At 37.2% G+C, this 61,932-nt stretch overlaps 5 protein-coding genes across 8 annotated transcripts; 4 read left to right on the top strand and 1 right to left on the bottom strand.

The window, feature by feature from the left end:
- Window positions 1-1,225: 1,225 nt before the first annotated feature.
- LOC116170896 (maternal protein tudor-like) lies at window positions 1,226-18,630 on the top strand (the record flags this gene model as incomplete). 3 transcript variants are annotated; one of them, XM_031487452.1, is given in 14 exon segments in its annotated part: window positions 1,226-1,437; window positions 1,486-1,614; window positions 1,661-1,783; window positions 1,831-1,956; window positions 2,003-2,050; window positions 2,107-2,169; window positions 2,213-2,290; window positions 2,343-2,405; window positions 5,140-5,356; window positions 5,597-5,967; window positions 6,020-6,313; window positions 8,427-8,871; window positions 8,988-10,635; window positions 17,225-18,630. In XM_031487452.1, coding segments are annotated over 14 exon segments (5,001 nt in total), but the record flags the coding sequence as incomplete, so codon positions are not given.
- A 3,862-nt stretch (window positions 18,631-22,492) lies between these two features.
- On the bottom strand, window positions 22,493-23,807 carry LOC116171164. Of its 2 annotated transcripts, XM_031487853.1 has the most exons (4): window positions 23,209-23,807; window positions 23,097-23,164; window positions 22,955-23,046; window positions 22,493-22,893 (listed from the first exon to the last, which is right to left on the bottom strand). In XM_031487853.1, the coding sequence occupies exons 1-3, from the start codon at window positions 23,506-23,508 to the stop codon at window positions 22,989-22,991; spliced, it is 426 nt and encodes a 141-aa protein (XP_031343713.1). In that variant the 5' UTR covers window positions 23,509-23,807; the 3' UTR covers window positions 22,493-22,893; window positions 22,955-22,988. The 2 variants fall into 2 exon arrangements, with proteins under 2 accessions (XP_031343713.1, XP_031343712.1); XM_031487852.1 differs by having other exon boundaries at window positions 22,493-23,046; window positions 23,209-23,806.
- A 2,875-nt stretch (window positions 23,808-26,682) lies between these two features.
- LOC116171166 (dolichyl-diphosphooligosaccharide--protein glycosyltransferase subunit 2) lies at window positions 26,683-28,830 on the top strand. The gene is made up of 3 exons (XM_031487856.1): window positions 26,683-26,800; window positions 26,863-27,197; window positions 27,243-28,830. Exons 1-3 carry the CDS (start codon window positions 26,791-26,793, stop codon window positions 28,713-28,715), a joined length of 1,818 nt encoding a protein of 605 aa, XP_031343716.1. The 5' UTR covers window positions 26,683-26,790; the 3' UTR covers window positions 28,716-28,830.
- Window positions 28,831-29,675: 845 nt separating this feature from the next.
- On the top strand, window positions 29,676-30,631 carry LOC116171167 (pre-mRNA-splicing factor SPF27-like). The gene is made up of 2 exons (XM_031487857.1): window positions 29,676-29,889; window positions 29,942-30,631. The coding sequence occupies exons 1-2, from the start codon at window positions 29,815-29,817 to the stop codon at window positions 30,488-30,490; spliced, it is 624 nt and encodes a 207-aa protein (XP_031343717.1). The 5' UTR covers window positions 29,676-29,814; the 3' UTR covers window positions 30,491-30,631.
- Window positions 30,632-48,014: 17,383 nt separating this feature from the next.
- On the top strand, window positions 48,015-48,937 carry LOC116171363 (pre-mRNA-splicing factor SPF27-like). The gene is made up of 2 exons (XM_031488155.1): window positions 48,015-48,195; window positions 48,248-48,937. Exons 1-2 carry the CDS (start codon window positions 48,121-48,123, stop codon window positions 48,794-48,796), a joined length of 624 nt encoding a protein of 207 aa, XP_031344015.1. The 5' UTR covers window positions 48,015-48,120; the 3' UTR covers window positions 48,797-48,937.
- The last annotated feature ends 12,995 nt before the right edge of the window (window positions 48,938-61,932 follow it).

Below are 61,932 nucleotides of genomic sequence, written 5' to 3'. Positions count from 1 at the left end.
AAATTTGATACATAGGCGCTTGGAATAAAGGAAAATCAAATGCCAGTTTCAAAATTTGTTTTTGCGCATGCACAGTGCCAACTTTTTTATTTATGGAAGAATTTAAATGAATTGTGATACATAGGCACTTGGAATAAAGGAAAATCTAACGCCAGTTTCAAAATTTGGTTTTGCGCATGCGCAGTGTCAACTTTTTTATTTATGGAAGCATTTAAGTGAAATTTGATACTTTGGCGCTTGGAACAAAGGAAAACTTTCTTAAAGCCGCTTTACATTAGGCAATTTTCGTGCAATGCAAGTTAGAGATACGTTACTGCGCATGTTCATACGCAATTCAGGTGCAAGAAAAATAAATAGAGAAAGTTCTATTTCACTTGCAAGTTTGGCGCAAGTTCTAGTAACTTTTCTAGTAATTTTGTCAATACCACAATTTATTTGGTTTCGCGTGTGTTATTTTGTGTGTTTTTTTTTAATAGCAAGCGCCACCACATAATAAGCTGTAGCCAGCTTAATTTCCTTTTGTTTGCTCATACCTAATGGTCAATTTTATTAAGTTTCAAGAATAACCTTCGGTGTAAACAAACTGAAAAGTTTCAATTTTTGAAAAATATGTTGTCAGTACTGCAACACTTTTCTGAACTTGCACAAAAGTTGCAACACAATTGCATAAATGTAAAACCGTATAAGCAATGCAAGGCAATTTTAGATTGCATAGCACAAGCCTTGCATTGCACTAAAATTGCCTAATGTAAAGCGGCTTTTATTTAGAAAAGCATTGAAATGAAATTCTTTTTATAAACTGAAATTGAAATAGCATGTCAAAAATGGATTGCTCATGTGCAACGCTATCTTTCATATTTGTGGCCGGATTTTTACGATTTTAACAGAAGTTGCATCTTACAAATGGGAAATGAATGCAAGTGGAAATGCGCTTTATGTAAATCGTTTATGATTACTTTTTAACTTGTTTGACACTGCACTGTTGTCAGGGTGATATTTGAGATAGGTCATAATTGTCAAGTGGAATTGAAGTTTTACAATAAATTGGTTCTGCGTGCAAATCCGTAAGCGGCGTCACGATTTCTTTATTCGGGTGAAACACAAACATTTACTGGCCAACTCCCCTTTTACGAACCAATTTTTGGTAATGAAAAATTCAATATGTCTGTATTAACCGCTATCAGACATTATATCTACATTAATGTTCACAATCTATGTATATAGCGACACACTTAACGAAGAAACAGACCGAGGTATTTCAAGAAAAAACCTTAACAACCAATTTAACAAGGACTTCCGAAATCGAGAATTTTCCAGACAAGATTCCAACAAAATGGATTCAAATGACAATCAAGACAAATGGAACACCGAAAGTTCCGCGCCTGAATACAACAACAACAAAAAACAGGACTCGTGGCGACAGGATCGACCGCCCAGGTAACATCGTGTGTTCCCAAATTTCACATTTAATCTTTTGCTGTTTAGGCGGGATAACAACGAGCGCGGCGGGGGGTGGAATAATACGAAGAGTGAAGAGTGGAATGGCACTACGGAGGATCGTTCCTCGCAATGGGGGGCTAATAAAAATCAAGATTCCTGGAGGAGCAGACCAAGGTAAAAATTACACTTGTTGTAACTTTGGGTTAATACATATTCTTAGGAGGGATAGAGATGAAAACAGTGGAAGTGTACCGAGTGAAGAATGGAATGGCACTAAACAAGAACGGTCCCCTCAGTGGGAAAATAAAAAACAAGATTCGTGGAGACAAGATCGGCCTCCTAGGTAATGATTGCTTGTCAAAAAATTCTCATTTAGTGAATCTGTTACAGGAGAAGAAGAGATGAAGGTGGTGAAGATGGGGATGCGTCGAAGAACGAGTGGAAAAGTTCCGGTGAAGATCGTGGCGATTGGGGTGCTAAAAAACAAGATTCATGGCGACAGGATAGACCCCCACGGTATTGGGATTATCTCAAAACTGTTTTGCTTACTATTTTGTTCTAGGCGAGATAGAGATGAAAGTAGAGATGGGGGCGCCGATAAGTTTAGAAGGTGAGTAATTCCAACTTAGTAAATATCTGGGGAAATTATTGTTGGTATTATTGTAGTGATGGGTTTAAGAAGGAGTGGAGAAGTGGTGGTAGTGATAGAGATTTTACCAAGAATAGAAGGTAGATGCACTCTCTTGTGTTTGTGACTAACTGTGTATTTTAGAGAGACTTCGGGGCAGGGTGGTTGGGGAGATGATAGTTCGGAGAAAGATGAAGGGCGAAGTTACAGTCAAGGGAGAAAGTTAGTGTGTAATAGTTTTGTTTCTTACTAAATTTGACTAAATCTCTTGTAGACACAAGCAGGACGGGTGGAATGATGGTAGTACTTCATGGGGACAAAAGGCTCCTAATTCAAAGTAGGTACCTATGCTTTGTTTCTAACATGTGCATAGTTTTTTAAGGGTAATAGTTAGTTTCCATTCTACTAAATGTGGGTGCATATGTGGTGTTCATTAATTAAAAAACAAGGTTAAAGCTTGGGTAATTTTTTTCTCATTTTATAGGACTACTTAACAGGACTCGCAAGGATGGCCATGACAGGGATGTTTGGGGTTGCAAGAAAAGAAGATAATCATTTTTCATGTAGAATTATGCGCTTTTAGTTAAAGTTTACATGATGGGGTTGCACTTAGAGTTTTTCCCTCTTGTTCTAGACCTTTGTTTCGCCCAATTACAGAGTGACCGGCAAAATGCTTTTTAGAGGTGCCCCTGCAGAAGGTCTTAAGTTCTATACTACTCTATTTACCTTACGAATTAGGAAAACCTATTTCGGAGTGGTCGGCAGAATGCTCGAAATGGATCGAAGGGAATTCCCTTCTCTGCCACAGATGAAAAATTCCTACCTTAGTCCAGGTTCGAACACCCGACCTCCGGTTTTGTAGCCCAACGCTTTACCATTGAGCCACAATTTCGTCAATTTGTCCGTTGAACCATGCTACTGCAAAGTTCGTAATCAATATATTGACACTTACTTTTGTCATATGACGCATTTTGCCCTCTAGGTGTGCAATTATTCAAAAGAATGTTGTTAATGGCCCTACATCTTTGACGAATGGTGTCAAAATGGTATCCAAATCCAAATTGCTTGTGTTGGATACCCAATAATAAAGTCCATGAACACTCCTAGGTTGAGGGTGATCCAAATTGGACAGTTACGGAAACACCCTTTACTTGAAGAGATATACAAAATGTAGCTAGGTGTGTGGAGCTCAATTTTAAAACACTGGCCGAAACAGAATTTAACTATCTCTAATTGTTTGGCCGCCAGGGTGCGTTCCTCGAATTTAGTCGCCACTTTATTATTAAAAATCCATCGTGATACATCGTTTTTATACGGGGTTTGGTTTTTTATACAATTTTTAAACTACATTTTTCCATACATCACTATATATTTTGGAGTTTTTGAAAAGAGCGCAAGATTAGCTAAAATTTGGGTATCACTTGTTTTATTTAATATTATTTGCATTAGGTTTCTATGGCGAACAAAAGATGGCAGATGACATTTTCTTGATTATCATTTCCCTTTGGTATTTACATCATATTTAGGAACACCCTGTATAGGGTATGAAAAATGTAGTTTAAGACAGTATAAACCTTGTATAAAAACTGAGCTCTAAGAAAGATTTTGCCAAAATCAATTATTCTTTAATAATAAGAAATCAACTAAATTTGAGAAACGCCCCCTAGCGGCCAAACGATTAGATATGGCCGAATTCTTTGTGCGGCAGTGATTTTCTCTTTAAAAGTGAGGCCATTTTTTTCTGACTTTCATCATAAAGAGTGAGCCAAGTGGAAATTTTGACCACCCTGTACTTTTCTGGTTTCAAATACTGTGAGTTCCTTTGTTGGTGTTTTAAATTCCTGTAACTTCTTGATAAGCATATTCTTTAACATATGCCGGTTAGGGGTCTGCTTGGTGTGGGGGGTGGGGTGCTTTTTATAAACAGATTTGATTTACCTAAACACCTCAGAATTTTTGGGTTTTTATTGAGGTCTTTTTCTCTCACCTTTTATATCTTTAGTGTAACCACAAAGTAAATCCAGTTTATGGTTGATGTAATGTAAGAGAGATGGGAAACATCTGCTCGGTCTATCCCCACTAGTGGAATCTTATGGAGTTTTCTTATGAAAATCACAATCGCTGTGGATTTATTTTGAAACACAGGACTACCAAAATAGAAATAATTTCCAGGAGATAAATTATAGAGAACTTCATGCCGTCTATGTCTATCATACAGAAATCTGAGTATTTTTCTCCGTAATACCTTTTAATGGCACCATTTGAGTGAAATCTTCTAGGTGTACTTAGTGCTTAGTTCTTAGAATCTTTTTTTTGTGAACTCTGCAATATTATCTTCTTCAAATATTTTTTATATCTATTTCGGTTTTGGTTGCGTTTTGGAATTAAATGCGTGTGATCGTGATTTTCGTAAGAAAACTCCATGACACTCTACTACCAAAAGTGTGATAGACTGAATCAGGATATCTCTTTCTTACATTGCTATATTGGTTCACAATTAAACAAGCAGATCCTACCCCTTTCTTTATTAACGAGCTCCTAAACCGGGTTAATGATTTTTCTGTGTACATGATCCAGGAGCTTGTTTGCTATATTTGTTACAGTTTATTTTACACTGAGCATCAGGGCGATTAATACTTGTGGTCTGACGGGTAGGTAATTGCTTTACTTGGTGGCATGTTGTTGGGTACCTCTACTCTCAACTCTGGAGTTTTGCCCTGGTTTGAGTTTCTTTTGGGACGTTGAACTTCTACCGCTGGGTTAGTGATTTATGCAGTTATTTGGTCTTTATTTTGACAGTTCAATTAGAATAGAAGCTTACTCAATCAGTTGTTTCATTTAGGGGACTGCTAAGTCACCTACATAACTGTTGACCATACTATTGTTACTATTAAAGTACTTTGTATATTTAGGGGCTCTGTCAAGATATTACCAAGTGCATGCCAAGGTAACATATGGGATTTGACCAACAATAGGTGCTCGTGATGTTCCAGCAATTTTTTTTTTAATCTACGATTTTCAATGAATGTTGTAAAGATGTGTGTACTACACTTCTTTTTGTACTTTTCTAGAGAAGGAAGTGAAAAAGGATGGGAAGGAAAAAAACGCGAGTTCTCAAAGCCATACAGATCCGATTTTGGTAGTGAGAAGAGTACGAAAAAGGTGGAGGACCCCGCAGAGAACACTGATCTATTCACATACCCAGAGGTCGCAGGAAAAACCGAAGAAGTACTAATCAGTTGGTTCCATGATCCATCTAACTTCTATTGCCAATTAAAAGAATCTCAGGTAATTGAATTCTTGAAACGATTTCAAATTCTACGATCTCAATCATGAACCAATTAGTGTGAGTTAATCAGGTAAGAAGTTCAATGTGATTCAATAAGTGAATTCAACTACAGCTAGCTCGTAATAAATGTAGTTGAATTCACTTATCGAATCACATTGATCTTCTTACTTGATTAACTCACACTAATTGGTAATTGAATTGGGCAAGGAACCAATTTTAATTACCGTTGCGATTTACAGGCGGAGTTTCGCAAGTTGGTTGAGGATATCCAGAGTTGGTATTGCAAGATAAACAACGAAACTTTACCTGTAGGCGCTCCGGCTATTGCTCAATTCCCGGAAGATCGCGTTTTATACCGCGCTTATATTTCCGAAATGAAGGGCTCCCAGTATTACGTTCATTTCGTCGACTTTGGAAACTTTTCAACCACGGATAAGGTGTGGCCTATAGAAAAGAAGTTTATGTCGCTTCCCGCGCAGGGGCTGTACTGCTCGATGAACGGTCTTACGCCTTTAGACGCAAGTGGCGCTTGGCCTCCGAGCGAAAGTCTAACCTCACATTTTGACAAAGAATCTTTCATGTGCACTTTCGTTACAAGCGAAAACAATGGGTAATATTTTCAGAGGTTCATGGTAAATAGTTTCTAAATTAAACCGTTTTAGTCACTACGTTGATTTGGTTAATGATGGCCAGAGTGTAAACGAAGCTTTAGTACGGGATGGTTTGGCAAAGTACGTAGAGGTTTTTGATCCATCAATATTGGTCGGACAGCAGATATCTGTTACCGTGGATGACGTTCAAGGACTAGACACCTTTAACGTTTCATTACCAAATGGTATTCAGGTACTTTGTACCGTGCACAACCTAGAGAGCGCGAGTCAAACATTTGAGGATACATTGAAACAATACATTGGATGTATTGTGATAATGTATGTTGATAATGTACTAGAAGAAAAGTAAGTATAGTTTATTTACTCTTTATTTTTGCGTGTTGTGTATGTTTTTTAAAAGTGGAAGTTTCATCAACATTTACTTTGCGTTAAGAGAATTCTATTGTTCTATTATTATTATTATTATTATTAGAGGTTGTTTTCTACAATGTCAGTGTACTGCAGCCTAACTACAGTTTTAGACTCCATCTTTTAGCATCTCGATATTTTTGAAGAAATTCAAAATCCTCCTGGGAGCAGGATTCGTGATTTTGCCGATTTACTCTGGCGCGAGTTTTCTTGTAGGTAAATCTTCCTACAATCGGAAAAGTACTAGCCTGACGCTAAATAGCTATTGGGGATCATCACAAAATGATCGCATTTGTTTCAGAATGTCCCAGAGAATCGAAAACAACAATGAAAATGATATTGAGGGTTAGGATATCAATCTCGATCTTCTAGCGCGGATTAAATTGTTGATGCGGCTTATACAGAGTGCGCCGTAAGTCCAGGGACGGTTGGAATATTTCTGTTATCTATGAAACTATTTTTTTCGAATAAGAGTAAAAAGCCAAAAATTCATTGACCATAATGAACATTTTTTTTCACTTCCGGAAAAACCCCAACCACTTATTTAAATAGAACACCTTTTATATTTTTTATTTTTGAATACACAACCACATTTATGAATACTATTATCTGTTCACCCAACAGATGCAGTTAAGCTCCTCCCAAAAAATTCCCGCCAAATTTAAATGAACATTTTTAATTGGCCGAATTTTCAAAACCTATAAAACAGGCAATTATTTGCTTCCAATTATAATTGCCGTATCTAAATTGACATCCTTAACGTCAAACCTGTCATTGCGTTTTGTATTTGCCTTTCCTCAATTTGCAGTTAATTTCATTTATACGAACAAACTAATATTTTTGAACTTGATAAACAATTTGAAACTATGTACTGCTGAGAGTTTAAAGGTCAATATTCAAAACATAAGACTTTATAACTAAGTCATACAATGGGACATGCGATTTTAAATTTCCGGGTTTTTATAATTTTGTGACTGTGAAACGGGTCTGTTATTACAATGGTCAAAATTTATTGGGAGTGGCTTAAGAGTCTTCTTTACCTGCGCAACTTTTTTACATTATAGTGTATAGATGATTATTATAGCTGCAAGAGATAAGATGATATTCTTGCTTTGTCAACTCCTGTCTTGGTCCTTAATTAGTTCCCACCGACACTGTGCAGCGGCGCCACTTGTTACACTCAAATTGTTGATTTAACGCCCGCCAAGATACAGACTTTATTTACAAAAATTATGATTTCATTTTTTGGGATCATGTTTAGAAGTAACTTACCTAAAAAACTGTCGGTTTACTTTTTCCATAAATCCTCTTGATCGAGAGTAAAAAAATAAAACAGATTAGCGCAATAATCGGTGCGAAACATCTAATCTTTAAACAATTGGTATTAAGTTGCTATAAACTATTTCAAAAAAATAGTCCGAACATTTTGTAGATAAAGGTCTAAATTTATAAAATAGTTCTTAAAAAAATTGTTTTTGGAAAACTTTTGAGTTTTTATGGCGGGCGCTCTTATGGAAATTTACATTGGATACAGTGGGTACAGAAGACCCTTAACTGCCCAAAAGTAATCGTTTTAATAAATTAAAGAATTACCACATTGGCTTTGAAAAACATGCATCTTTCAGTTTTGAGTAAAGTATGAAATTATTTATCGTCGTGCAGTTAATTTTCAATAAAATAATAATAATAATAATCACATTATTATGTCTTTCAACGCCAATGTATTTTTCTGTGTTTTCCATTAAAGATGAATTGTTTAGTATTTTTGAACCTGGTTGTTCAAAAATAGAAAAAAATATACAGGGTATTTACAAAAAATTTTAGGGTTATTTCCGTCCAAACCGGAAGTGAAAAAAAATTGTAATGGCGGTCAAGAAATTCTTTGCTTATTACTGTAGTTTTAACTAATTTGAAAAAAAATCGTTTCACAGATAAATGAGACATTCAACTATTCTGGGACTTACAGTGTACTCTGTTAATAGTAGAATGTAGTAGTTGCTATAATTAGAGCAATTTTTGTTACAAAATAATAACGTATGACTATTTTTAGAACTGAAGTAACATTATACGATGCAAGTGGAGTTAAAATTATCATAATAGAACCAGATGAAGGGGCATATCCATCAATCGAACCCCTATGTCCATTACCAGTTCTAAGCAGTACAGTGAGTGGATGGGTTTCTTTCGTTGACGCAAACGAAAAGAAACTTTTCATCCAACCAACTGAACATTCTGACAGTGTAGCGGATTTATTGGACAGACTTTTTAACCATTACGATACGACCACTTTAGAAGAGCCCTTGGCACCTGAAGAGGGACAACATTATGCTGTTCATTCGTCAGATGCGAATTGGTATCGGGCGTTAATCTCGAAGGTTGATGGTGACAATGTCACCGTGTTATATATTGATTATGGAAATTCTGAGACAGTTGCCACTACTGAATTGCGTGAACTCGCTGACGAATTCAAACAACTTCATGTTTTGGCACTAGAGGTAAGCTCACTCATCTTTAGTAGCAGGCTCACTTTTAGTGGTACAATTTCAAATTTTTCAAAAATCAATTTCCCATTGTAGAATTCATAACGTCTCATTTTCAACGCTTCTTTCAGGTTACCTCCCCTAACATTGATGACTCTTTTGTCGAACAAGAAGTAAGTGCTACTGTTTGGTACGGGGAATCCGGTTGGGAGGCCGAAATTCAACTAAGTGGCGAAACTGTGGCTGCAGTTGAAGAAACCACGGCCGCAGAACAAGTGCAACCGGTCGAATCTACAGAAGGCCAACTTGAGCAGGTTGCTCAACCGACCGAACAAGCAGGTGCAGTTGGCGTGCCGGTATGTTTAAGCCACACTGACAGTCCGAGCGAATTTTACCTTCAACTACTGGAAGCTACTGAAACAATTGACAATTTGCAAGCGACACTGCAGGAGGAAGTTGAGGGGTATCCTGATCTGGAAAACCCGGGCGCCGGTGTTTTGTGCGCCGCTCAGTACTCGGTGGATCAGCAGTGGTATAGGGCGCAAATACTCGACGCGGATGGTGAAATAACCTCAATTCGTTTCGTTGATTATGGCAACACCGACGCCATCACGACCAATGTGAAGACACTATCTCCGGATATGTTAGCGCTTGAACAGTACGCGCGGCGCTGCAGTCTACTCGCGAAACCGCTGGAAGGGGAGGAATGGAGCAGCAGCGCGTGTGAACGTTTCGAAGCTCTCACACAGAGCGAAGGGCTGTCTGTAGAAATTATCCACCAAGATGAGAAGACCACGTATGTGCAGTTATACGCTGATGGTCAAGATGTAGCAAAAGCACTACTGCAGGAAGGTTTAGCAGCGAAGTTAGAGTTCGAAATCGAAAGCAGCTGCACTGGGTATGTGAGCCATTTAAATTCTCCATCCGAGTTTTGGATTCAGCTTGAAAACTCTGTCGCCGACTTGGAGTGGATCGCCGAACAATTAATGACCGCTGCTAGTTTCGCAGAGCTGGAAGACCTGACGCCGGGTTCTTTGTGTGCCGCATTGTATACCGACGATGAGAATTGGTACCGAGCGAGAATTTTATCAAACACCATTGCCGGAATAGAGGTACTCTTCGTCGATTATGGCAACTCTTGTACCTGCACCGGTTTGAGGCAGTTACCCGAGGATCTAATAATGTTATCACCGTTAGCACAAAAGTGCAGCTTACAAAAACCACCTGGAATTCTACAATGGTCATCGCAAGCAACCGAAGACTTCAAGACTATTTCTGCAGATGGCGTAACCATTTTTAACATTGATAAACTGAGTACTGGTGAAACATTGATAGTTAAACTCATTCTGAACGGTCAAGACGTCTCCGAACAGCTGTTACCTCAAACTGAAAGCGCATATATAACCTACATCAATTCCATACACGATTTTTGGATGCAGAAAGTTACCGATAGTTCTAAATCAGACGCGATCGCCGAACATCTCGCAAACGCGGCGGAATTCCCCGCTTGTGATACAGTAGCAGAAGGAGTTGTGGTTGCCGCTTTACAAGCCGATGACGAAACTTGGTACCGAGCCCAAATTTTAAACATGAAGGACACTGAATATGAGGTTATGTTCATTGATTATGGTAATACCTCGAGTACGAGCGAGATTCGCGCCCTACCGGACGACATGACTGATCCACCTCTCGCAATTAAGTGTAAGATGGAAGCATTACCAGGATTTAGATGGATGGACGAGGAGGCTACTGAAAAATTGAACGAAATCTCTAATGAAAGTAAGTTGGATGGAAAAATTATTAGGGCGGGGTGGTTAGATAAAATTTGTAAACGGCGAACCCTGATTCACAATTTCGAGTGTGCTATCGTTTCCAGTTGGACACAAACGATGCTTAAAACTTTCGGAATTAGGTACCACCAATCCATTCTTACTGTTAACCATTCATAACACTGGCGCACTGAGGTGAGTTGGCACAGAAAGATTCGCCACTTCCTCCTAGCTATTTTCGCATATTTCTTTAGGATCTATTCTAGAAAGCTACCCATCCAAAAATAACTCCGCCCCTTTTTTAGTTTTGCTGCTTTTGTCAGTGCTATAAAAAAGGTAATGTAGGAGTCATGTACTATTTTTGGGTCAACCTTGATTTTGACCACACATAGTTAAGTGGCCAAATCGAAAAACGACTGTTTCTTAGTTCTAACGGCATTTTTTGAGCCATTTTGGCCACATGGTTTTTTAGATGTAAAAAAATGTGCTGAATCCGATTCTGGATGTTGCCAGGCCGAATTTTGCACTAGTTCACAAATACAGCACGATGGCGCCACTATCCATTTTATTGTGTACTATTTAGTATTAAATTGTTTTCCATAATTTATTACTTATATATACGTAAGAGTTGGTTAATTAACTTCATAGCTAGTTCGGAAAATGTAGGAAAATATATCCTGTGGTGATATAGGTATAGGGTGTCCCAAAAAAGCTGCGAATTAATTAAATTAGTGTTTTACATTTCCCTCGACAAATTTTGTTTATTAAATTTTGTGCTTTTTAATAACTGTTGGTAAGTACCAACATTTTTAAATTATTGACGGTCTCCTAGGACGTAGAGAGCTTATAATTTTGCGGTGTCTGTCCATCTGTTCCGAGATCTGTTCATTAGCACGATACCTTGAAAACGAATGGACCGCCGATTATGATGAAATTTTGCATTTGGATTCTTTATCAGAGTTATAGATCGGAGTTCGTGAATTGGCAATGTACGTAAAAAAAGAAGGCCCTTTTGACATCTCCGTTAGTTATAAACCGAATTGCATGAAATTCAATATGGGCATAGTCGAGGGCATAGTTTTAGCCATATAATACGCAATGCCAAAAGTTGGGCCTAATCAATTCTACATTCACAATGCCCTTTTTGAATTGCAAACTTTTTTATTTATGAAAGTATTTAAATAAAATTTGATACATAGGCACTTGGAATAAAAGCAAATCTAACACCAGGTTCAAAATTTGGTTTTTCACATGCTATAGCCACTACCTATAGTAGTATCTCGAGTAGTATTAAATGGCATTAAATGTTAATTAATTACATTAACTGAGCATTAACCACATTAAATTACATTAACTGAATTAACTCGAAATTAACTGCATTTACAGAACATTAACTACTATTTGTACACCGAATTAACTAGGTGGTTTACCCCTCGGTTCCCGCCGACACAGTGCAGCGGCGCCACTTGCTACACTCAAATTGTTTATTTACCGCCCGCCAAGATACAGACTTTATTTACAAAAAATGTGATTTCATTTTTTGGGGTAATGTTCAGAAGTGACTTATCTAGAAAACTGTCGGTTTACTTTTGCCATAAATCTTCTTGATCGAGAGTAAAACAATATAACAGGTTAGCGCAATAATCGGTGCAAAATATCTAATCTTTAAACAGCCGGTATTCAGTTGCTATAAACTTTTTTAAAAAAATATTCCGAACAGTTTGTAGATAAAGGTCTAAATTTATAAAATATAAAATTTATATATTATTAATATAAAATTTTATTTTTCAAAAACAACTTGAGTTTTTTAGGCAGACGCTCTTATGGAAATTTACATTGGGTGCAGTGGGTACAGAAGGGCGTAGAGTTGCATCTTCTCATGATGCTGTTGCCGGGGACATTTTGTACCATACATATTGTCTCGCAAATGCGATCAGAGACACTGAAAAATCGAATGGTCAGACTAGTCCTCCTAAAAACTTGGCTTTAAATAAATTATGCTATGAACTAAAAGTGCACAAATATCAACAAGTGTCTTGGCGACTGCTTCAATCGTAAAAAAAATGAGCAGAATGATGAAGAAATTTAAGTTCCGTTAAAATTTTTGAATGAAATATAGGTAATACATTTGCCGTCAGAATTATCTATATTAATAATAATAATAATAATGTCCTGATAGCGTTGGCTATTGTGCCCATCAATAGGTATGTTGGTAAGTACGAATTACATTATCCCTAGATGTCCAATGTACGTGTGATTTTTTTTTATTTTTTTTTTATTTTTTTTTTTTTAATTAAGGACCCTACATAACTTCACCAGACACAGACACAGACACTAATCGTTACTTGATTTTAATCCGTGCGATTAGTTAACCAGGCTAGACCTGAGTTCTCACAAGAAACACCGACCATAATGTTAATTTCCACCAAAAAAAAAACAGAAAAGGGGAAAAAAAATACATTCAAAAATAGAAATAACGCAAAAGGTGGAAAAAGGACCACATTCAGTGAGTAAGCACTGCTCTTCCATGTGGCCTAAACACGTAGCAAGCGTAAACACCTAAACACATATATATACAGGGTGTTTTTTTGGGAGCTTTAGTTAAAAGTTTCTGGGAAAGTAAAATAGGTAGGATTTTGAAAATTTGTACTTAGGTGTTACTCTGAAGGCCGAATCGATGTATAATATTTTCAAAATGGCCGCACTTCCGGAAACACCGGAAGTAGATAGTAACTTCGTTATTTTAAATGGCAACCCCTATTTTTTATTGCATTTTTGGATTCTACGTGAAATTTCAGTTCTTTTGATACCCATATGTCATATCTGCCATTTATGGTTTTTAAGTTTTTTTGACTTTAAGAAAAAAAAATGGCGGATGCAGATGGTACCTTGATAATTGATTACTTGAAAAAGGTTATAGTCATGGCAACCCATTTTTATCAGTGCATAGAGAATGAATAGGGCTTTCTTTTACTGTACTTAAAACAAAGTTAAGTTGCGAACAACCGCACCTATGGAGATCCAAATTTAAGAAACTTCAAAGTCTATAAACTCAGTTTTTTTAAATGGAATGACCATGTTCTTAATATTGCATGAGATAGAGAATCGAAATTGGCATATTTTGATATTACATGTTCCTATAGCTATCTTTAACAGTTTCTGATTTATTCCCATTTCATTGAATTGATCCCGGAATTGATGCCATTTTTTTTCGCATTTTCTTTTTAGTAGTTGGCCATGATTTTATAACAATCGAATTTTAAACAAATCAAGGAATGGATTCTTTAATACCACTGATTCTAGTTCTAGTCTAAATAATTCATTAATAAATAACTCACTTAATAAGGATATAGGACAGAAAATTTTTGAAAAATCTAAACAGAGTCGTTCAACTGAATTTCTTAAACAACGTATAAGTCTGGAAATTAAGAGAGGAAATGCGATATCTGTTCTAGCAACAATTCCATACCAAAAATGTTTCAACAAAGTTTTTTATATTTTGCATTGAATTTATTTTGTTAATCTTGCATTTGCAATTCAATTCATTTTCTTAATTTCTCATTTCTTGTAGAGCTTTGTATAACTTGTGCTTCAACGGTTTGTAGTGCATTAGGGGTACAAAATTTCAAAAATTCATACAATTTCGTTCTAGTTTTCGAATGAATGTACGGAAAGCACGCGCCGCGATTCTGCCCATTTCACCATAAATAACAATTAAATTTCAAAATAGATGAAACCACTGCGAGTCATTTTTCGATTTTTGAAAAACTTATGTTAACCTATAACAGTGGGTGATGGATTAGTGTCACTAGATTTGTTTAAAATTCGATTGTTATAAAATCATAGCCGACTACTAAAAAGAAAATCCGAAAAAAATAGTGTCAATTCAATAAAATGGGAATAAGTCAGAAACTGTTAAAGATAGCTATAGGAACATGTATGTCAAAATATGCCCATTTCGATTCTCTATCTCATGGAATAGTAAGAACATGGTCATTCCATTAAAAAAAACTGAGTTTTTAGTCTTTGAAGTTTCATAAATTTGGATATCCATAGGGGCGGTCGTACGCAACTTAACTTTTTTTAAGTGCACTAAAAGAAAGCCCTATTCATTCTCTATGCACTGATAAAAATAGGTTGCCATGACTACAACCGTTTGCAAGTAATCAATTATCAAGGTACCATCTGCATCCGCCATTTTTTTTTCTTAAAGTCAAAATAACTTAAAAACCATAAATGGTAGATATCGACATATGGGTATCAAAAGAAGTGAAATTTCACGTAGAATCCAAAAATGCAATAAAAAATAGGGGTTGCCATTTAAAATAACGAAGTTACTATCTACTTCCGGTGTCCGGAAGTGCGGCCATTTTGAAAATATTTTACATCGATTCGGCCTTCAGAGTAACTCCTAAGTACAAATTTTCAAAAACCTACCTATTTTACTTTCCCAGAAACTTTTAACTAAAGCTCCCAAAAAAACACCCTGTATATTATGTACATGACACGAAAATATGCAAATGCAAATGCACAACCCCTCACATGCACTTAAGTTCCTAATACATACATGGTACCAATATAATAATTTTAAAAAAAGTAATAGACACATCAGAAGAGGAGTTGCAAATTCCTTACATCATGATTGAGATGCGAAATTGCAGCAATTCACTTTTTAATTTTTTCTTAAACCTATTTAAATTCAAGCTCGTTAAATTGGGCGATAGTGAGTTTAAGACGTTAGCGATGTTATATGAAAACGATTATTGTTACCGTGTTGTCTGTATAATGTACCCAATATATGTTTTGCAATTTTCTGTGCCTCCTGTATGTTTTTTTAACACCTCAATCCGAAAAACTATGTAAAATGCGTCTGGCATAAACATTTATATATTTGACCGCCATATTGGCCGCCATTTTGAAATTAGCCAAAAATCAGCTTGGCAACATCCGAATTCGGGTTCAGTAGACATTTTTACCCTTATAAATGCACGTTTTCAAAATGGCTCATTAAATGCCGTTAGACTTGCGATTTATATAACTATGGCCACCCAACTAACTATTCAGGTAAGAATTTGGTTTTGTGATGTCCATTGCTGCTCGTCCTCGATAAATGAACACCTGTTTAACTTCAAATTAATTAGCTTTAATGGAGCGATAACGAATTCCTTATCGCAATTACTTCCAGATGTCCCTAATCTTTCTTAACTGAACAATAAATCAAACCAAATACAATAATTTTAGTACCAAATCAACAAATACATTAATCTTTAACAAAAATTGAAATTTAAAGTATACAGGAAGATCTATACTGCAGGTTACATAACATTATACCTATTTTGATAACGCTAGACAACGTCAACAATCATTAATTTAATTATAAAGAAACTTATATGAAATATTTTTCTCTTTCAAGTAAGAAAATATAGCGTCATTCCCCTGTATGTGTGCGTTTACAATGAACGTATACGTAAATATTTCATAAAACGTAACTCGTACATATTCGTATCATTTACGTAAATTTACTTCGCTGTTTACAATTAACGTAATTTTTTACGTTAATCTATAGGAATGTAAGCGACATCTATCTGCAAAAAAGAGTATAATTAATGTAGTAAATTGTAAATATATAACCTATTAATATCTCGCGCCAAAATACGCCGCTTGTTCGTGCGTCTTTGGCTAACAGGGCCCCTTCACGTTGACTCCCGGAATGACGCGCTGTAAGGTTTGGAGTGAAGTCAATCTAAAAATGTGTGTATAATTTATCTTCGCCCCATGAATGATACCTGCTTTGAAGTTTGAATGTCAGCAAGCGCAAATATTTTTCAATTATACCAACCCACCAGTGCAACCAACATTAATTATTTATTTTTACTAGCAACCGTACGTCACTTTGACACATTTTCAACCTTTGCGACTATGCGCAAGACTTACATATCGCTTACATATACGTACGTAAAAATTACGTTCATTGTAAACACCTTCGTATGTTTCTATACAGTTCAACTTTGCGAAATTTTTACGTTTTATGTATTTGATACGTTCAGATTTTGGTTTTACCATTTTAAGTTTGACCTAAAAAGAACACATTTTACCTTGACCATTTTATGAATGGTGCATCAAGCGGTTATTTTATTGACTTCCAGATGCCTTTTGTCAGTGCTAATCCAGTTGCAAACGTTGTCTTCTCAAAATTGTCATGTGAGGCACTTTTTATCTCTACATTAATAGGTCGTCAATGGTTGCTGAATGTTTTGGTCGGTGAAGGACAAGTTGAAAGAAAAATTAGGGATAAGGTTTCTCTTTGTTAGAAGCTCAAACGCAGGGCGCATGAGTGATCCGGTTTAGTCTAGGGGACAAGTAACATTCGCATGTTCATATTCACAGAGAGTTAGAAAAGTTGCAGGCTGTTCAGCATCCGCTGTGGAAATACTTTCCATGTTTTTCTCATCTGGTTACGTCTTAATTTGTTTCACTTGAAGAAATAAAGAGAAATTTACCATGATTTTTTCACCCATTTCAAAATGTGACACATTCCAACTTTCATCCATTAAAAGTCTTTAAAAGACTATTTTTACTTAACGCAACAATTTTTGCAGGTTCAACCGTATTTGAAACCGAATTTGCAAATGACAACATTGTAAGACTGTACGTAAATGGATGCGACATTCGATCACAAATGGATACAGCATGCATTTCTTCTGTACAGTCGTCTCCCAAAAAAATAGCAGCTAGTAAAATTAATGTAGAGGATCACATCGAAACTACTGATTCTGACGTTCTCAATTTCGAAATTGAAAATACTCAAAATTCAGACAAACCAGATACTGATACAGAAACTCATCAGCCCTTGGTGCGACGTTCTTCTACTCCTCATTGTGAAAGAATAGTTCCCGGCTCGATTTGCAGGGGGGATTTAACGGAAGTGGACATTGAAGATTCGGTTAAAGGAGCGGGTTCTCCGGAGAGTCGATCTTCAACGCCGGAGTGCGATAAAACTGTACTTAATGAGGCTGTAGATGAGTTAAATGATACCACACTGAGTAATTCAGAACATTTTTACTCGACGATTGAAGACCCAGACAGTACGAATGTAGAGGTTGAGGTACCGGTGACCGCAGAACCTAGTGATATAGTTCCTCAAGTTAGTGAAGTGGAAGGTGATGGGCAAATTGTGGAGCCTGAGGACACGACCATAGTTTGTGAGCAATCAAAGACTGAAGATGTTGGTGAGGGAAAAAGCGCTGGGCAAAATGGCTGTAGAGTAGAACAAAGTCCAAAGTCCTCCGATGAATCTGTTGATAATTTGAGCATCAATGACTCTAGTAATACCTTGAGCGCAAATGAATCAATTGACAAATCAACTGACAAATCAGATGATTCTAAAGATGAATCGAGCATTGATAATTTGAACATCAATGACTCCACAACCGAATCAATTGATAAACAGGATGCGGATGCTTCAACCGACAAATCAGATGATTCTAAAGATAAACTAGATGAATCGAGCAATGTGTTGGATATCAATGAATCAAAGGTGGACACTGATAAATCTGCTGACAACGAACACAATATTGTGGAGAATACCAATGATCCATTGAATACTGATGAATCAAAAGATAAATTGCAGTCTCCCGACCAGGTACAGACTAAAGTAGACAGTGAGGAATCCGCTGATAAATTAGATCTGCATTCAAAAGAAAAGTTAGTCACTGATGAATCGGGTGATAAAGTGAAAGACACAGTTGCAGATAAAGCGAAGGATATTGAAATTACTAGTTAGACTGTGGTGATATGGACTTTAAGCTTGGTATAAAAATAAATCTATACTATGCATAGTTTTTTTTACATTTGTAGAATTCCTTCAGTACTTTTCCATGTTCAGTGATGTTTTTTATGTTTTTAATATTTATGTTCAGTTGACTGTTAACATTTCGTGTTACATAGTTTTTTTCTTAAAAGATATTATAAACACTAATAAATACATTAAATTTATTTTTTAATGTTTTGGAGTTTTGATTGGTTATACAGAGTGGTTTGCAGTGTACCTTTTGGACCTTTTACTTGTACAGACTAAATAGGCAGTGGACCATCGCAACGTTTCCAGATTCCACATCATCAACATGATCTTCATTTGTATATCTGTGTAACTTGGTTAATTGGTGACAATGGATGCAGTAGCATGTGATGACGGCGTGTATTAATACTGTTCTTTGTAACGGGTGATCGCTTTGCAGTTTTACAAATTATTTTATTCAAATTTGGATTTTGTTCAACATTTTTACACCTACCGGTTCATAGTAAACGTGAACGAAAGTATGTCTGGAGATCAATATTCTGTAATTTCTGTAAATTGTGGCATCGGACACGTGTGAACCGTTTAACCTAATTTATAGTAGGGCCGATGATTTTTTGGATGATTAAAATTGACGCGAATAAAACGTTCAGGGTCGTCACAAGCTTCACACACAAAAACATGATCAAATGAATTAATACACAACTCGTTATAAATAAAGAACTTTTTTGTAATCGCTGTAAAGCAGTGGTTCCTAACCTTTCGAATATTGTTACCCATATGACTTACCTAGGGGGACGAACTTTACCCTCCCAACTTAAAATCAAAAATCTTTATACACAATATAAGCAAATAAAAATTTCTTTATTAGTAAAAAAATAAATTTTCAACATAACTTATTTATTACATACCCATGTATGGGTGGGGAAAAGTAATAAATACTTTCAGTTATGTAATTTGTCAGTATATGTTGTCTGTGTTTATAATCATCGTGACGTCTTGGCTATCATCCATGTTTATAACTCTATACAATTAAAAAAGGATCCAGAAGTTATTGCAGAGCTCTTGCCTGTTGATTTATGGACGATAAATATGGAACAAAGGAGATATATGCATTTCGTCATAGTTTTCTATAATACTAGATTTTCCGCCCTCGATATATCGGAACCCCACCATACAGAATGTAAAAATGTATACACATCGGCACGGTAGTGACTTCGCAGTTGTGTCAATTGGTACGCGAAATAGCAGAGTGCGACATCAACAAAAAAAGAAGTTTTAAAAAAGTGTTATAATCCGATCGGTCGTAATTGTGAATTTAAACCATCTGGGGCCCCACAGGGAGACACAAAAAAGATTTCATCAAAATCCGTCCAGTCGCTTAGAAGGAGTTCAGTCACAAACACACGTACAGAAAAATTTTATATATGCAGTAGATACTTCACAGTCCAAATCACCTCCATGACTTACACATGACACTTAGAAACAGAGATGAGGTTTAGAATTTAACTTCATGCCAGCGTTACCCAGTGCAGGTTAAAATATCAGGCGGCGGATTTATAAAAGTTGGAATCAAAACACTTGTGCCGCGCCTCAATTTGAATGGCGCTTGTGTTGATAAATATCCCAAGAGTGTAGCCCCCAAATGTATACATTAGATTTTCTTTACGTTTAAAATTTTTTATTTCAAAACGTCTGTTACTTTCTGGACAACACTTGTATCGTTTGCGATTCTGATTAGTGTGTCCAAGATAAGAATGAACAGCATATGGCGCAATCTGAAACGATAAGAGGTACACATCAGTCGGTTAAACTAGAAAAAAGTGGCGACTTTCAGGGCTTAGTAAGATAATGTTTTAAAAATTCGGAAATTCCGATCAGTACCGAAAATATTCCAAAAAAACCGAAATTAACCATACTTGTTTTTATTTTTATCTAACCAATAACACTTATTATACACTACAACAATGTGTGGCATAATATGGCTCTTTAAAGTGTCATTTAAAGGAACCATAAAAATTGTTTATTGGTCAGAAAAAAGATTTGTTATTAAATTTTTAAGATTTTGGTTTACCTACTTTAGTAGGCGATGACACAATAATTCATTGATGGTTCATAAAAATGACATATCTTATAAAGAATCATGTGCCATATTGCCATACATCATTGTATCCGTAATAAAAAAAAATGCTAAATACAGCAGGTACCTATTTGTACATTTTTTTTCCGGTTCTTGAGTACCAATACTAATATGAAGTTGTGAAGTTGATGATGGTTTCTCAAAGACGAAACGTCGCATTGAAACTCTCGTACAGGGTTAAAAGTGCCTAGGTTTAATGTTTATTTGGTTTTTTTTATATTTTCAGAGCCAGAAAAAAATAAAAACAAATATGTATGGTTAATTTCGATTTCCTAATTTTTAAAATATCATTTTACTAAGCCTGAAAATGCACAACTTTTTTCTAATTTAACAGACTGTATTTCTAACGTTTCTGATTTCCCCATGCGGTTCATTCAGAGACTTGCTATAACTAGACTGCGCTTAACGTATCTAAGGTGTTGTCGACACAGTATGCAACACACAATGCACTGTGGGGCAAAAATCGCTGAGATGATTTATGCAATATAATGAAATAAGCTGTTATTTTAGATGTTCCGTTCATTAATCATTCTCGTGATTAGCTCGAATTAGTGAACAGACAAATTTCTGTTGAGAATAAACCAATAAACTTAGGTTAACATGTACTATGTCGATAAATTTTTAAATAATATGCTGATTTTCCACGGGGCCAATGGATCAGAGTCATTCGAAGAGAAAAATTTACTCCCACCATAGTGCATTTGCGGGGAATGAAGCCAATTTTAGAAAGGTACCTACGAAGGTGTTAAACAATCATGCAGTACCGAGCGTTTTCGACTTTCCCATTCACTTAAAATAACGTAGAACTATTATACGACATCCTTTACCAGCAAGACAACGGCAATACCTATTTGCCTATTAGGTATAGACGTAACTAAGTACTTACTGGTACTAAGTATATTTCAGGTTTTGTTACAAGCAAAATAGCTAAGTCGGTTAAATGTTCCATATGTGCAGATGCGATATTAGCATCAGAGAGTCATTCAAAGCTTTTAACTAGAAAAAATCGTGGAGGATTGTTGCACGTATCAAGCGATGCATTAAAAATTTGCCAAATTGCTGAAAATGTGTTCAGGTTTTTCATTCAATCCACACCACACCGCGTTGTAAACAAAATGGTTATCAGCAGTCTAAGAAAAATAAATAACAGTTACAGCCCATTTGGGTTTTTGGATAGGCATTATATTGAATCAAAATCCGCTAAATAATCATATCTTACTACTTACATCTTTAGTTTTAAGAGTATATTTTCCCATACGTGTTCACCACCAAAATACACATATAAATCAAATTAGGACTAGAGTAAGGCAGTTATATACCAATTTAGTTCAAATAAAATACCAATAAATTCGAGTAAAACAATTAACAGCTATATGTTATCTTTTTTTGCTACTAAAATTTAGAATAAACATGGCTAAAGCAAGCTGCAGAACGTACGTCTGCCCCGCGATGAACAGTTGGTTGCCTATCCTATCTTGACAACAGGCGTTTATAGTAAAATCTACGTTACGCGCGGTCTAGTTATAACAAGTCTCTGGGTTCATTATCCTATCTTGGACACACTGTATACATATAGTATAGTTTTTTTTTTTGGACAGGTGGGGAAATGCATTACGCACACTCCAGATGGAGGTCTGGAGTAGTGTGGTACTCTCCCATTATCTGGGCATACCCACTAAAACCCCACCTAAGGCTAAGGCCATTTTCCTATCTATTTCCTACTTATAGCTTCTGAAAATTTAGTTTGTTACCACGGAATAATCTTCCACTGGGTTGAGTAATAGAGCAACAGTTGAGCATAATTCATTTTATTAATTTATTTATTAAAAATGAAGGCTTATATGCCGTAATTCTTTCCATCAGTCCTGGCTTTTACCATTAAGGAGCAAGGCATGGGCTGAAGATGTCTGCTATATAAACCAAGAGTTTCATTTAGAAAAATTATCATTTTTATTAAAACACTCTTAACCAAATATATGGAATTTACACACAAAATCATACAAGTGTTGCACATTAAGAGTAAGAGTATTATAAGTGTGTTTGTTTATAAATGTTTATAATTTCTGTTCGATATTACACTGGAAACTTGGAAGAGGTTCAATGAGCTCTTAATCTACGAATACGCCATTATATTGTAAGTCTAGCTTGGTGCCATTTAGTTCATTAGATACCCTTTCCTTAAGCAATTAGATACATTTAAAATTATCATTATCCACTTTCATCATTAGAGGCACATATTTTTACATTTAAAGAGTAGATTAATCTAATACAATAAAGAATTAATTCACTGGACCCCTTTTAGCTTAATACTTTTCATGTCATGGATATGTACTCTAATAGAGAATAAAATTTTCAAAAATATGTTTCACTAATAATCTAAATATATCACAGTACCTACTATAAAAAAGATCTTCTGGATGTATAGTAATTAAGTAGCTTTTGATGGCTGCTGGCGTGCAGGAGAATTTTGTAAAGAATTATATTGACTAAAAACAATAGTGAAAGAAATAAAATTAAATGTAGAAGACAATCATACCTCCCCTCTTGGATAGGCTGCTCGCCTTGGCGTTCCAAAAATTTTTGAAGGTCTATATTTGTAAGTAACTAAAACACGAAAATTTAGATAGTTACCAAACTGTACAGCTCACCTTGGAAGGATTTAAGAATCGTTGTGGAATGCGTGATACAGATTTGTCGTTTTGCGATGGCCCGAAACCCAGCCCCAACAATACTGCTTCGGGATCGGGCCGACGTAACTCTAACATACTTTCTAAACTCGAACACAAACTGATCTCGTCCGACTGAATGGACGCATCTCTAGCTAGGACGCCTCGAATCAGTTTCGGAGAGTGGCAATTGTGTGGATTATTTTCGTGAATAATTGACCTGGTATTGGAAGGAGGAAGCGAGTCGACCCACTGCTGGACAGTAACTGGAGATTTTCGCATTATTTTGGAAGAATTTAAAGCACAATTGCAATTTAAAATGTAAATATTGGCAAAGTTTATGTTGATTTGAGGGTTTGCCAAGAGCAACAAGTGTTAAGGATTGATTAATCGCTTAAGAAGGTGTTACGGTTTTAAATAATCTTAAATAATGTTTATGAAACGATTTATTTAAGGAAGAACTAGGGCATATTTAATTTATTCGATTTCACAGTTCACACGTCAAAAAAAATCAAAAATTGCAGCCGTAGGAGTTTGACTTGACTTCCCCCTCGCAGTGTTGTCACTTGTCAAGCACAGAACAGTATTACTGTTCTGTGTTGTCAAGTCAAGTATCTATTTATCAGTGGAGATTGTCTCGTTGAGATATACAGAGTGTCCAACGATGTACTGCTTTATTATTTTTTTTGGTTGATGGTTGTAGCATTGAATTTCTAGTTATAATTCGATGATAGTACTTACATATTACAAACAAAGCCGAATCCGAGCCTGGTGCGACGAAAAAGGTCAAGATTGCCTTTGTTTCGTTTCCGTGGAACACGTGGCTTTTTCTTCTCTGCTCTACATTGAAATGGGCCATAATTTACAATAAAAGTGTCAAATATTACGCTGTGCGAGCTATACGAGGAAACTTAATGATCCATATCGACCGACGGCTCGAGGGACGTTCGATATTAACATTTGTTTTCGTCTAGGATTTGTTTAAACAAAAAAGGGGGAGAATGCGGCAGAAGTATGTGTGCTTTTGTTAAGATCAGAAGTAAATCTTTACGTTGCGAATAGTGAGTGCACCTTCAACAATTACAAAGGTGATGTACTCGTTTTATTTATCTCTACGTCTATTGCATCCATCTAATAATGATATGTATCTGTTCGATTATTTGCCAATTTAACTTTATTCTCTTACAGCATTGATTATTGCCATTTATAACACATTCCAGATACAAATTGCAGTTTTAATTATACTGGTCCTACTGGGAATTACTGACCGATTTACGTATTTTTATTTATATTTAGATACTGTATGTTCCCTTAGGGGCGATACCCAATATAAGTATGCAGAACTACATTTTAATTTATAATTGAATTTATTGCAGCACATTTCGCTTTTGTTTACCTGATTATGTTACTGTGTACTTACAGGGTGCCTCATCTGGGGGCGAGTGCCGTACGTTAGGTGGTTGATTGTTACATATTGCACTTGGCATTGTGAATTAATTACTTGATACCAATGTTTGCCACGACATGTTCCTTTGTATTGTTGTAATGTGATAGTACTAAAAGTTATGCTCCTACTATTTATTTGAACCAGGCGATTATGATTGTTAATATTTGGCAGGGTGACTTGTTTCGAATATGTACTGTGCTATATTTGATACCGATATTAATCTCGATTTGACGTAGCAGAGGCTGGCTAAAGTTCAGAACTGACATACGCAGAGATTATGTTTGTTTGTACTGTTTTTTTTGTGTCTTTGAAAAGAGCCATCTTGACGATATTGTTAATCAATCCGATTAGTCGATCCCTGACATGTAGTGACCAAATATTGGTTTTGTGTCAGTCTTTGTTATGCCAGTGCAAATATGTCAACTGTCAACGCCTACATGAATTGTGTTTATTTTGTTTATAATTATGTATGCGTGCGAGTTTGCCGTTGGTTACTCTGTTATTTATGTAATGTCATGACTTGTCTTTTGATCGGTTATTGTCAGTACTCATTGTAGAGAGCCTGGAGTTCGGTAATTTATAACCCGGCATTTTAAGACTAGTGGGTTGGACTGGCCCTAGAGATGTCTGAATGAATGAGTTGGGGTCCCGCTTAGTCGTACAGGAGGGCGCTGGCTAGGCCCGGCCTCACTTGCGCAGGGATTCGCTAAAAGCGTGTTCTCGTTGTGACCTTTTGTTTTGTTAACAATTTGGGGTATCCTTCCTATGTGAAAGGCTCTTCTGAGAGGCCAACTCCTAGCGATTTCACACAATGCTGACATCTCATGACTACTCGGTGTGGGATTTGGACTGGCCATCCAATATCCAAAACCTATTATATGAATTTATTGTAATGTTTTAATGATGGTTTTTGTTATGTGTGTGTAATATTGATTCTTTAGGAATTCCAGGGGAGCCTGGGATTCGACATTGTATTGGTGCACTTGACAACATTCATTTATGCCATTACAGACAACTAATTTTGCTATAAAGTTCAGTATTAATTTGTTGGCTGGTTTTTTTCTTGGTCAGTTCTTTTTTTCCCAGCCTATTTTTATATTTGTACTCGGGGAACTACCATTTTCTAAATTTAATCTGGCAATGAGAATTATTTGGATTAAATCTCCGTTTTTAAAGCATGTACTTGTTTTATTTGTATTCCTTACTTGATCCTCACTCCGACAGGCAGCACATATCTTGTAGCGACTCTTAAAAACACAACGTAGTAAGTGGTCCTATTATTTGGTTATTCAGGTTAGGTAGCTTTGTCTAGACGATCACGTGCCATGGGGTTCAGTTAGTTTGGGAGGGAAAGTTTTGAATTTAAATCTTGAGTTGCGCAGTCCCTCGGGGCTGGCCTGGGTACATCACAACGTATATCGCGTAGCTGTCGCCTTTGGAAATTCAAGGTAAATATGATTTCCCATGTAAACACAAATTCCAAAGGTGACTCGACAGCAACTCTTTTTTGATCGCATACTATCTCATTTCACAGGTAAAATATAATCGCAGCTTAAACCCAATTATTTATCTACTTCGTGTGTTATGGGGTTTACGCATTTTAAGATATGAAGTCATCAACCTTTAGTAACAAACGATATCTCCTTACGTACGTTTTGCCCTCACATGTATGATATGTTGCCTAACCATGTAAGAAACATGCGAAGTGGTGGGATTGTATGCTCAGTTATTCATTGGTCTAGTATTAACAAGTCTCTGAACACTACCAACAACAAGATGTTGTTGACACTACGTAATTAGAAGGGTACGTACATGTGGTTTTTAAGGACTACAATACCTCAAAAATAATTGCAATGGAGTCTCTCTACATTACTTCCTTGAAATGAAATTAATATAATAAAGAATTTCAGGTTACACTGTGAAATTTTTGAAACATCACATCTTGAGCAATTTGTCAAATGTTTCGATACGCCACTGTTGTATATTGCCTTCAACGCGCCGCCACTGAACGAAGAGAGGTACGTGTATTTCAAGTGTAAAACGCGCATGCGTAACCAATAAATACGTGTCAGGTTATTGCCGGTGTGCCCCCAGTTTAATTAAATTTTTAAATAAAAATGTTAATTCGTAAGTACTAATTACATTTGTTTAACGCAATTATGTGAAATATGCCTCTTATTTGTTTACAGATAGTTTAGTAATAGGCACTCTGTTGCTATGTACACATGCAAGCATTTCTGATTACATTAGCAAGTCCGATATCGAAAAGTTTATACCGGCGTTCAAATCTGCGTTTGAGAACTTAAACAAGGACGATTTATCAAATGTGTACTACGGGGCTAAAGGATTTTCACTAATTTCTCAACCCTTACCTATAAATGCCGCAGATGCTTGCAAACACCTTCAGAAGTTCTTTAAAGATGATTTGAGCAATGAAATCGTGTTCCATTCGCTTGCTTCGTGGTCATTATTGAACTGTAATAAGCTTCTGAACGTGAAGCTCCATAAAGACAGCACTTTAAAGGTGAGTCGAGTGAAGTGATAGCATTTTCTAAAGTAACTTTGACAGGCACTAAAGGCAACACTAGATAAGCAAGATTCGTCAATTGGGGACATTCGCTTTGCTTTAGAATCTCTTAACATTCTTTCCGAAGCTGTACCTAACCCTACCAAAATTGTGCAACTTTTACAAGCACAATTAAAGGAGGACGACAGCCTACCCAGCGTCGGGCAAGCTTTACATGCGGCATCATTATTAGGTGGAGCTGGACAGTTTGCTATCCAATATGTGGAAGACATTGTGGTGCAAGCAGATGAGGTTGATGGCCGAATAATGCAATGGGAAGGTGGGCTGACTCTCACCTCACTTTTACTCACAGGATTACTACGTTTGCCCGAAGCAAAACCAGTAACTCAGACACAAGCAGAAAAGTTTGCCACCTATCTCTTAACTAGAAAAACGGTACAAAATGTTAAAGGAGTCGTGTCTCTGTTGGAGGCAGCTGCCGCACTTTCAAAGAGTAGCGTATCACCGGTCAGTATTACATTCGTTGATTCCGCACACGTCACAACCACAAAACCTGATCTAAAAGTACGAATTTCGAATATATTCGGTCAACCCCTTTCTCCTGCACCTTCACCAATTCTCGCTCAGTCGGCCACTCGTACAACGGACGACGTTGTGGTACTCTCCAAACAACCTCTCACGGCAGGCCCCACTCCTACCGAGTACATTTTGCCATTAAAGCTGGACCCGGGGCATTACAGAGTTGGGCTAACCGCCGGTAGTCACTCGGCCGCCTTGAATGTACGTGTCTTAGGCCCGGTTACAGTCCAATGGTTGGAAGTCGGATTGAGCGACTCGGACGGCACGTCCGCACCGCGACTGACCAAGTTGCAGCACCCTTCGAAACTAACCACAAACCTACAGGCGGACTCGAGTCACCATCTCATTCTTAGATTTTCCCTGTCGCGCCCCGTCCAACAACCCTTCTTGAGGCTGAGCTCGGGTAAACGTGAGATAATTTTCGTTGCCGAGCTAGACAGCAGCAAGGCTTACAAGATCGACGTAAATTTAGCTAACGAACTGTCTTTTTCGGCTAAATTTGAATTGGAACTGATACTCGGAGATTCGATCATGAGCAATCCTTTGCGTTGGTCATTTGGCGCCATTGATGTCGCTTTGTCTACTGTAGAACCCAGCCCGCAATCTAAGCGTGGGCCACGTCCTGAAATTGTACACATGTTCCGGCCTGCTGAGAAAAGGCCTCCACAGACGGTGTCTATGCTGTTCACCGCTTTAGCCGCCTCGCCACTTTTACTTCTTCTTATTTTGTGGATAAAAGTGGGAATCAACTTTAAAAATTTCAGCTTTGCCGCCTTACCCTTCCATGTGGGGTTGGGAGGAATTTTTTCATTGTTCACTTGTTTTTGGTTAAAATTAGATATGTTCGCTACATGTGCGTGGTTGATTCCAATTGGTGGTTTTACCTTCTTGGCAGGGCATCATATATTAAGCAAATTGGCGAAGCAAAAAAAATGAAGTGACTAGTATTGTTGAAAGACGTATTATGTGCATTCTTCACTTGGAAAACATCATTTTTAGCAAATAAGTCATTCACACATTTGTAATATTAAACGTTATTATTGTTTCTAAATGTTGTTTTCTATAACTCCCTACTCACTAAATACGAAAGTAACAGTTTTCATAGTGGAAGTACGAAAAGTAGATCGATCAAATACCAAATAGCATGAACCTGAAGCATGAGCAAGAATGGAATCTTTCAAGAGAAGACTATGCAGTGGTAGTGGATGGTTAAAAACAAAAAATGGAAAAACTGATATAGGGATAAGTCACCACAAAATTTTGTGATTGTTTTATGAATATATTCCATTGTTATTACCTTTTTTTGAGTTATATTATGCTATAAGGCGCAACGTGTAGGAGGGATGTGTTGGGTGAAAGTGCTTACACTTCATCTAGTAGATTTTAATTTAGAATCTTATCGAGGTCCCCTCTTTCTACTCTCCTTATATTAGTGCGTTCAAATAAAAATGGTAGTCAGTGAGGCGGCTGGAACCTCGCCAATCGCACCAATGTATTACATGGTTATTATTTTGTCCACAACTGTATTTACTCACACGATCAACTCGCTGATAACAAAGCGACCTGTTAAATTTATTAATATAAAATGTGCCCTAAAATTTACAGATCACATCACATAAATAGACCAAATAAATACAATAACAATAAATATGTAAATAACTAACAAATGTACAATAATAAAATATCACAGTCAAAGATCAAACTTATAAGTGGAATACAACACTGACTAGAGCTAAGGACAAAATGGAGTATTTAAATACCGAATAAAAACAATGACTTAGTATATGTTTCCTTATACGATTTTTAAAACAATAAACGTGTAAAACCGGTGAAATCTCATGACCAATTTTTAATACTGATTCGCTGACGCACTCTGTACACTAATAATGATTTCTCTGATGTGGCAACATTGCTTTTGGCATGGCACAAATCAGGAATTGTTTTTGTTCATAACCTCAACTCAAAGCTCAACATAACTTTAATAATTCTATTGCGACTTTCGTTTCCAATTACGCTAGTTCAGGATTTTTAAATAATGGCAGGGGAGGTAGTTGTTGATGCTTTACCATATATAGATCAGGGGTACGATGAACCCGGTGTTAGAGAAGCGGTAAGTGTACACCTAATTGACCGCCCGCTGCTCTTTCACACTCATTTTTTAGGCTTTCGCAATGGTCGAGGAGGAATGTAGACGTTATCGTCCGACTAAAAATTATCTAGAACACCTGCCTCCACTAAACATAACAGCGTTCGAAACGCCAATGATGCACGCCGAATTTGAACGTTTGCAAAATCGCTTACCAATGGAGACCATGTCGATGAAACGTTACGAATTGCCACCACCACCGAGCGGTAAACTGAACGAACTAAATGCCTGGGCGGAGTGCGTAGATAACTCTCAAGCACAGTTAGAGCATCAAGCTGTGCGAATATTAAATTTACAGCTCATGTTGCAGTACTGCTGTCCCGCCTGGCAGAGGTATTTGCAGGTGCTGACCGATTCGGAACGTGTTGCCTCAAAACGACTGGCGGAATTACGACATGCGATTCAAGAGACCAATTGGCAACGAAAATCTCTACAGACGAAAGGAGGAGACCAACTTCGCCAACTTGAAGCGAAATGGGTACAATTGGTTTCACATAATTACGAAATCGAGCAAGCGTGCAGTATGGCCGAAGAATATATAGCTTCTTTACCACCGACTCCTTAAACTCGTCTCTTTTGACACTAGGACAATGTGATATATCTACTTTAAGAGTAAAGCTGCCGATTATTATAGTAATTTTCTTACAATTTGTAAGTGAAGGTGTAGCATAAATAAATAAAATATAATTTTTAAATCATACTTTTATCTTGTTTTTATTATCTGTCTATCTATCCACAAGGGGAGCCTGACTAGGGCAGCATTTAGGCACATCGTTCCTACTCCCTTTCTTTTGCAACTTTGTTCAGAGCCAGTTTCTTTAAATAAATGGTAGGGCCCTGTTTAGCCTAAGTTGCTTGATCCTCCCCCGGTTCCCGATAACTGTCGCCAAGGAACTGATGTCTATCTCTGATAAAGGCATTATAGTGGCAGACCACATGCTCAGTGGTTTCATCTGCCTCACACGTGAACTCCTACAAGCCCAATGTTGTGCAGATGATTGTTGGCCATCTAGTGTCCAGTGATGACACTGATGGTCTTGATCTGTCTTTTATTCAGTTTTAGAAGCCTTAAATAAGACTCATATTTTCCCAGAAGTCCATTGTTCATTACCACTGAACCAGAAATAGACTGCTAACCCAGTTTATAATCCTGACTCTGACACATGACAAGGGAGGTAGCAATTCCTCGGGCATGATGAAGACACCCCTACTGCTTTTTGCAGGCTTAAACTTGTGTTCCCTTTTTCGTGCCATGATTGACTCTCCAGTAGCTTAATAATGGAATTACTTCGAGAGAAGGGATGTCTCCTCGCTGCGAAATTATTTCGTCTTGCGCGAGCCGGTCGCCGCCTTTGGCTTTTTCGTGGGCACCTTCGTCGTCTCTTTGGTTCTCTAGGGAGATTTCGACGGAGACGGGCCGTCGCCTGTGTCTTCTGAGCGCCGGTCCTCCTCTTCGCGGCCGCAGCCTTTGCCACCTTCTTCTGACTAGATGCGGCCGCCTGTGCCTTCCAAATTGAATGTGGGGTTGTTAAACGCCCCTTCGATATTTAGAAACGCCTTATGCAGAAGAGTTGGGAGTATCTCGTCCGAACCTGCTTCACGTGCTGACCGCACTATTAAGTACGTAGTTCTCAGAGCCTGGAAAGTGTGTTTCCAGGAGGTTGTGTGCGTTTTTTAAATTCACTGCGAGTTGCAAATGCAAATAAATCTAATTTATTTATTTATTTATTATCCCTCTCTTGTTTTGGGCCCTCAACGGGCATAAAGACAAGCTATACAAAGGGAACTCCGTTGTGTAGAGAAATGGACAGGCTGGCTGAATTATTTTCAACCGTGAATATATATGAAGAAGAATGGGTCGTATTCTTAATATGTACAAGAGCGTCTTCGTCTTATTGCTTTATTGGATTCACCATTCACGTATAATAACACTTATAGTCCAGGCAACGAGTGCTAAAAGGGGGGTGTGCCCGGTATGGCTGAAAGCGGAAGGTTTGACTTCAGGACCTTGTTTGGACCCCTTAGGAGGTAACCATACTCAAAGTCCCCAGGATTCCTACTGGAGCCTTTCCGGGGGGAGGGGCGCAAAGGTCAACATTTTCTGTTTTTCGCTGATATCTTGAAAACGATGCGTCTAGGAAAAAATTGTTTAAGAGCAAAATCAAAGCCAATAAAATTGTCTACAATGATTGTATACACTTTTTCGAAATTCCCAACCGTTTCCGCGACATACGCTCCGGAAGGTCGGAAATTTTTGAAAAATCGGTTTTTACCTCACGTTTTTCATCAAACATTCCTTTGTTCCTGTGAACCGATGATCTGAGAAAAAAATCCGCCTTCGAAAAAGTTGTAGAGCATTAAATTTCCTTTCCGAAAATATCGCTCCTTCCCAAATTATCGTTTAACCGGTCAAAAGTTACAGCAGTTTTAAAATTTCCTGAAATTTTTCGTCATCTTCTATATGCAACAATTTCAATGATTTCTCACCTTCGCACCTGCTATTTTCCATTTTAACTTCCATTTATGATATAAGGACAATAAATAGGCATCCAAGTGGGTAATTTAGACAAAAAAAAAACAGCTATCGCCATGAATGCTTCCTGAAGTCTGTGTCCACAGTGAAGCCAGATATCTCGTCTCTCCCACCATCCGAGGGAGCAGCACGACAACACAGCTTTCGAGTGTACCACCAGGTCCAGCAATGGCTGGAGAACGACCTCTCCCCCGACCAATGGGGCTGGGAAAGGGATCACAACAACCACCTGATACCAGTCCTCACAACCGATCCAGCTGCACCGGAAGAAATACTCAACTGTATTTTCTGCAGATGCATGACAGGCTGCAGTTCTGCGAGATGTGGGTGCAAAAAGGCCTCCATGCGATGCTCAACCATCTGCCACAATTGCCACGGAAATTGTTTGAATGGGATACCTCTCCAGGAAGAGGAAGAGGGCGAAGAGGACATATACGATGTCGAAATTGTGGATATTTCACCGGAAGACGCTCCACTCGAGGAAGAACAGCCCGCCCCATCCCGCCCGAAGAGACAAGTACAATGTACTAACCTTGCACGTCCACTGCTAATGACAGCGAATAATCCATTCTATTATTTAAATTTTATCACGTAATAATACCTATTAATAATTTTTCCTGGACATATTACCCACTTGGGTGCCAATTTATTGTCCTTATATCATAAATAGAAGTTAAAATGGAAAATAGCAAGAGTGTAGGTGACAAATCATTGAAATTGTTGCATATAGAAGATGATGAAAAATTTCAGGAAATCTTAAAACTGCTGTAACTGTTGACTGATTACGATAATTTGGAAAGGAGCCATATTTTCGGAAAGGAAATTTAATGTTTTACAACTTTTTCGTCGGCGGCTTTTTTCTCAGATAATCGGTTCACAGGATATAAGGAATGCTTGACGAAACGCGTGGGTAAAAACAATTTTTCAAAAATTTCCGGCCTTCTGGAGCTTATATCGCGGAAACGGTTGGGAATTTCGAAAAAGTGCATACAATGAATTTTATGAGCTTTAATTTTGCTCTTAAACAATTTTTTCCTAGACGCACCGTTTTTAAGATATCAGCGAAAAACAGAAAATGTTGACCTTTGCGCCCCTCCCCCCGGGAAGGCTCCAGTCGGAATCCTGGGGACTTTGAGTATGGTTACCTCCTAAGGGGTCCAAACAAGGTTCTGAAGTCAAACCTTTCGCTTCCAACCATACCGAGTATATTCATTCGTTGCCTGGACTATTAAATAAATTTTACCACGAAAACGTTGCGGAAAAAGTATAGAACATTTCGTTGCGTTTACACTTGAAGCGGTTGGTTACGATAAAATTTTATCAACCAAATTATTCCCGTAAATGAACCAAATTTCAACAACTAAATTACGAGAAATCTGAATCCCAGTTTATTTCTGATTAGCATCTTCAATCATTTTTCAAAACCAGGCGACATAATTAAAAGGTCCACTTGTGATGCAAAAGGCGTTCCACTATCCAATTTTTCGAATTGCTGCTACCTTTCGAAAGGAGAAAATCGACTGTACATTGGAGATAATTTCAACATTTTTGGATAGCAATTTATGCTCAATGTAACATTCCTGAAAAGGTCGACCCACGAAATTGCAGAGCCGGCTGGACTACCGTTACCCAAATTAGCGTCAGAGATTTCTTTCAAAATAACCCGAGACAGCCTCGTTTACTCTTCATTCTTCCCATTTAAGCAAAAGCCCCCTTCTCTAATAAAGTCACCATCGTTATTCTGGACAACACTACGTAAACAACACGTATTTTTACACTACATAAAGGTGGCTCGCTCTCATCTTCAGCATTGTTTAAACCTAGAGAAACGGCACCTCCATGTAGTTTAGTCAAGATGTTATACAATTTTAATTAAAAAGGAGTACCATCACAGATAATACTATTCCAGCGTTTGTGTCGACTTCTGGCTTCAGGTGTCATGAGCTACAGACACCTAGCGCCATATTGTAAAGATTTCAGAGTGGAAATGGAGGCACCCAAAGTTCCAAGCCATATTAGACATCATTAGTTCGAATCAATATATAAGAATAATCTACTTACGGTGGTTGCAGGGGGCCCACTCACATTTAAAATAGATTGAAGCTTCCAGACGCTTCGGGAATAAAACAGAATCGAAAATCCCACCGTTGTGCGTCTTAATTCGGAAACTAATTCATGTGCCCTCCAAAATTTATTTGCCTGTTGCTCTTAATCACAATCACGTAAAAATAATTCCAGAAATAGACCTAATTGACAGATACGTCTATATAGCCCCCCCCCCCCTTCCATTCGTGGTGTATTGCATGTCTAGGGTATAGAAAGAACGAACTGAAAAAAATAACTAGAAAAATTAGAGGGAAGTAATGCGATTTAGGGTTTATTTCGTGTTCCCAATACGGCGTTATGCGTAGAATTCGTGCGACGTATTGATTTTATTTCAAAACTTTAACAATTTATTATGTTGAATATATAGACCCTACCTTTAGATCAAACAGACAATCAGCAACATTTGTTTTAGTGTTTTTTGCATGCTAAAATTACGAATCAAAAGGCGTATTTTGTTATGCTTGAAATTAATGAGAACTGCCTTGAATAATAAGGGGCTGGTATGGCAATAATTAAAGTAGATACTTTGTAGCCATAATTAATTTTAATATTCTTTCAATTTCTTTCTCTAAAGCTTGTCCTTGCTAAGATTTTGTATATAGTAGGTACCACCTACAATAAACTTTCACAGAGGACGCACCTTATTTATTAACTTGTTAATTAATTACAAAACTTTGAGGACCTACCCAATGCCTTAGTAACGGAATTAAACCAACGTACTGGCGGGCCCTACTCCTAGGGAGTGTTTAATGCATACCTGGTTACTTGCACTATCCAAATAAGACTTCAAAATCTATAGTCGACTAATCGACCATGAAAATCTAAAGGGCGCTCGAGAAAAGCACGGCTAAAGACAGACTTTAAACGTAGCTTTCCACTCTAAATATAACTCAACGAAATGTTTGTACCTTGGGCTCCAACGCTTTCGAGGTAACAATTTATTTGAATACGAGCACCTTACTCCGAACGTGACCCATAAATATTCACGTACGTTTACGGTTGACAATTGAATCAGCCGTCTATTAGCTTTCGCTACACGACGAAATTCCCTTGTTGCATAAAAATGCTTGCGTTGCTAAGGATTCTTTTATATACGGTTTCCGGTTACGTTACGTAAGTTTGCACCGAATGTGCGCCTAAGAATTCAATACGCGAGCGAAAAAGTGCAGCGGTCGACCTGCATAGATTCTCTTCGAAGGTTTGAGTAAGAATTTCGCTCTTGCACCAAAATTTTCATAATCTATTCACCGATCTGCTCCAGATAACCTGACTTCGGCTGGGTTTTTTCTACATGGGTAGATATAGCGGAGGAGTACCCCTCTCATGTTCCGTAGTGACGGTTTTTAGAATCGGAAACACGTTTCGACTCTTATCTGCTTGAACACTCGTTTCGTATCTTAACGTGCTATATTGTCCCGAATATAATTGCTCTCTTTCCTTATGAAGTGATACATGTATAAAATTTCCTATACTAGCAAATGTGTAAATTTAACAAAAAATCTTAAATCGACCCCCTGTTTATTCCTTCGTTTTTCGCATGTTGAATCGGCGCCAATTCAAAACCCACCTAAATACATAATAAATAAATCCGCAGAGAGTTTGGTTTTTCTAAACTTCGGGGAGTTGCGCCCCCACGGACCAGAGCCAACGTGTCGCTAGCGATCGATTCTGAGTAGATATGCAGTCACAAAGAAACACATTGTACCTCACCCACTGAAAAAGACTAATAATGGAGTGTAATACGTCGATGAAGACTCGGGGGAAGAAGGTAAAAGAGGCGGAAACAAGAGTGGAAAGTGGGACGCGGACGGAAATAGAGGTAAAGGGAACTGTTGAGAGATAGCAGGTAAGGTGAACATTTCTGGGATTTGATAAGAAAACAGTGGGATTTTGGAAAAACTGATAAAAGAGGACTGAGGAAAATGAAGAATAGGATAACGAAGAGTTCTTATGAAGAACACAATTAAGGAAGGGAGTAGCGCAAGTTGGTATATCAGGGGTAAAAAATGGATTAGGGAATGGGGCGGGAGGAGAAGGGGGCACAAAGAATTAAAAAATAGAAATAATCCGAAAAACCGAAGACTCCGAAGAGTCTGATGCGTCTTAAGAATTCCAAAGTTTATATCAGTCGATAAAAATATGAAGAATTTCAATAATTAAAATAAAATGCAAAGAATCCGTAATATCGAAAAAACTTGAAGAAACAAACAAGAACCAAAGAATTGGAAGAATCTCAGGCGATTTGAAAGAACATTGACCTATAATGAGATTCAAGATTCAATAATTTTTGCGTTTGCCTGGCACTTTTAGAGGCGTCCGTACTGTAACGTAAATTTAAATACGTGGTTTTATTTATTTACAACTAACTAACAATAAATTTATAACAGTCTTGAAATGATTTATAACAGTAATTAATTTTTATCACTTATAATTTATAACATAACACAAGTGCTTCGAAGTTGGAACTGTGGTGCAACGCAATCCGATAGTAACCACCCCTTCTTTCTGGAAAGATCTTGAACGGTTCCGAACGCATCCGACTATTCGAGAATGTTGTCGAACAAACACATCATATTTCTCGGAAAGATTACGTCACATCAGCCTTCGTTCCATATGGGCGATGACTAATCCTTTAGCGCGTCTCGATGTCTATTGGGATGTCTGGAATATTCGCTACAATACTACATTAAAATACAAAGGCCTACATAATCACTTTTTTTTTTAAATTATAGTTGATTAAAATAGGTAACGTAAACCTCACTACATACGTTGATATAAAAATGATCTGAAAGTTACATTGTCATATAACAGATTTATATAACCCTAACTAAAACCTTTGAGGAAAATTCAGCAAACGCTTTCCACTATGCATACGCTAAAATCCAATATCTTTTGCAATCTTTTCATTTCTCATCTGTAATCAATGCTCGAAAATCGTGACTACATTCAACATTGGCTGATTATATCGACCTTTCCGTCTTCCTTTTGAACCCCCATTCGGTAAATATGTAAGTGTTATCTGAGTAATTTCTACGGTCTAGCGCTGCTGGAGGAAGTACTATTGCATTGTTCTTAGTTTCCTGTTTTGTTAAACGTGAGAAATTAGATTAAACCTATACTAAACGAAGATCCTTGTCGATTACATTTTTAAGGTAAAAACATATGAGACTCTAATGCTATTTTAATGGTTATCGTCATTTTTACATACGAAACGCATTGTAGGCGTCTAATTCATAACATTTTAACGAATGAAGAGAGTCCACAAAACGTTTAGTGGTTGAGTATGCAAATTAGAAGTTGGGAGGGTTGTGTAAAAACTCACGTCAGCCCGATAAAGGATCAGAATCATCAGCCCTTTTTGGCAATTTGATTGTTTCAATTTAGTTAAGTTATACAAGTTTGTATAAAACTACCCCCATACGTGAATGGTAGGTAATTAACGCTTTGTCATCATTGCCGTAAGCTTCTGCAACTCGTTCTATATAAAGGAAAGGGTAACGTACAAAAAATTGACTGCCACCATTTATTTTGCACATACTCTTTGCGTCACCAGTAACAATTTAAATCCTGTTTTACATCCTTTGTAGGTGTGGTGTGTGAAGATAAATTTTTCTAAGTGTTTTTCCTGTCACATTTTCTTTTCGTACGTGGTTTTATTTGAATTTAGGGTGTAGATCTGACCAAAAACAACAAGGAAAGTGAAATTGTTTGCCCTTCATTCATTTCTTTATTTGTTCGCTTATTTTTGTCATAAGAATTGCGTTATCGAGGTGGTCAATGGTGTCAATGTGCGTTTAACATGCACATTAATTGAGAGAGTCCAAAGCAAGTCGGTTGCATTTGAAGTGAAATGAGCTTCCCCTATGCAGAGAGTCATTTATCAGGTCCACTGTAAATTTGTTAACTAGTTAACCCCATCAATAATCCTATAGTCATTTTGTGAGCATATCTATGTCTTATCGATACGCATGACTAGAGAGTACCTACTTCTTCATAGGCTTGTTTCTGACCAGAGATTCTCATGTCAATTTATTTCTCCAAAATGTCCCACCTCAGAGGGTTTAATCTGAAGGTCCTTTAATGTATTAGTGGCGATACGTTTAGGAGGGTTTCCAGGTTCACAGATAACCAGCCCTGTGAAGAATCACTAAAGTTAAACGTGCAGGATATCAGCAACTAGCAAATGCAAAAGATTCCCTCTAAATTAAGCGTTTACCTTATATAAAGTACGAGTATTCCGTGGAGGGAACGTAGGAAATTCCAAGTCGGCCAGCGTATTCAATTATCTACATCCAAAAATTACAACTTCTTTAATTCAATACGTTCTTCCCAGAGTTTTAAAAATACGGGACCGGTGTCAAAATTTAAGTTTTTTAAGGGCGCACTTAACGGCTCTAATCTCTACTTAATCGGAAGCTGTCACCCATTCAACTAACTACGGTTAATTATACTTATTCAAATAGTCGGAATGAAATCTCCAGATCCGGCAGTCCAGCAATGCGCTTTTGTTCCTTGGAATGTGAAAGGAAGCGGCGTAATCTATTATCACGTTGATATTTTCCTTAAACTGAACGACCTTGTCGATTTTTGTATACTATTAGAAAACTGAAATCGATTAAGGGGTAATTAATGGACCTAAAACTTAATAAGATTGATTCTGTCTCTTCTTTCCGAGCGACAATCTTCATCACGAAGCGCCCTACATAAAATGCTTCGAGATACAGGGTGTTCAGCACAGAGTGATCACAAAAACTGGCAATTTCGAGGCGGAAAACGGGTGCTTCATTAGACGATTATTGAACCAACACAAGGAAATCTTAGACAATTTTGTCTAAACACGGATGTGGCATAATATTATTTATTATTTAATTATTATTATGATTATTAAAGAATATCGAAAGATGATTTCAGGTAATATAATGCTTGACTGACATGGATTACACAGTTTTTATTTAGAAGAAAACTATTTAAAACGAACTTATAAAAGATACAACATTTCACTTTCCTTCTTCAGTCAAGTTTAGTTTTACAAAAAATAAACTTCTCTGATATTTTGTCAAAAAACGAAACAGCAACGTGCATTGAATATAGATCAGATATGGTACACTTTATGTAACAGCTTGCGGCATTAACATTCTGATCGTATTTTTGTCAGGAATTGGGACAACCTAATTTTTCAAGCGTAAAAAGTTAAACATTTACGTTCGTAAATCATTATAGATGCTTGTATATAATGCGCCACTTCATAAATAATCGATTTTGATAGACGACATTTTGCTGCATCAAAATTGTTACGTAAATTGGGCATGATCGTAGCGCAGAATGTGCTAATTGGTAACGCAGTTTCCATTTACTCGTTAATTAGTTTCTATCACATTATCGAATCAATTTTAATTTAATCTACTTCTTACATCGATGTTTAATTAGAGAGTAATTAGGTTATTGCTTGGAAACATAACACTCGCGTAGTTTAATATAATTTTATAATTTTTGTCTGCTCGTTATATCTTCAAAAATATAGCAAATAATAATTTAAAATTTTGTGTGCGGGTGGTTTCGGCGGCGCAAGTTCCCAAATTTCTAAAGGACAGAAACAACCCTATTGAACAGGACAGTTAAGAAGGAATTTCCCAGAATTGTTATTAGAAATATTGATAAAACTTTGACAGGTATAATATAAGATGATGGTTAAAAAGAGGAGGTGATGATAATTTAAGGAAGAGAAAAGTGTCAAATTTAGAAGAGGCAAAAATGTGATTTAAGAAGGGAAATCTGTTTAGGATGGAGTTCCAATTTAGTGGAAAATCATTTGCTCTGGGGCGTGGGGTATATGGCCGAAGTGCTAAAGAAGTCGATGAAGTCTGTGGACGCAAAGGACACCGAAAAATGGATTGTCGGGATTCTCTGCTCAAATGTGTTACTCGGGCTAATTTAATAATGTAACGTAAATTTAATTACGTTATTTACTAGAGTTAATTATTACTTATCACTCACAATTTATAACATAACACGCGAGCGCATCGATGTTGGAACAAACGATTTTGCCTACATAGCAAACGCTAGTATTTCCCGAAAGTCCTCGAACGTTCTCGAATATTCTAGACCAAACACGTAACATTTCTCGGAAAGAATGCGTCACATTTGCCTTAGTTTTTTTATCGCCTCGATGTCTATCGGGATTTCTGAAATATTCGATACAATACTACATTAAAAGACAAAGGCCCACATAATCACCTTTTTGATTGATGATGACTTCATCAATCACCGGCATATGATGGTATAACTGCCGATATAGTGAAACAAGCTTTTGGAGTGAATAGGTAAAGAACTATAAGTACAAAATTGTGTAATAAAAAATCTATAGTTAATTTATGTACCTAAAGCACTTTATTCATACTTCCCTTTAATTGAAATCTATTTTCGGAATTAACTACAATAAATGAACGTCGTAAATATTATGGTTAGGTAAAGGAATAAAAATAAAGCTTTCATTAGTGGCATTTAAAATTAAATCCTTTCTGTCTACCTTTTAATGTTAATTCCCAGTGCGCCATCGAAAATATATACTAAAACGTTGGCGGCGGTAATTAAACTTTTTGCTTTGCTGAGGGTGTTTTAATTTTTTGTTTAGTCTTCAATTTTAAATTTTTTACAGTTCCTAAATGAGAAACACTACCGAAATTATTATTTCGACCCTTATCCCTCGGTTTGCGCTACGAGGGGTCGTCTTTATATTCCCGTACTAGGCATGAAAACAAAAGACTAGAGCAACAACAAAATTTTACTTCCCCTGCTTTTGAATACAATATAACAGCGTTTCAATAACATCTTTAATGCAGTATAAAATTATTCAATTGGGTTTTCAACAAAGTTGCTCTCAACATCAGCTGCTGTAAGTTCTTCATTGTCCATAAATTTGATCCCCTTACTGTTTTTTTGAGATTCGGTATCAAAAAATAGTCATTAAGGAAGGGTGACCTTATCACCATGGTTCCAGGTTAATTTCTACCAGGGGCGTAACTTCATTTTAAGGGCCCCCGCCTTCAAAAATATTTGGTGGTCCTTTCCCTTGCGCTGAATTTAATTAACCACTTGGGTTTCTAATGACAACTATCTTAAAAATATATAAATGAAAGTTCACCAGAAATACACTCCAGAAAATTCGGATTCTTTAATAAAGATAGCACCCTCATATCGATCTTCTGACGTTACTCGACTCTGCGCTTTAAAAAAATCTTGATGGTTAGGGCTAGCTGCAGGAATTGCTTGTGAAGGAAGGCTTTAGGAATTGATCTTATAGCCAAATTATTTCTTCGCTGTCCAGAGTTTTTTTTTTTTTGCTTTTCTCGTTCCACTGTGGTATTTTCGTCCATTCTGAGCTGTCTGATTTCAAAATTTCAGTGCTAAAATTACTTAGCGGCATTCCCCTCGAAATTCAACTTCAGTCTAAGGTTACCGTAGCCGGAACCTTCAGATACCTTCTGGATTGAGGAAGGTCCCGCTGATTAACAAAGCATTTCATGTACTTAATGTAAGAGACTTCGCAATATTATTTTTCACAAATGGGAAAGGAGCGGTGTTGCTTTTAAATCTATTTGAGATGGCTACTTTTGAGCATATCAAATTTTGTATTAGATTAAAATCAGATTTAAATTATTCCAATTCAAGAGTTACTTCCTCGGATTGTTAATTTTTCTATATTGTAGATTTTGCTCCAAATTTTTCACTTATATTTACCCTCTGTGAACAATGAGTTCTAGGGGAACACGGCATGACTTTGGATTTAAATGCATTCTGTCGAAAATTGTAGGTCATTTCGATTCATTTTACACTTTTAAATAATCAATAATCTTTCTTTTGCTATTCAAATTCATTAAGTGTGCTATTATCGTGCCGTCTTTCCGAATTGTTTGTACATTTTTGCCGGGGCCCCTTTTAAGCCGAGGCCCGTCCTCAGAGCGTACCTTTGAGGCATTGTAGTTACGCCACTGGTCCATGATAACCGCTAACATGTGACCATAAACATACCATGATCAAGATAACTATTATATTTAAATATGCGAAAAGTTGGATCTTTATTAAGTGAAAATATTTAATTTCCAGATGATGGGATGACGAAAATCTTCAAGGGCACACGGCCGATACGCAAATAACGGACTTAGTACGTTGGGTACGTCAAAAAAACTGCACTTTTTGATTGGAATATGCCACTTTTTGTGGTAATAGTTAATACCAAAACACAACTTTTGAGATAGGGAGCCACTCGAAAATCCGTGCAGGAAACCAAAATGGTGGCCGTCAAAATAGCGCCATTAACCGCAATATATTTTTTGTATCTCTGTTCCTAATAGTCCGATTTTAATTTTCTTTTTTTTTATTGAAAGCTCTTGTGACGAGGAAACTGTGTGTGTTTTCTTTACGAATTTGAATCACAAGTCAGCTCAACCCGATTTTTATGTGTAACTTGTCCACGTCAAATGTTAATATGTAAGGATTTGTATTATTCAGCACAATTTTCTGACTCTTAAGGTCTGATGGTGAATCGGTCTATACGATTCGAAGTCGATTAGCTAAAGAAATATTAAAATTCAATTTATTTAAAAACGAGTGTTATTGTATCAATTTGTATCGACAAATAATTTACTACGTCAAGAAAATAGTGGTTGCTATTTAAAAACAGTATGTCCCCTTTGACCGTGCAGAAGTATGCTACTGACCCCAAATTGAATGTACGTGGATTGGTAGCAAACTTTTTATAATTATGGATGTCATAAAAAGCTTCTTTAAAAAATGTTTAGAAGATAAAATTTTCACCCTGTATAAAAAGCATATCCGGAAAACGGTTAGCCTCGCGGTTAGCATTACGAAAAAAAACCGATAAGACCTGCAAAAATAATTCTTTTGTTAAGGGATACCCGGGGATATATAAAAAATATCAAAATGTATAGGCTGCCCTCGAGAACACCCTATATACCTAAAAATACGTTTTAGGCTTCCCCTCAGGCTTCTCGTACCAACAAACCGTTACCATTAATCTCAACCATTGAGGTTCTATCGTTCGCTTACAGAAGGTGGATTCCCTGTCTAATAAAAATGATTCAACTTATATGAATAGGTATCTAAAACTTGGAAATCATAATATTCCGTTAATATTCTTAAAGAAAACCCGAGAGAAAACCCTCGAAAAAACCCATGATCTGATAAATAAGCACTCCAAATTTCACATTTGTCGTAGCTTAAACCAACTAGTTAAATAACATAGGATAAGTAAGAGCGTGAGTAAGAGTTAAAGTTGATATACTGAGTGTTTCTTTAATCACTTTAAAAGCAGAGTGTATTTTCTGTTTTTCAGAGAAAAAAATTGACGAGGCTTTTCCTTTCAATCTTCATAATGCCCGATGAAACAAATATTGCGCATTTTAAAAAAAAAAAACATGGTGGTGAATTGAAATTTTCCGATCTTGCAGGGTAGATACAAGGAGTTTTGGGGTTGTATCGATTGAATTTCTAAACGATGGCCTTTTTTGTCCAAAAGACCGGGATATTGCACAATTAAGAGCTTACTTGTAATTCAAACTCGTAAAAAAACACTTTTTTAAAATTGTGCTAAATCCTTAAGTTTTAGAGATAAATGTTATATAACAAAAAAGTTTCCTCGTCACAAGAGCTTTCAATAAAAAAAAAGAAAATTAAAATCGGACTAACTAATCGGACAAAAAAATATATTGCGGCTAATGGCGCCATTTTGACGGCCACCATTTTGATTTCTTGCACGGATTTTCGAGTGGCTCCCTATCTCAAAAGTTGCCTTTTGTTTGGTATTAACTATTACCACAGAAAGTGGCATATTCCAATAAAAAAGTGCAGTATTTTCCCCATTCTACCCAGGGTAACTGATACAGTCATTGACACTGTTATAGTGATTGACACCTTCAACGTAAAAACCGAAATATTAAGCATTTTAAAATATTAGGAACTCTTACATTGGCAGTATCTTCTTTGTTGGTATCCCTAGAATTATTCCGAGAAGTTTCAGTTGTCTCTGTTGGCAAAATTGCGGTCAAACTTCAGACTGAATTCACTGCTGTCCGCCAGTGACAGCTTGTAGTCCTGTTTGTTACCTGCGCCATTGCAGTAGAGGTAAGTGTTTGAAATTATACACTATTACTACGTCACTTACTTAATGTCAAACTAGGAATGTTGTCTTGATAAGGAACCATTACTTGTAATTGTTCTTCGGTTAGGGCTTGAAAACTTATGTGAGTCAATAATATTGGGGTGTCGATAACTGTCACGATAATTGCAAGTAAAAATACTGATTGACATAGGAGTGTCAATCACTGTAAATTGGAGCCTCATTGAAATTTAAGCTTTATGAAAGCGTTCTGCAAGACTAATATCGAAATTTAAATTCTGTGTAAATAATAGTGAAGTTGGAACCCTGCAGACAGTTGTTGACATGGTGTCAATAACTAGATGCGGCAAGGTGTCCATCATTATACAGAATGAAATTGTTATTATTTTGATTTGTACTTTTAAACGTTTAGAGCTGAAAAAAATGCCAAAAGCGAAAATTGAGGGAGAAGCATACACTAAACTCTACTCAGAAGAGGATGTTGAAAATGCAGTTCGGGCTGTTAGAAATGGCATACCGAAAAAGGCGGCCGCTAAACATTTTGGTGTTCCTCGGACCACATTAATCTTTCGACTGAGCGCGAATTTTAAGAAAAGCACTATGGGACCTTCTCCGGTTTTAACTAAAGAAGAGGAAGAAACGTTGGTAGAGTGGATCATCACATGTCAAAGGAAAGGATTTCCACGCCGGAAGGAGAACATTCAGAGCAGTGTTAAAGAATTTTTGGACAACTCTCCCAGGGAAAATTGTTTTCCTAACAATTGTCCAGGCGAAGGGTGGTTTAAGGCTTTTTTGCGTCGTCATCCCATACTCACTGAAAGGACTGCAGAGGCCGTTACAAGAGCCAGCGCTAATGAAAGTGAAAGTGGTTCGAGGCAATCGAAGCATATTTAAAAGAAGAAAACTATTTTGACATCCTGAACGACCCCGCAAGAGTATTCAATGGGGATGAGACGTGTTTCATGCTCTGTCAAAAGGAAATAAGGTTATTGCACCCAGAGGCACACGCAATGTATATGAGATTGATGGTGGGCAAGCAAAAGCAAATTTAACTGTAATGTTCACATTTGGTGCAAATGGCAATATCACTCCGCCGATGATCATATACCCCAACAAAAGGCGTTCTGCAGAAATAGCAAAAAGCTTACCAAGTGACTGGGGCTATGGACTTTCGGAAAATGGATGGATGAAGGCGGAGTCCTTTTTTGAATATGTGGCGAACGTGCTAAATACATATCTGAAACGCATTGGAACAAAATTCCCTATTATATATTTCGTAGATGGGCATGCCACCCACTTGACATTTAAATTAAGTGAGTTATGCACTAATCTTGGTATAGTCCTGATCGCACTCTATCCAAATTCCACTCGAATTTTACAACCCGCAGATGTTGCAGCATTCAAACCAATAAAGAATGGTTGGATTAAGGGTGTTCAGAAATGGCGGGCCAAAAACCCATTAGATGCGTTAACAAAAGAGCATTTTGCCCCCATATTAAAGACTGTAATAGAAAATTGTATAAATGCTGACATTATTATAAATGGCTTTAGAAGTTGTGGACTTTTTCCTTGGAATGTTGAAGCCATCAATTTTTCGAAGTGCCTTGGGAAACGAAATGATGCCGCCATGGGAGAAGTCGTGAATGAAAGTAGCCAGACATTAGACTTCAGAGCATTTAAAGAAATTGCGGGTGAAGCAGTTATTGACGAGTTGCAAAACTCGATCAATGACAACAAATATTTCCAGTGCCTCCAAAAAATATTTAATCGATTTAAAGTAGATCCACCCATGAATATGGCAAACGAAAATGATGGAAACGTTACTGTTTTCGGGGTGCAAGATGCTGATCAAATAACTGTAGAAAAAATTGTCCAAGAAGAAGGTTTGTTTGATATTTTAAGCATGCCCGTGGTCATAGACGAAAGCAACTTAACTGAAGATGTAAATGTCTTGCCGTCGCACTTAAGGATACAATATACCATCCCGAATAATAAATCCATTGGCGGCAATATAGGACAAGGACCATCGGTCCAAGAATATTACCATCCACACACAACTTTAGTCAGCGAAGAAGTTCTCAAAGACGTCACCAATGAAGAAGTAACTTCCATTCAGTTGCAACAAAGTACTCTGAATGAAACGCTTTTCTGGCCACTTACACCAGAAAGAAAGGGAAAGACAAATTCTGAAAGGATACCTTTCGTGATAACTTCACAGACATGGAAAGAAATGCAAAAAAAAGATACAAGAGAAAAGGGAGAAGAATGAAGCACTAGAAGAAAGGAGAAGAAAAAGGTTGGAGAGTAGAGACCTAAAAATGAAAACATCCTTGGAAAAAAAAGGGAACAAAAAACCAGCTGAAAAAGTAAAGGCGGCTGTTGGAAGGAAAAGAAAGGGCATTGAGGTAAACTGCAACTCCGACAACAAACCGAAAAAGGTCAACTGCGACTCTGACGACAAACATAAAGACGTAAACTGCGACTCTGACAACATACCGAAAAAGGATAACTGCGACTCTGATGACAAACAGAGAAATGTAAACTGCAACTCTGACAACAAACCGAAAAAGGTAAACTGCGACTCTGACGACAAACAGAAAACGGTAAACATCATTTCATCAATGGTCATCCCGGCAACTGAAGACGAAAAACCAGGAAACCAAACAGATTTGTTTCCAAGAAACGTTGCTGTTTTTACTGGAATGTGCTTTACCTGCATTAGAAATGTAACTCAGAGAGCGGCTGGTATAAAATGTATTTCTTGTAAAAGACAGTACCATAAGACGTGCCTTCTGAAAAAAACACCTGTGCCTGAAATACCATATACATATGTGCAATACATGTAGTAATAGAAATGCAATGTTAAGTGAAGAACATATTTAAAACTTACCATTTGTGCCATATAGGTATGCATTTTTTATTTTTCTATTTTTGCCTTAGATATTTTTGTACCTACAAAAAATAAAAGTTTTCTGTTCATGTTCCTTTGTATATTGACCCACCGTTCCTGGGCCTTTACTATCCTCTTTCAATGTTTGTATTAAGAAGAAGAGAGAGCTATATCAACAACTGGTAAGAAGGGTGTCAATAAATGTCGGAAAGTGTCAATTACTATAATATTTGATCAGAAATGATAAATCAATTAATTATATTGAAAGGTGCATTAAAATGCATAAACTGATTTATGTTATGTGAAAGTTTAAACTTTAAGGAAGCCGTAGGTATATATTTCTTACTTCCATCGAAAAATAGCAAGTAAGAAAACACACATTTAGCCCAAAGTTACCATTAAGGTGTCAATNTGGCATGGCACAAATCAGGAATTGTTTTTGTTCATAACCTCAACTCAAAGCTCAACATAACTTTAATAATTCTATTGCGACTTTCGTTTCCAATTACGCTAGTTCAGGATTTTTAAATAATGGCAGGGGAGGTAGTTGTTGATGCTTTACCATATATAGATCAGGGGTACGATGAACCCGGTGTTAGAGAAGCGGTAAGTGTACACCTAATTGACCGCCCGCTGCTCTTTCACACTCATTTTTTAGGCTTTCGCAATGGTCGAGGAGGAATGTAGACGTTATCGTCCGACTAAAAATTATCTAGAACACCTGCCTCCACTAAACATAACAGCGTTCGAAACGCCAATGATGCACGCCGAATTTGAACGTTTGCAAAATCGCTTACCAATGGAGACCATGTCGATGAAACGTTACGAATTGCCACCACCACCGAGCGGTAAACTGAACGAACTAAATGCCTGGGCGGAGTGCGTAGATAACTCTCAAGCACAGTTAGAGCATCAAGCTGTGCGAATATTAAATTTACAGCTCATGTTGCAGTACTGCTGTCCCGCCTGGCAGAGGTATTTGCAGGTGCTGACCGATTCGGAACGTGTTGCCTCAAAACGACTGGCGGAATTACGACATGCGATTCAAGAGACCAATTGGCAACGAAAATCTCTACAGACGAAAGGAGGAGACCAACTTCGCCAACTTGAAGCGAAATGGGTACAATTGGTTTCACATAATTACGAAATCGAGCAAGCGTGCAGTATGGCCGAAGAATATATAGCTTCTTTACCACCGACTCCTTAAACTCGTCTCTTTTGACACTAGGACAATGTGATATATCTACTTTAAGAGTAAAGCTGCCGATTATTATAGTAATTTTCTTACAATTTGTAAGTGAAGGTGTAGCATAAATAAATAAAATATAATTTTTAAATCATACTTTTATCTTGTTTTTATTATCTGTCTATCTATCCACAAGGGGAGCCTGACTAGGGCAGCATTTAGGCACATCGTTCCTACTCCCTTTCTTTTGCAACTTTGTTCAGAGCCAGTTTCTTTAAATAAATGGTAGGGCCCTGTTTAGCCTAAGTTGCTTGATCCTCCCCCGGTTCCCGATAACTGTCGCCAAGGAACTGATGTCTATCTCTGATAAAGGCATTATAGTGGCAGACCACATGCTCAGTGGTTTCATCTGCCTCACACGTGAACTCCTACAAGCCCAATGTTGTGCAGATGATTGTTGGCCATCTAGTGTCCAGTGATGACACTGATGGTCTTGATCTGTCTTTTATTCAGTTTTAGAAGCCTTAAATAAGACTCATATTTTCCCAGAAGTCCATTGTTCATTACCACTGAACCAGAAATAGACTGCTAACCCAGTTTATAATCCTGACTCTGACACATGACAAGGGAGGTAGCAATTCCTCGGGCATGATGAAGACACCCCTACTGCTTTTTGCAGGCTTAAACTTGTGTTCCCTTTTTCGTGCCATGATTGACTCTCCAGTAGCTTAATAATGGAATTACTTCGAGAGAAGGGATGTCTCCTCGCTGCGAAATTATTTCGTCTTGCGCGAGCCGGTCGCCGCCTTTGGCTTTTTCGTGGGCACCTTCGTCGTCTCTTTGGTTCTCTAGGGAGATTTCGACGGAGACGGGCCGTCGCCTGTGTCTTCTGAGCGCCGGTCCTCCTCTTCGCGGCCGCAGCCTTTGCCACCTTCTTCTGACTAGATGCGGCCGCCTGTGCCTTCCAAATTGAATGTGGGGTTGTTAAACGCCCCTTCGATATTTAGAAACGCCTTATGCAGAAGAGTTGGGAGTATCTCGTCCGAACCTGCTTCACGTGCTGACCGCACTATTAAGTACGTAGTTCTCAGAGCCTGGAAAGTGTGTTTCCAGGAGGTTGTGTGCGTTTTTTAAATTCACTGCGAGTTGCAAATGCAAATAAATCTAATTTATTTATTTATTTATTATCCCTCTCTTGTTTTGGGCCCTCAACGGGCATAAAGACAAGCTATACAAAGGGAACTCCGTTGTGTAGAGAAATGGACAGGCTGGCTGAATTATTTTCAACCGTGAATATATATGAAGAAGAATGGGTCGTATTCTTAATATGTACAAGAGCGTCTTCGTCTTATTGCTTTATTGGATTCACCATTCACGTATAATAACACTTATAGTCCAGGCAACGAGTGCTAAAAGGGGGGTGTGCCCGGTATGGCTGAAAGCGGAAGGTTTGACTTCAGGACCTTGTTTGGACCCCTTAGGAGGTAACCATACTCAAAGTCCCCAGGATTCCTACTGGAGCCTTTCCGGGGGGAGGGGCGCAAAGGTCAACATTTTCTGTTTTTCGCTGATATCTTGAAAACGATGCGTCTAGGAAAAAATTGTTTAAGAGCAAAATCAAAGCCAATAAAATTGTCTACAATGATTGTATACACTTTTTCGAAATTCCCAACCGTTTCCGCGACATACGCTCCGGAAGGTCGGAAATTTTTGAAAAATCGGTTTTTACCTCACGTTTTTCATCAAACATTCCTTTGTTCCTGTGAACCGATGATCTGAGAAAAAAATCCGCCTTCGAAAAAGTTGTAGAGCATTAAATTTCCTTTCCGAAAATATCGCTCCTTCCCAAATTATCGTTTAACCGGTCAAAAGTTACAGCAGTTTTAAAATTTCCTGAAATTTTTCGTCATCTTCTATATGCAACAATTTCAATGATTTCTCACCTTCGCACCTGCTATTTTCCATTTTAACTTCCATTTATGATATAAGGACAATAAATAGGCATCCAAGTGGGTAATTTAGACAAAAAAAAAACAGCTATCGCCATGAATGCTTCCTGAAGTCTGTGTCCACAGTGAAGCCAGATATCTCGTCTCTCCCACCATCCGAGGGAGCAGCACGACAACACAGCTTTCGAGTGTACCACCAGGTCCAGCAATGGCTGGAGAACGACCTCTCCCCCGACCAATGGGGCTGGGAAAGGGATCACAACAACCACCTGATACCAGTCCTCACAACCGATCCAGCTGCACCGGAAGAAATACTCAACTGTATTTTCTGCAGATGCATGACAGGCTGCAGTTCTGCGAGATGTGGGTGCAAAAAGGCCTCCATGCGATGCTCAACCATCTGCCACAATTGCCACGGAAATTGTTTGAATGGGATACCTCTCCAGGAAGAGGAAGAGGGCGAAGAGGACATATACGATGTCGAAATTGTGGATATTTCACCGGAAGACGCTCCACTCGAGGAAGAACAGCCCGCCCCATCCCGCCCGAAGAGACAAGTACAATGTACTAACCTTGCACGTCCACTGCTAATGACAGCGAATAATCCATTCTATTATTTAAATTTTATCACGTAATAATACCTATTAATAATTTTTCCTGGACATATTACCCACTTGGGTGCCAATTTATTGTCCTTATATCATAAATAGAAGTTAAAATGGAAAATAGCAAGAGTGTAGGTGACAAATCATTGAAATTGTTGCATATAGAAGATGATGAAAAATTTCAGGAAATCTTAAAACTGCTGTAACTGTTGACTGATTACGATAATTTGGAAAGGAGCCATATTTTCGGAAAGGAAATTTAATGTTTTACAACTTTTTCGTCGGCGGCTTTTTTCTCAGATAATCGGTTCACAGGATATAAGGAATGCTTGACGAAACGCGTGGGTAAAAACAATTTTTCAAAAATTTCCGGCCTTCTGGAGCTTATATCGCGGAAACGGTTGGGAATTTCGAAAAAGTGTATACAATCAAAATTGTAGACAATTTTATGAGTTTTGATTTTGCTCTTAAACAATTTTTTCCTAGACGCACCCTTTTCAAGATATCAGCGAAAAACAGAAAATGTTGACCTTTGCGCCCCTCCCCCCGGGAAGGCTCCAGTCGGAATCCTGGGGACTTTGAGTATGGTTACCTCCTAAGGGGTCCAAACAAGGTTCTGAAGTCAAACCTTTCGCTTCCAACCATACCGAGTATATTCATTCGTTGCCTGGACTATTAAATAAATTTTACCACGAAAACGTTGCGGAAAAAGTATAGAACATTTCGTTGCGTTTACACTTGAAGCGGTTGGTTACGATAAAATTTTATCAACCAAATTATTCCCGTAAATGAACCAAATTTCAACAACTAAATTACGAGAAATCTGAATCCCAGTTTATTTCTGATTAGCATCTTCAATCATTTTTCAAAACCAGGCGACATAATTAAAAGGTCCACTTGTGATGCAAAAGGCGTTCCACTATCCAATTTTTCGAATTGCTGCTACCTTTCGAAAGGAGAAAATCGACTGTACATTGGAGATAATTTCAACATTTTTGGATAGCAATTTATGCTCAATGTAACATTCCTGAAAAGGTCGACCCACGAAATTGCAGAGCCGGCTGGACTACCGTTACCCAAATTAGCGTCAGAGATTTCTTTCAAAATAACCCGAGACAGCCTCGTTTACTCTTCATTCTTCCCATTTAAGCAAAAGCCCCCTTCTCTAATAAAGTCACCATCGTTATTCTGGACAACACTACGTAAACAACACGTATTTTTACACTACATAAAGGTGGCTCGCTCTCATCTTCAGCATTGTTTAAACCTAGAGAAACGGCACCTCCATGTAGTTTAGTCAAGATGTTATACAATTTTAATTAAAAAGGAGTACCATCACAGATAATACTATTCCAGCGTTTGTGTCGACTTCTGGCTTCAGGTGTCATGAGCTACAGACACCTAGCGCCATATTGTAAAGATTTCAGAGTGGAAATGGAGGCACCCAAAGTTCCAAGCCATATTAGACATCATTAGTTCGAATCAATATATAAGAATAATCTACTTACGGTGGTTGCAGGGGGCCCACTCACATTTAAAATAGATTGAAGCTTCCAGACGCTTCGGGAATAAAACAGAATCGAAAATCCCACCGTTGTGCGTCTTAATTCGGAAACTAATTCATGTGCCCTCCAAAATTTATTTGCCTGTTGCTCTTAATCACAATCACGTAAAAATAATTCCAGAAATAGACCTAATTGACAGATACGTCTATATAGCCCCCCCCCCCCTTCCATTCGTGGTGTATTGCATGTCTAGGGTATAGAAAGAACGAACTGAAAAAAATAACTAGAAAAATTAGAGGGAAGTAATGCGATTTAGGGTTTATTTCGTGTTCCCAATACAGCGTTATGCGTAGAATTCGTGCGACGTATTGATTTTATTTCAAAACTTTAACAATTTATTATGTTGAATATATAGACCATACCTTTAGATCAAACAGACAATCCGCAACATTTGTTTTAGTGTTTTTTGCATGCTAAAATTACGAATCAAAAGGCGTATTTTGTTATGCTTGAAATTAATGAGAACTGCCTTGAATAATAAGGGGCTGGTATGGCAATAATTAAAGTAGATACTTTGTAGCCATAATTAATTTTAATATTCTTTCAATTTCTTTCTCTAAAGCTTGTCCTTGCTAAGATTTTGTATATAGTAGGTACCACCTACAATAAACTTTCACAGAGGACGCACCTTATTTATTAACTTGTTCATTAATTACAAAACTTTGAGCACCTACCCAATGCCTTAGTAACGGAATTAAACCAACGTACTGGCGGGCCCTACTCCTAGGGAGTGTTTAATGCATACCTGGTTACTTGCACTATCCAAATAAGACTTCAAAATCTATAGTCGACTAATCGACCATGAAAATCTAAAGGGCGCTCGAGAAAAGCACGGCTAAAGACAGACTTTAAACGTAGCTTTCCACTCTAAATATAACTCAACGAAATGTTTGTACCTTGGGCTCCAACGCTTTCGAGGTAACAATTTATTTGAATACGAGCACCTTACTCCGAACGTGACCCATAAATATTCACGTACGTTTACGGTTGACAATTGAATCAGCCGTCTATTAGCTTTCGCTACACGACGAAATTCCCTTGTTGCATAAAAATGCTTGCGTTGCTAAGGATTCTTTTATATACGGTTTCCGGTTACGTTACGTAAGTTTGCACCGAATGTGCGCCTAAGAATTCAATACGCGAGCGAAAAAGTGCAGCGGTCGACCTGCATAGATTCTCTTCGAAGGTTTGAGTAAGAATTTCGCTCTTGCACCAAAATTTTCATAATCTATTCACCGATCTGCTCCAGATAACCTGACTTCGGCTGGGTTTTTTCTACATGGGTAGATATAGCGGAGGAGTACCCCTCTCATGTTCCGTAGTGACGGTTTTTAGAATCGGAAACACGTTTCGACTCTTATCTGCTTGAACACTCGTTTCGTATCTTAACGTGCTATATTGTCCCGAATATAATTGCTCTCTTTCCTTATGAAGTGATACATGTATAAAATTTCCTATACTAGCAAATGTGTAAATTTAACAAAAAATCTTAAATCGACCACCTGTTCATTCCTTCGTTTTTCGCATGTTGAATCGGCGCCAATTCAAAACCCACCTAAATACATAATAAATAAATCCGCAGAGAGTTTGGTTTTTCTAAACTTCGGGGAGTTGCGCCCCCACGGACCAGAGCCAACGTGTCGCTAGCGATCGATTCTGAGTAGATATGCAGTCACAAAGAAACACATTGTACCTCACCCACTGAAAAAGACTAATAATGGAGTGTAATACGTCGATGAAGACTCGGGGGAAGAAGGTAAAAGAGGCGGAAACAAGAGTGGGAAGTGGGACGCGGACGGAAATAGAGGTAAAGGGAACTTTTGAGAGATAGCAGGTAAGGTGAACATTTCTGGGATTTGATAAGAAAACAGTGGGATTTTGGAAAAACTGATAAAAGAGGACTGAGGAAAATGAAGAATAGGATAACGAAGAGTTCTTATGAAGAACACAATTAAGGAAGGGAGTAGCGCAAGTTGGTATATCAGGGGTAAAAAATGGATTAGGGAATGGGGCGGGAGGAGAAGGGGGCACAAAGAATTAAAAAATAGAAATAATCCGAAAAACCGAAGACTCCGAAGAGTCTGATGCGTCTTAAGAATTCCAAAGTTTATATCAGTCGATAAAAATATGAAGAATTTCAATAATTAAAATAAAATGCAAAGAATCCGTAATATCGAAAAAACTTGAAGAAACAAACAAGAACCAAAGAATTGGAAGAATCTCAGGCGATTTGAAAGAACATTGACCTATAATGAGATTCAAGATTCAATAATTTTTGCGTTTGCCTGGCACTTTTAGAGGCGTCCGTACTGTAACGTAAATTTAAATACGTGGTTTTATTTATTTACAACTAACTAACAATAAATTTATAACAGTCTTGAAATGATTTATAACAGTAATTAATTTTTATCACTTATAATTTATAACATAACACAAGTGCTTCGAAGTTGGAACTGTGGTGCAACGCAATCCGATAGTAACCACCCCTTCTTTCTGGAAAGATCTTGAACGGTTCCGAACGCATCCGACTATTCGAGAATGTTGTCGAACAAACACATCATATTTCTCGGAAAGATTACGTCACATCAGCCTTCGTTCCATATGGGCGATGACTAATCCTTTAGCGCGTCTCGATGTCTATTGGGATGTCTGGAATATTCGCTACAATACTACATTAAAATACAAAGGCCTACATAATCACTTTTTTTTTTAAATTATAGTTGATTAAAATAGGTAACGTAAACCTCACTACATACGTTGATATAAAAATGATCTGAAAGTTACATTGTCATATAACAGATTTATATAACCCTAACTAAAACCTTTGAGGAAAATTCAGCAAACGCTTTCCACTATGCATACGCTAAAATCCAATATCTTTTGCAATCTTTTCATTTCTCATCTGTAATCAATGCTCGAAAATCGTGACTACATTCAACATTGGCTGATTATATCGACCTTTCCGTCTTCCTTTTGAACCCCCATTCGGTAAATATGTAAGTGTTATCTGAGTAATTTCTACGGTCTAGCGCTGCTGGAGGAAGTACTATTGCATTGTTCTTAGTTTCCTGTTTTGTTAAACGTGAGAAATTAGATTAAACCTATACTAAACGAAGATCCTTGTCGATTACATTTTTAAGGTAAAAACATATGAGACTCTAATGCTATTTTAATGGTTATCGTCATTTTTACATACGAAACGCATTGTAGGCGTCTAATTCATAACATTTTAACGAATGAAGAGAGTCCACAAAACGTTTAGTGGTTGAGTATGCAAATTAGAAGTTGGGAGGGTTGTGTAAAAACTCACGTCAGCCCGATAAAGGATCAGAATCATCAGCCCTTTTTGGCAATTTGATTGTTTCAATTTAGTTAAGTTATACAAGTTTGTATAAAACTACCCCCATACGTGAATGGTAGGTAATTAACGCTTTGTCATCATTGCCGTAAGCTTCTGCAACTCGTTCTATATAAAGGAAAGGGTAACGTACAAAAAATTGACTGCCACCATTTATTTTGCACATACTCTTTGCGTCACCAGTAACAATTTAAATCCTGTTTTACATCCTTTGTAGGTGTGGTGTGTGAAGATAAATTTTTCTAAGTGTTTTTCCTGTCACATTTTCTTTTCGTACGTGGTTTTATTTGAATTTAGGGTGTAGATCTGACCAAAAACAACAAGGAAAGTGAAATTGTTTGCCCTTCATTCATTTCTTTATTTGTTCGCTTATTTTTGTCATAAGAATTGCGTTATCGAGGTGGTCAATGGTGTCAATGTGCGTTTAACATGCACATTAATTGAGAGAGTCCAAAGCAAGTCGGTTGCATTTGAAGTGAAATGAGCTTCCCCTATGCAGAGAGTCATTTATCAGGTCCACTGTAAATTTGTTAACTAGTTAACCCCATCAATAATCCTATAGTCATTTTGTGAGCATATCTATGTCTTATCGATACGCATGACTAGAGAGTACCTACTTCTTCATAGGCTTGTTTCTGACCAGAGATTCTCATGTCAATTTATTTCTCCAAAATGTCCCACCTCAGAGGGTTTAATCTGAAGGTCCTTTAATGTATTAGTGGCGATACGTTTAGGAGGGTTTCCAGGTTCACAGATAACCAGCCCTGTGAAGAATCACTAAAGTTAAACGTGCAGGATATCAGCAACTAGCAAATGCAAAAGATTCCCTCTAAATTAAGCGTTTACCTTATATAAAGTACGAGTATTCCGTGGAGGGAACGTAGGAAATTCCAAGTCGGCCAGCGTATTCAATTATCTACATCCAAAAATTACAACTTCTTTAATTCAATACGTTCTTCCCAGAGTTTTAAAAATACGGGACCGGTGTCAAAATTTAAGTTTTTTAAGGGCGCACTTAACGGCTCTAATCTCTACTTAATCGGAAGCTGTCACCCATTCAACTAACTACGGTTAATTATACTTATTCAAATAGTCGGAATGAAATCTCCAGATCCGGCAGTCCAGCAATGCGCTTTTGTTCCTTGGAATGTGAAAGGAAGCGGCGTAATCTATTATCACGTTGATATTTTCCTTAAACTGAACGACCTTGTCGATTTTTGTATACTATTAGAAAACTGAAATCGATTAAGGGGTAATTAATGGACCTAAAACTTAATAAGATTGATTCTGTCTCTTCTTTCCGAGCGACAATCTTCATCACGAAGCGCCCTACATAAAATGCTTCGAGATACAGGGTGTTCAGCACAGAGTGATCACAAAAACTGGCAATTTCGAGGCGGAAAACGGGTGCTTCATTAGACGATTATTGAACCAACACAAGGAAATCTTAGACAATTTTGTCTAAACACGGATGTGGCATAATATTATTTATTATTTAATTATTATTATGATTATTAAAGAATATCGAAAGATGATTTCAGGTAATATAATGCTTGACTGACATGGATTACACAGTTTTTATTTAGAAGAAAACTATTTAAAACGAACTTATAAAAGATACAACATTTCACTTTCCTTCTTCAGTCAAGTTTAGTTTTACAAAAAATAAACTTCTCTGATATTTTGTCAAAAAACGAAACAGCAACGTGCATTGAATATAGATCAGATATGGTACACTTTATGTAACAGCTTGCGGCATTAACATTCTGATCGTATTTTTGTCAGGAATTGGGACAACCTAATTTTTCAAGCGTAAAAAGTTAAACATTTACGTTCGTAAATCATTATAGATGCTTGTATATAATGCGCCACTTCATAAATAATCGATTTTGATAGACGACATTTTGCTGCATCAAAATTGTTACGTAAATTGGGCATGATCGTAGCGCAGAATGTGCTAATTGGTAACGCAGTTTCCATTTACTCGTTAATTAGTTTCTATCACATTATCGAATCAATTTTAATTTAATCTACTTCTTACATCGATGTTTAATTAGAGAGTAATTAGGTTATTGCTTGGAAACATAACACTCGCGTAGTTTAATATAATTTTATAATTTTTGTCTGCTCGTTATATCTTCAAAAATATAGCAAATAATAATTTAAAATTTTGTGTGCGGGTGGTTTCGGCGGCGCAAGTTCCCAAATTTCTAAAGGACAGAAACAACCCTATTGAACAGGACAGTTAAGAAGGAATTTCCCAGAATTGTTATTAGAAATATTGATAAAACTTTGACAGGTATAATATAAGATGATGGTTAAAAAGAGGAGGTGATGATAATTTAAGGAAGAGAAAAGTGTCAAATTTAGAAGAGGCAAAAATGTGATTTAAGAAGGGAAATCTGTTTAGGATGGAGTTCCAATTTAGTGGAAAATCATTTGCTCTGGGGCGTGGGGTATATGGCCGAAGTGCTAAAGAAGTCGATGAAGTCTGTGGACGCAAAGGACACCGAAAAATGGATTGTCGGGATTCTCTGCTCAAATGTGTTACTCGGGCTAATTTAATAATGTAACGTAAATTTAATTACGTTATTTACTAGAGTTAATTATTACTTATCACTCACAATTTATAACATAACACGCGAGCGCATCGATGTTGGAACAAACGATTTTGCCTACATAGCAAACGCTAGTATTTCCCGAAAGTCCTCGAACGTTCTCGAATATTCTAGACCAAACACGTAACATTTCTCGGAAAGAATGCGTCACATTTGCCTTAGTTTTTTTATCGCCTCGATGTCTATCGGGATTTCTGAAATATTCGATACAATACTACATTAAAAGACAAAGGCCCACATAATCACCTTTTTGATTGATGATGACTTCATCAATCACCGGCATATGATGGTATAACTGCCGATATAGTGAAACAAGCTTTTGGAGTGAATAGGTAAAGAACTATAAGTACAAAATTGTGTAATAAAAAATCTATAGTTAATTTATGTACCTAAAGCAGTTTATTCATACTTCCCTTTAATTGAAATCTATTTTCGGAATTAACTACAATAAATGAACGTCGTAAATATTATGGTTAGGTAAAGGAATAAAAATAAAGCTTTCATTAGTGGCATTTAAAATTAAATCCTTTCTGTCTACCTTTTAATGTTAATTCCCAGTGCGCCATCGAAAATATATACTAAAACGTTGGCGGCGGTAATTAAACTTTTTGCTTTGCTGAGGGTGTTTTAATTTTTTGTTTAGTCTTCAATTTTAAATTTTTTACAGTTCCTAAATGAGAAACACTACCGAAATTATTATTTCGACCCTTATCCCTCGGTTTGCGCTACGAGGGGTCGTCTTTATATTCCCGTACTAGGCATGAAAACAAAAGACTAGAGCAACAATAAAATTTTACTTCCCCTGCTTTTGAATACAATATAACAGCGTTTCAATAACATCTTTAATGCAGTATAAAATTATTCAATTGGGTTTTCAACAAAGTTGCTCTCAACATCAGCTGCTATAAGTTCTTCATTGTCCATAAATTTGATCCCCTTACTGTTTTTTTGAGATTCGGTATCAAAAAATAGTCATTAAGGAAGGGTGACCTTATCACCATGGTTCCAGGTTAATTTCTACCAGGGGCGTAACTTCATTTTAAGGGCCCCCGCCTTCAAAAATATTTGGTGGTCCTTTCCCTTGCGCTGAATTTAATTAACCACTTGGGTTTCTAATGACAACTATCTTAAAAATATATAAATGAAAGTTCACCAGAAATACACTCCAGAAAATTCGGATTCTTTAATAAAGATAGCACCCTCATATCGATCTTCTGACGTTACTCGACTCTGCGCTTTAAAAAAATCTTGATGGTTAGGGCTAGCTGCAGGAATTGCTTGTGAAGGAAGGCTTTAGGAATTGATCTTATAGCCAAATTATTTCTTCGCTGTCCAGAGTTTTTTTTTTTTTGCTTTTCTCGTTCCACTGTGGTATTTTCGTCCATTCTGAGCTGTCTGATTTCAAAATTTCAGTGCTAAAATTACTTAGCGGCATTCCCCTCGAAATTCAACTTCAGTCTAAGGTTACCGTAGCCGGAACCTTCAGATACCTTCTGGATTGAGGAAGGTCCCGCTGATTAACAAAGCATTTCATGTACTTAATGTAAGAGACTTCGCAATATTATTTTTCACAAATGGGAAAGGAGCGGTGTTGCTTTTAAATCTATTTGAGATGGCTACTTTTGAGCATATCAAATTTTGTATTAGATTAAAATCAGATTTAAATTATTCCAATTCAAGAGTTACTTCCTCGGATTGTTAATTTTTCTATATTGTAGATTTTGCTCCAAATTTTTCACTTATATTTACCCTCTGTGAACAATGAGTTCTAGGGGAACACGGCATGACTTTGGATTTAAATGCATTCTGTCGAAAATTGTAGGTCATTTCGATTCATTTTACACTTTTAAATAATCAATAATCTTTCTTTTGCTATTCAAATTCATTAAGTGTGCTATTATCGTGCCGTCTTTCCGAATTGTTTGTACATTTTTGCCGGGGCCCCTTTTAAGCCGAGGCCCGTCCTCAGAGCGTACCTTTGAGGCATTGTAGTTACGCCACTGGTCCATGATAACCGCTAACATGTGACCATAAACATACCATGATCAAGATAACTATTATATTTAAATATGCGAAAAGTTGGATCTTTATTAAGTGAAAATATTTAATTTCCAGATGATGGGATGACGAAAATCTTCAACGGCACACGGCCGATACGCAAATAACGGACTTAGTACGTTGGGTACGTCAAAAAAACTGCACTTTTTGATTGGAATATGCCACTTTTTGTGGTAATAGTTAATACCAAAAGACAACTTTTGAGATAGGGAGCCACTCGAAAATCCGTGCAGGAAACCAAAATGGTGGCCGTCAAAATAGCGCCATTAGCCGCAATATATTTTTTGTATCTCTGTTCCTAATAGTCCGATTTTAATTTTCTTTTTTTTTATTGAAAGCTCTTGTGACGAGGAAACTGTGTGTGTTTTCTTTACGAATTTGAATCACAAGTCAGCTCAACCCGATTTTTATGTGTAACTTGTCCACGTCAAATGTTAATATGTAAGGATTTGTATTATTCAGCACAATTTTCTGACTCTTAAGGTCTGATGGTGAATCGGTCTATACGATTCGAAGTCGATTAGCTAAAGAAATATTAAAATTCAATTTATTTAAAAACGAGTGTTATTGTATCAATTTGTATCGACAAATAATTTACTACGTCAAGAAAATAGTGGTTGCTATTTAAAAACACTATGTCCCCTTTGACCGTGCAGAAGTACGCTACTGACCCCAAATTGAATGTACGTGGATTGGTAGCAAACTTTTTATAATTATGGATGTCATAAAAAGCTTCTTTAAAAAATGTTTAGAAGATAAAATTTTCACCCTGTATAAAAAGCATATCCGGAAAACGGTTAGCCTCGCGGTTAGCATTACGAAAAAAAACCGATAAGACCTGCAAAAATAATTCTTTTGTTAAGGGATACCCGGGGATATATAAAAAATATCAAAATGTATAGGCTGCCCTCGAGAACACCCTATATACCTAAAAATACGTTTTAGGCTTCCCCTCAGGCTTCTCGTACCAACAAACCGTTACCATTAATCTCAACCATTGAGGT

Source organism: Photinus pyralis, unplaced genomic scaffold, assembly GCF_008802855.1.
Source record: "Photinus pyralis isolate 1611_PpyrPB1 unplaced genomic scaffold, Ppyr1.3 Ppyr1.4_LG5, whole genome shotgun sequence".
Lineage (NCBI taxonomy): Eukaryota > Metazoa > Arthropoda > Insecta > Coleoptera > Lampyridae > Photinus > Photinus pyralis.
The sequence above is the reverse complement of the archived record's forward strand: the minus strand, read 5'-3'. Positions and strand labels throughout refer to the sequence as shown.

What these genes read in the sequence shown, in the direction of transcription:
- LOC116171164 (XM_031487853.1), bottom strand. Translation starts at nt 23,508, where the DNA reads ATGCGAAAATCTCCAGTTACTGTCCAGCAGTGGGTCGACTCGCTTCCT. An exon ending in GATTCTTAAATCCTTCCAAG is followed by an intron (nt 23,165 to 23,208) that starts GTGAGCTGTACA and finishes TTCGTGTTTTAG; the next exon opens with TTACTTACAAATATAGACCT. An exon ending in CAGCCTATCCAAGAGGGGAG is followed by an intron (nt 23,047 to 23,096) that starts GTATGATTGTCT and finishes TATTGTTTTTAG; the next exon opens with TCAATATAATTCTTTACAAA.
- LOC116171166 (XM_031487856.1), top strand. An exon ending in ATAAAGACAGCACTTTAAAG is followed by an intron (nt 27,198 to 27,242) that starts GTGAGTCGAGTG and finishes TAACTTTGACAG; the next exon opens with GCACTAAAGGCAACACTAGA.
- LOC116171167 (XM_031487857.1), top strand. Translation starts at nt 29,815, where the DNA reads ATGGCAGGGGAGGTAGTTGTTGATGCTTTACCATATATAGATCAGGGG. An exon ending in AACCCGGTGTTAGAGAAGCG is followed by an intron (nt 29,890 to 29,941) that starts GTAAGTGTACAC and finishes CTCATTTTTTAG; the next exon opens with GCTTTCGCAATGGTCGAGGA.
- LOC116171363 (XM_031488155.1), top strand. Translation starts at nt 48,121, where the DNA reads ATGGCAGGGGAGGTAGTTGTTGATGCTTTACCATATATAGATCAGGGG. An exon ending in AACCCGGTGTTAGAGAAGCG is followed by an intron (nt 48,196 to 48,247) that starts GTAAGTGTACAC and finishes CTCATTTTTTAG; the next exon opens with GCTTTCGCAATGGTCGAGGA.